This window comes from Elgaria multicarinata, chromosome 3 (assembly GCF_023053635.1).
Source record: "Elgaria multicarinata webbii isolate HBS135686 ecotype San Diego chromosome 3, rElgMul1.1.pri, whole genome shotgun sequence".
Taxonomy (NCBI): domain Eukaryota; kingdom Metazoa; phylum Chordata; class Lepidosauria; order Squamata; family Anguidae; genus Elgaria; species Elgaria multicarinata.
Genome location: NC_086173.1, coordinates 162242167 through 162314255, shown reverse-complemented (window position 1 = coordinate 162314255; position 72089 = coordinate 162242167). Strand labels below are relative to the sequence as shown.

Sequence of the window (72089 nt, the reverse complement as noted above, 5' to 3'; positions counted from 1 at the left end):
AACAAAATAATTAAAATTTATTTTTAAAAGTTCACAAGCTTTGTTTCAAATAAAACATTTTAAAACCTTTTTGAAACTTTTCATCCAATCCTTTCACTCATTCACATACGCACTTTCCTTTCTCTCACACCATCACTCTTGAGCTTTCTTTATTATCTGTATTGATTAATATACATCAACTATGTGCGCACCACACTCCAAAGACACCACTCTCTACACTGAACCTCAAATTTCCAAGAACTTAAGTACTCTAAACACAGAGAGCACTAAAGACTCTAAGAGTACCTAAAAAGTCCCTCACAATCCCCTCAGTCCTTCCCTTATATATTACTCCTCCCCATCCCAAGACATTCTAACTCCACCCACTCAGGCCAACATTCTAAACTCACCACAGATTTACAAACTGCAGACATATATTTGAGAACTGACTTGTGGTGCGTAACACCAAAGGGGCCACCACACTGAAGGCTCTTCCCCTGGTGGGCTCCTATCGGGGAAGCCATAGATGACTTATAATTCGCAAATATTAGTATAATTAGAAAATATAGCATTTTGTATAATTAGAAAATATAGCATTTTGAGAAGAGTTCAAGTAAGACCTTGCAACGTGAAACAGACAAGCAGAGACCGGATCTTCAATACAGCTTTAAAGCGCTTTATAACCATTTTGACAACTGTATATCGAGTGTGTCTTGGGCCCCAACTGTTGTCAAAACAGTTATAAAGCACGTTAAAAAGATTTCAAGCAGTAGTGCAGTTCCTGCCAAGATCCTCTGTGGCTAGAAGAGTGGTGGGAAAGATTTGGCCCAGAAGGCTAGTAGATACAGAGCGAGGCGTCATTTCTTTGCTGTGGTAGGAAGTGAGGGGCACTCATTGTTTTCTGTGTGCAAAGCCATGGGGGTGTCCTTGCAGCAGCCTCTTCGATGGTAGAGTTTGTTGGGGTGAATTTTCTCCACAGAGGAAAGAAAGGACTCTATAGAGTTAAAGTGCTTGGCAGATTTGTCTCTGGACTGCAGCAGGTGTTCAAACTGGAGCCTGGCAGTTTTGACCTACGTGCAAGACCTGGAGTAGAGACAATTGGTTAATTGAACCAAAGGAGGAAAGTATTTAAGATGTCCCTGTTTAAAGGCATTTTGTTGTTGTCATGTTGTTGGTGAAGTGTGCTGTATATATCGATGACCACATGTAAAGGAAAGTTTGTTTCAGTAAAGTTATTCTTACTGGCAAAATCCTGTGAATATTGACTTTTTTCCTTAGTAAGCCTCTCAAGTCAGAAACTTAGTGCTTCCAGCTATTGCATTCTGCAAATTATTCAATTGCATGACAGAGTTGCTCCCAGGATCCCCAAAAGCAAAAGAAAAAGGTTTGCAGGCTTTCTCATGGGAGACTGTAGCGGAAATTGATTTTGTACTAATAACGATTCAAAACCTTATCAGAGGGTGGATGATTAATGCCAGAAATTCCTCACCAAGAAGCATCAGGCAGTCAGAGTCCCAGGCATTCCTCTACCTCACCTGGTACATCTGAGCACCTTCCTAGAGAAGAAAGCTATCAATGTCTCCTAGTCCTGATGGCTATATGGGACCTTTCATATGCCGATGTGCACGAGGTGTGGGGAACATGGACAGGAGGGTGATGTGGCACTTACGTCCTGCTTATAGATTCCCAGTTGACAGCTGGTTGTCCCCTGTGTGAACAGAATGCTGGACTAGATGGACCCTTGGTCTGATCCAGCAGGGCACTTCTTATGATTTTACTTTCTTATGGTAGATGAGCCAATGGCTTCAGCCAATTCACTGAGATCAGCATGCAGAGTCCAGGAGCCTTAGCTTACAATTGTTCTGCTTCCGGCCATAGCTTATTTATAACTGGCCTATGTTTGGAACATATAGCATTTTCAGAAACATGATTGGGTTTATAAAGGTATTACTTTTCAAACCATCAAACACTACCTTCCATTTTGAAGTTTGATCTCTTTCTGTTATTACCGTGTCTCCCTTATTCCTATTTCCCTTTTAAGGCCCGACATATTTATCTAAGTCATTCTTGTTTATTCTGTGGCGAAACGTTCTGCGATCCGCCATGGAGACCCCAAACCCTACAGGCTGCAGCTTAGAGGGATGCTCAGAAGAAAGAGGGGAAGTCCCTCAGGCTCTGGAGGTGAGTAACTTTGATGTGGGTGGAAGGGAATTTCATTCTGTAGAATAAGTCTGTGTTCCAGGTGAAAGGTTAAGAACAGCCCAATATCACTGACCAATGATATCGGTAACAAAATGATGTAATCAGAGTCTATATATTCAAATACCAGACTTTCCCCACCCTAGAAAAACATGGAAAATGGATTGAAGGAGGTGAGATGACTGCAGGAAAGGGACAATGTCATGTTTTTGTATGTTTTTGTGGTTTTAACATTTGGTATATTGTTTTTAAGTGTTCTTATCCTATGTAAACACCCCAGAGAGCTTTGGCCATAGAGTGGTATACAAATGCAATGAATCATCAATAATAATAAATAATGTGAGGGTCGCGGGGCAAAATGGTAAACAAGGCAGGATGAAAGTGCGATAAAACGCTGGTGGGATGTCGTTCTCTATCCCCATACAGTTCCTGTCTCTTGTTGCAGGTGGAGTTGGGGGCCGGGGCAGAGCCTCCGTCTGCGGGAGACGAGACTGAGGACTGGCTGCAGTCTGTGAAATTGTACCAGGAAGAGGTTTTCCTAGGTAAAGAAAGAAAAGCTTGTTTATGCTTCTGGGATGTTTGGAAACGCTTTTCTGGCCAGGGCTCTCTTTCTCCGAAGAAAATGGGGAATGGGGGAAACTAAAAATCTTGGCCTGGTGCTGAAAAGATAACGATGTCAGTGCCAGGCGGGCTGCATTGGGGAGATGGTTCCATAATTACTGGGTCAGCACAGAGAAAGCCCTCTCCCTTGTTGCTGTCCTCTGAGCTTCCCTCGGAGGAGGCACCCAGAGGTGGACCGTAGGTGTTGAGCGTAGCGTACGGGTAGGCTCATGTCGGGAGAGGCGATCCAGTAGGTATTGTGGTCGCAAGCCATTTAAGGTTAAAAACAGCACCTTGCATCGGGTTCAGAAACATACAGGCAGCCAATGCCAGCAGCCCAGAGTTGTTCTTATATATTTGAACCTTCTGGTTTTTGTTTTGTTTTCAAAACTGTCTTTGGTCTTTGAGTGAGAGGCTTTAACGTTGATGCTAAAGTGACAGAAAACCCCAAGGTGACAATCCTAGGGTGAGGTAAAGAATAAAAGGAAACCCAGCTAAAGCTGTTCTCTCCAGTGCACGTCTACTCGGAAGTAAGTGGCTCCCTCCCTGTTAGTAAATGTTGGTGCCTCGAGACTGCAGTTTTGTCCACACTTACATGAGAGTAAGATCAATTGAAGTCACTAGGACTTACTTCTGAGTAGACATATGTAGGGTTGCACTGCTAATCGCCTCTATTGCTTTCAAACCAGATTCTTTTTTAAATGCTTCCCTTTTCATTTTTTAAGCCCCCAAAGTTGCCACTGATGTCTATTTCCTCTCGCTCTCTTTTTGTTTTCACTTCTGACTTTTCTTTGTTTTAGGACACATTGGAGACAGGATGGTGTGTCTGTGTGTATGTCAGAGGGAAATGGTTTGAGGGGATTTTTTTTTAAAAAAAATCCGAAAAATCAAGGTATAAATGGATTTGCTTCAAACTTCGCAAACCCTTCTTAGGAGCTATTATGGTGCAAGTTTTCATCTCTTTATCTGTAGAAATGACAGATGTAAGCATTTTTGTTAATTTCCATAGACTACAATAGGGCAATTATTCCAAATTCAACATTTCCGTAAAACTCAAGGGATGAATGGATCTGCTTCAAACTTGGCATGGCTAAAGCTCAATGTATGAACTATCATAGTGCCAGGTTACATCATTTTATCTTTAAAAATGACAGAGATGTAAGCATTTTAATTATTTTCCATATACTGCAATGGTACAGTTATCCAAAACTGGATTGAAGCTCCGGTGAAGCTTCAACGAAGCACAGAGACAGATCTGCTTGAAAAATCAGAGTAGAGCCGCATCTTGTCTCAGCTCTGCTTCCAATTTCAAAGTGGAGCAAAGTCGCTCTGCACAGTCCTATTAAATAGTCCAAGGTCAATAAGCCAAAGATATCCATCTGAAGGAAAGGAAAATATAACCAGATATAGGGACTTGCTGAAGAATAATCAGAGTCATTCTGCGTTCAAGAATAATCTAAGCTGGGTCCAGGAGCTGGCAGGAACTTCTATGGATCAGCATAAACATCCATTGCTTGCAGCACCTGAACAGAGCTTAGGCTTGTCTTTTACGCTGAGGCTGTTTCATGAGTGAGGCAAGTTGGGTCAAGCTGCCAATATCTTCTGCTTGCCCATGAGCTGGGCCCCTCCCCAAACACTCTCTATCTCAGCTGTTCTCGGCCCCCTCCATCCCAAATAGAGGCACAACTGTGGGTCTTTTACATGATGCCATCATCCGCCCGGCCTCTGCCATGCTTGGCAAACTTTTCCAAAGTTTTTTGTTTTTTTTATTTGGGGGAAAGTGCAGTATTTCCCCCCAAATGGTGCTATATATACTGTGAAATTACACAATTGTGCTATTCACAGTCCTACTTAGAGGGGACCTACACTCGTACATGAAATGTTGTTTTTACTGTCATTGAATGTTTTGCTTTTGAACAATTTAAAACGTAGCATTTTTAAAACGTTTACTTACTTTTCTCTTTCCATGCGAATACATTCCTTTTGGCCACACTAAGAAAACAAATCCATTTTTTCTCTCCCCCCCCAATCTACCAATTTCCCCTCCCACTTCCTCTTCTCTTCACCAGCAAACAAACCAGGAAGCAGCCTCTCAAAACTGAAACTAAAAAATGTCTGCAAAAAAAAAGGCTCGAAAAAAACCCCGGCTCCAACTTTGGGCACGGAAATTACATAAACATTTCCGGGTGCCCCCCCCCCGGAATGCGATTGTCTAATTAAGAACTACAGGAAATCCATTTAATACGATGAAATCGGCCACATCATACCAAATTGAACGACTTATTTCAGAGAAGTTCAAAATAAAAACCAGCGAACAGACAACAATAAAATGTCTCAAACTGAACGTCATGTGGTGAAATGTCATGTTACGACTTGATAGGTATAACTGAAACTTGGTGGGATGACTCCCATAACTGGAATATAGCAATTAAAGGATATAACTTGTTCAAAAAGAACAGAAGAAATAGAAAGGGAGGCGGAGTTGCACTATATGTTAAAAATACCTATCCCTGCACAGAAATACAGGCGGATCAGACTGGGAGTCCCATCGAGAGCATCTGGATTAAAATAAATGGGGCAAGGAATAAAAAGAACATGATAATCAGAGTCTTCTACTGACCAACCAATCAAGGAGAAGACCAGGACGAAACTTTTGAGAAACAAATCGCCAGTGTTTCAAGGAAGTGTGATATAGTAGTGATGGGGGACTTCAATTACCCTGATATCTGTTGGGAGACAAATACTGCCAAAAGTGGCCCTTCCAAGAAATTCCTGACATGTGTGGGTGATAACTTTCTCCTACAGAAAGTAGAAGATTGAACTGGAGAATCGGCAATCCTTGACTTGATATTGACCAATAGGGATGACTTAGTGGATAAAGTGGTAGTTCCAGGAACTATGGGGGAAAGTGATCACATCATACTTCAATTCTTGATTATGAAGGAGACAAAAGTTGAGTGTAGCCATACACGTACTCTGGATTTTAGGAAAGCTGATTTTAATAAACTCAGAACTATGATAAGTAAGGTCCCATGGCAAATGAGCCTAATGAGAAAAGGAGTGCAGGATGGGTGGGAGTATTTAAAAAAGGAAATTTTAAAGACACAGTTACTATTATTAGTAGTATTATTTATTTATATAGCACCATCAATGTACAAAGATTTTCAACAAGGAGATAAGACAGAAGACAACAAAGGAAACCAATCTGGCTCCACAAAAAGCTTAGTGATGACCTAAAAACAAAAAAGGATACATATAGGAAGTGGAAGGAAGGCCAGGCTACAAAAGAAGAGTACAGACAGGTGGCGCAGAAGTGCCGAAATGGCGTCAGGAAGGCTAAAGCTGTGAATGAGCTGAGATTAGCGAGGGATGCTAAAAGCAATAAAAAGGCTTTCTTCAGAAAAGTGAGTAGTAAAAGACAGAGGAAAGAAATGGTGGTTCAACTGCTTAATGAGGATGGCAAATTGATAACAGATGACAATGAAAAGGCTGAAGTGCTCAATTCCTACTTTGCCTCAGTCTTCTCCCTAAAGCGGGTCTATGACCTCCCTGGAAAAAGTGAAGCAGAAGTTGAGGGGGCAGGATTGCAGTTTGAGATTGATAAACAAATGGTCAAAGAACACCTAATTTCCTTGAATGAGTTCAAATCTCCAGGGCCCGATGAACTGCATCCTAGAGTAATGAAGGACCTAACGGAAGAACTCTCAGAACCTTTGTCTATTATCTTTGCAAAATCATGGAAGACGGGTGAGGTGCCGGACGACTGGAGTCGGGCTAACGTTGTCCCTATCTTCAAAAAGGGCAAAAAGGAGGAACCTGGGAACTACAGACCAGTCAGTCTGACAACCATCCGTGGGAAAATTCTGGAGAAGATTAAAAAAAAGTCAATCTGTAAACACCTTGAAATCAATGCGGTGATCTCTAGAAGCCAACATGGATTTGTCAGGAACAAATCTTATCAGACTAATTTGATCTCATTTTTTGATAGGATAACCTCCCTTGTGGATTGTGGGAATGCTGTGGACGTCATATATCTTGACTTCAGCAAAGCTTTTGACAAAGTGCCCCATGATATTCTGATAAACAAACTAGCTAAAAGTGGGCTAGATGGAACAACTATTAGGTGCATCCACAGTTGGCTACAGAATCGGACTCAAAGAGTACTTATCAATGGAACCTTTTCAAACTGGGGAGAGGCAACGAGTGGGGTACCGCAGGGCTCAGTCCTGGGCCCCGTGCTCTTCAACATTTTTATTAATGATTTGGATAAGAAGGTGCAGGGAACGCTGATCAAATTTGCAGATGACACAACATTGGGTGGGATAGCTAATACCTGGAAGACAGAAACAAACTTCAAAGTGATCTTGATAGGGTGGAGTGCTGGGCTGAAAACAACAGAATGAAATTTAATAGGGATAAATGCCAAGTTCTACATTTAGGAAATAGAAACCAAATGCACAGTTACAAGATGGGGGATACTTGGCTCAGCAATACTACAAACGAGAAGGATCTTGGAATTGTTATAGATCGCAAGCTGAATATGAGCGAACAGTGCGATATGGCTGCAAGAAAGGCAAATGCTATTTTGGATTGCATTAGTAGAAGTATAGCTTGCAAATCACGTCAGGTACTGGTTCCTCTCTATTCGGCCCTGGTTAGGCCTCATCTGCGTCCAGTTCTGCGTATTGCGTCCAGTTCTGGGCATCACAATTCAAGAAGGACGCGAACAAGCAGGAGAGCATTCAGAGGAGGGCAACCAGGATGATCAGGGGTCTGGAAACAAAGCCCTATGAAGAGAGACTGAAAGAATTGGGAATGTTTAGCCTGGAGAAGAGAAGATTGAGGGGAGACATCATAGCACTCTTCAAATAGTTAAAAGGTTGTCACACAAAGGAGGGCCAGGATCTCTTCTTGATCCTCCCAGAGTGCAGGACATGGAATAATGGGCTCAAGTTAAAGGAAGCCAGATTCCAGCTGGACATCAGGAAAAGCTTCCTGACTGTTAGAGCAGTACAACAATGGAGTTACCTATGGAGGTTGTGGGCTCTCCCACACTAGAGGCCTTCAAGAGGCAGCTGGACAACCATCCACCCTAAAGCAGGGATGCTTTAGGGTGGATTCCTGCATTGAGCAGGTGGTTGGATTCAATGGCCTTGTAGGCCCCTTCCAACTCTGCTATTCTATGATTCTATGAAAAACTACCAAATGCACACGTAAAAACGGTAAGACGCGTTCTAACTTGATTAGTGTAGATCTCTTCAGAGTGTCTGTATATTGAATTAATGTTTTTAAATAATATTCACTGTTTTTAACATCTGTATACCACCCAGAGAGCTTCGGCTATGGGGCAGTATATAAAGGTAATAAGTAAATAAATAAATAAATAATAACATGTAGAAAGACAAAGAGAGATGCCCCCCAGAAAAAAGCATGTGTAAAGGCGCTGATCTTAATCCCATAAAGAAACTGAAAGCAGGAGAACTTGGTAAAGGTGTGGGATAAAAGCCCACTGACAGCCACCAGCTCAAAGGCAGGGAAGAAGCTGGAACAACGCACAGCACGGGTTTCCAAACCCTACTGCCTAAATAATGCGTCTCACAAAGGCGTGATCTTTTCAGCCCCAATTGCCTGCCCTTATGGAACTTGGGTGAATATGGGAAACCCTAAATGCAATCCGCTACACCCAAAGATGTTTTGTTTATTGAATTTTCTCATTCTTCCAGCAGGTGATGTGCAGAGGACTGAGAACGAGGAAGGAGCACATGGATTACTGTTGGAAGGAGCAGTGCGAGGTCAAGGAAGAGCCACTTTTGAGAATCCAGATGAATTCAGAAGGCGAGAAGGAATCCATACCGAGGAGAAACTGTATATATGCTCAGGCTGTGGAAAGAGATTCAGCACAAATGCAGGCCTTGAGCCACAACAGATAATCAATGAACATGTGACCTCATATATTTGTGAAGAATGTGGAAAGAGCTTTAGTTTCATACGAAACCCCAGAATGCATCAAAGGTCCCTTACAGGAGTCGAACCCCCTGCATCTGCAGTGGGGAGCCTTTTCTGTTACCCCAACAACATTGGCACCCAGGAAGTCGGTCTCCAGCTGACTACCCCTCTTCCTTCTGAATTTTACTCTCTTTGTCCAACAGACCGCATTCCTTCATTCAATTCCTTCACCTTCCCAGAGTATTCAAACCCTCCATTAATTTTTACAATCCCTCCATTTATACCCCCGAGTCTTACACAAACCCATGGCCAGGTCATGCCATTTTTTCCCCCTGCACAGGGAGAGGGGCTGCCCCATTCTCCAGGCACAGAGGTGCATGCGAGAGTTCACGCTGCCAATGAAGAATTTCAATATTCGTGTATGATCAGAGACGCTGTCTCTGAGGGGCAGGAGAGGGATATATCTGTTCCCGGCCTGAGTAGCAGCTGTCCTGAACAAGGACAACGAACAGGAGACCGAGCCAGTGAGGCTGTTCTTTCAAGGTTGGAAATCCAGGGAGAGGAGAAAGCCTGTAAAAGCTCAATGTGTGGAATGGGCTTCAGTTACAATTCAGCACTTGAAATACATCAAAGACGTCACACAGGGGAGAAACCTTATACATGTGCAGACTGTGGGAAGAGCTTTATTACGAAATCAGATCTTAAAGCACATCGAAGAATTCACACAGGGGAGAAAACCTATACATGCGCTGAATGTGGGAAGAGCTTCATAAGGAATGATGTCCTTAAAATACATCAAAGAATTCACACAGGGGAGAAAACCTATACATGTGCAGACTGTGGGAAGAGCTTTATTACGAAATCAGATCTTAAAGTACATCAAAGAATTCACACAGGGGAGAAACCCTATACATGCGCTGAATGTGGGAATAGCTTCATAAGGAATGATGTCCTTAAAATACATCAAAGAATTCACACAGCGGAGAAACCCTATCCATGTGGAGAATGTAGGAAGAGCTTTGTGACAAATGTAAAACTAAAAATACATCAACGAAGTCACACAGGGGAGAAACCCTATACCTGTGCAGACTGTGGGAAGAGTTTTATTACGAAATCAGATCTTAAAGTACATCAAAGAATTCACACAGGGGAGAAACCCTATCCATGTAGAGAATGTAGGAAGAGCTTTGTGACAAATGTAAAACTAAAAATACATCAACGAAGTCACACAGGGGAGAAACCCTATACATGTGCAGAATGTGGGAAGAGCTTTGTGACGAATTCAATACTTAAAGCACATCGAAGAATTCACACAAGGGAGAAACCCTATAAATGTGCAGAATGTGGGAAGAGCTTTGTTACATGTGGTCAACTTAAAGTACATGAAAGTGTTCACACAAAGGAGAAACCATATGAATGCCCAGATTGTGGAAAGAGGTTCTTTTGGAAGTCGCATCTTAATAGACATCGAATTACTCATGACATAAATGCTCCCAATCTTGGAAGTGCTTCACTTGTAGAGGAAACTTTGAAAGTTGTCAATGATTTGATTTGATTTGTGACAGTAGATTTGAAGATATATCAAGCCTTTCTGTTCATGAGACATTTCACACTAGGAAGACACCATGATATAGCAGCTTTGAACATGGTGAAGTCTTCAGAAAAGCACACAAAACTTTCACATAAAGCAACCCCACCAAAAAAGGTAAAAAACAACAACACCCCACCTGCACCTGCACCCTACAGTTAGGAGAGCAATGGCTCCTTCTCTGCGAGCCTTGGAATGTTATTGAATGAAGCAGGGCCTTTTTAGCAATTGCCCCAGCTGGAGCTCCCTGTTTGGGATATTGCTTGTTTATCGCTGATTTTAATTGTATCGATTGAATATTTTTAAGGTTTTTAATGGGTGGAGGTATTAAGTGTTCTCCTTTTCAGGAAACCCTGAAGAGAACCTAGATAACAAATTGTTTTCCCCCAAGGCCAGAATAAACACTGCTCCCATCTTGTTTTGAGGTCAGGGTATTCTTATAGCAGAAAAGCTATATGCTGAAATGACAGCACTCTCTTGTATTCTAATCTAGCCCAATTATCTATCAAGGAAACTGAATTAAATCCAGAGCTTGAGAAGAACTTTCCAAAGATGTGAACCGTGATAGGAGGTGTTGATGTTTTGGGGGTGTATGAGATGTTTGGCAATGGATTGTTCTGTTTACTAATAAAGTTGGATGTACTTTTTTCCTCAGTGGTTTTTTTTTTTAATTCTTTGCCACTTTGATCATGGATAGTTAGGAGACATCCCTTATCCAATTTCAGCAGCCTGCCCATGCATGACAGAACACCCATTTAAAAGGTCCCAGGTTCCATCCATGGCATCTCCAGTTAAAACGATCAGGCTGAAGAAGCAACTTGATCTGCCCGAAATCTTGGAGAGCCACTGCCCATTGTAGAAGAACATGATGGATCAATCGGTTGTTGCCTCACCCCAGGGCAGATGATTGAATCAGAGCATATTAGAGTTGGAAGGGGCCTATAAGGCCATCAAGTCCAACCCGGTGCTCAATGTAGCTTATATCAACATTTATTTTAGCTAAACCGGGAATCACCAAAAAGTGCTTGCATTTAACTCTACAAACTTTATATAATTTTAAGCATTCTCCGAATCAATTGACCTCTTTTGGTCTTCCATCTCCTAGGCCTCAGTCTTTCTTAAAGCCTCCGAGTGGTCAGAGCCCTCTGCATGAATTGTTTATTTATTTATTTATTACATTTCTATACTGCCCAATAGCCGAAGCTCTCTGGGTGGTTCACAAAAATTAAAATCATAGCAAGACAATCAACAGGTTAAAAGCACAAATACACAATACAATATAAAAAGCACAACCAGAATAATGTTGCATATAAGTAGATGGCCATAACTTGAAAATCATTCCTCTAATGCCAGCTGGGTGTGGCATGATTAAAATGCAGCTCCTTACATCTGATTTTCAAGGCTGAACTACACATTCCATGCAGACATGATGGACTTTCCCCCTCAAAACTGCCACTTGGGAAGTGGACAATTTGGAGCGGAGATGCAGCCATGGGGAGGAAGGGTTTACTCTTCCCCTCATTTATTTCTTTGTTCTCTGCTTTCTAGTCATAGGCATGTGCAACACATTTTATTAGGTTGTGCACCCAGGGAATCTATCTATCTAACTATCTATCTTAGAGGCAACGATTCTTTGGGATTATGGCTGGCAGCCGGAGGACCATTCCTGCTGTGTCTGGATGCCCCTCTGGATCCCTACTCAATGGCCCCTTCAATTCAGTGCTTATTGCGTGAGGCATTAGGATGTGCCTGGGCACACCTGGGACACCTCTTGTGCACGAGTATGTTTTTTTTTAGTTTTTTTATTGTGACTATCAACCAACAAAACAGAAAACACATTGTGAAAATGGGAAAAAAACCATAGATTGCGTATATAGAATTATTATCATTTCCATCATATAAACTGAAAAAAGGGAGACAGTTATGCAAAGGTTTCAAGAAAAGCAGACCAAAGATCCGTATATTTATTCTCTTGCAAGTTGCATCTATATAACACTCGTTTAAAAGTTGATAATGTTATTAGGTCCTTGATCCATTGCATTATAGGAGGTGTGAATTTGTCCTTCTATTGTGATAATATAAGTCTTTTGGCTGTCATAAGGGCTCTGAAGATCCATCTGTGCTGACCATGCATCAACTTCCAGGAAACAGGGAGGTAATTTAGAAGGACATGCACATTGTTCCATATTGTAGATTGTTTCAGTACAAAGTTCATCGTTATTATAACCTCCTCTCCAAAGGGGCAAACTACTGGGCATTGCCGAGTTAAAGAAGCATTAGATGCATTACATCTCCAGCAATTATGCAAGTTAGACAAACCCTTTTTGAAAAGGCATTGTGGACTCCAATAAACCCGAAGAAAAACTTTTTGCTGAATAAGACGTAACCTAAGATCCATAGAAGCTTCAGAAACAGATGGTAGAGCAACCGTCCATTGGTTAGGCAAAATAGGACACTCCAATTCCCTTTCCAATCTAGTCCTAAACTATGGGTATCATATTTACTTGCTGCTATTAGATATTTGTATATGTAAGTTGTGGATCTATGTGTCAGTTCAGCTGCTGAAAGTGTTTCTAACAATGCTGGAGGCTCTTGTTAGCATAGGTGCCTCCATTTTCTAAAGGAAGCTGTGAAGTAGCCATTATACAGTTGTCAAAATGACATGTATGCGAGAATGTCTCCTTGGATGTCTCCTTGTATCTGTCTTATCTAATGAAAACATAGCCTCGGCTCCAGTGCTCCTTTGTCAAAGTTAGCTTATTGAAACTTACTGTAGAACAAAGGGGATTGTTTATAGAACAAAGGGGATTGTTTAGCAAAATTAGCTATGCTCCAGTGTTATGTTCTGATTGGTTTATGCTGCAACAGGGCCCTGCCCCTTGCAGGATCAAATGCTGTGCTGAATTCCCAATGTCTTTGTCTGATTGCTGCCTCTGAAGAGACCAGACCTTGATTACTAATCAATAAAGCACATTTGAACCCTCTGTCGCTGAAAGTGTGGAGTCTTTCTTAGGGGCTGTTTGGATTTCGTCCCTGGGTGAAGAACATTGACATAACACTCTGAAGCTGTAAAAACTGCTGGGCCAAACCTAGATTTCAGGAAGTGCTGCAATTGCAAGTATTGCCAGTGAGCCGTAGCAGGCAGATGGTATCTAACACACAAATCTGAAAAGGACAAAAACTCATCCTCTGGACCTATTTATTGATCCAAAGTAAAAATGATCTATCCATGTCCTCCACAGAAACGTTTTCTTTCCAATTTTTCAATCTGGGTTTCCCCATGTAGTCAATGTAGCATGCGTGAATGGATCAAAGTGTAATTGACGTGATATTATACGCCATGTCTCTCTAGCAGCCAAAACTGTAGGAGGAGGGTTACGAGGTTCTAACCATACGGCTTCCAGAACTGATCATGGTGGCATTTCTGGGGGAATAGAAGAGAACCAGAACTTAATACAAGACAATAAGTAGGCCCGATGGTTCAAAGCTAGATCTAGAAAACAGACCCACCTTCTTTAACTGCAAGCTGCATCCGTTTCAGAGATATACGAGGTGGAGACGAACCACAAACACACACCCAAATTTTTTATTTATTTTTTACAAAACAAAGCATTAAATTGTTGAAAATATTTGCCAGTTATAAGTAAAGGAATCCCATGCATAACATAAAGAATTTGAGGTATAAGATTCATCTTAAGTGTGTTGATTTTACCCCACAAGCTCGACTTTAACAGTGCCCATCTATCTATATCTCATGTAATCTCACTAGTCAGTTTATTTAAATAAATTCAATGTTAAGCATTTGCAGACAGAAGGTGTTACTTGGACTTCTTAGAGGCTGTTTATACTCATCTGCAAGCCTGCCCTTATTACACCCTTTATTTAAGGCACACCCACATTGTAAGGTGGGGGCTTCCCCACTAGGCATCGGGAGCAGCCCAATATGGCAGTGAACCCCTCATCTTCCAGTCTCTTCCTAAACTTTCATTCCCACCTCAAGCAAAATCAAGAAGTGTGATTTCCTTTCTTCCCCAGGTGTATTAGATCAGATGGCCTCCCTATCCAAGCTTTCTTCTTGCTGTGAACTACAATTCCCAGCAGCCCTTGCAAACCCAAGAGAAATGGCCAACAGCTGGCCCCTTTGATGTGAGCCAATGCAGGTAGGAGAGAGAGATGGTTTGGGAGGCATAAGGAAAGTGATAAATTCTAAAGCTGAACCCAGCAAGAGCTCAAGGAATAGCAGAGCCTGATTACCTGCAGGAGAGCAGGCAAACTTTTTACTCCTCTGTTGCTCTTGGAAGTAAACTCACTGACTGCTCTTGTGCATGTTTTTTCCTCACCTGGAAGGGTTCCTGGTTTGCTTCTGGTCTTTGTTGCATCCTTAGCTTTCAGGTGAGCTCAAGAAAAGAGAAGCAGAGACGCGGTGCTCTGTGCCTATAAGAGGGGGAGGAATTTGGCTGGGAAGTCTAGAGGTTAGAGAGCAAGGCTCATTTCCCTGGCATGGTGAGAAGCGTGGAGAAGGATTTCAATATATAAAATAAAACACTGAGTTATATGTGCTGAGGTGAATTATTGTCAGAGTGGGTGCTAAATGTTTAAACTTCAGATGATAAATGCCAGACACGTGGGATTTTTGTGGTAGTTAAAAACAAAATAATTAAAATTTATTTTTAAAAGTTCACAAGCTTTGTTTCAAATAAAACATTTAAAAACCTTTTTGAAACTTTTCATCCAATCCTTTCACTCATTCACATACGCACTTTCCTTTCTCTCACACCATCACTCTTGAGCTTTCTTTATTATCTGTATTGATTAATATACATCAACTATGTGCGCACCACACTCCAAAGACACCACTCTCTACACTGAACCTCAAATTTCCCAGAACTTAAGTACTCTAAACACAGAGAGCACTAAAGACTCTAAGAGTACCTAAAAAGTCCCTCACAATCCCCTCAGTCCTTCCCTTATATATCACTCCTCCCCATCCCAAGACATTCTAACTCCACGCACTCAGGCCAACATTCTAAACTCACCACAGACTTACAAACTGCAGACATACATTTGGGAACTGACTTGTAGGTCGTAACGCCAAAGGGGCCACCACGCTGAAGGCTCTTCCCCTGGTGGAGTCCTATCTGGGTAGCCATAGATGACTTATAATTCGCAAATATTAGTATAATTAGAAAATATAGCATTTTGAGAAGAGCTCAAGTAAGACTTTGCAACATGAAAGAACAGACAAGCAGAGATCGTATCTTCAATACTGCTTTAAAGCGCTTTATAACCGTTTTGACAACTGTATATCGAGTGTGTCCTGGGCCCCAACTGTTGTCAAAACTGTCATAAAGCATGTTAAAAAGATTTCAAGCAGTAGTGCAGATCCTGCCAAGATCCTCTGTGGCTAGAAGAGTGGTGGGAAAGATTTGGCCAAGAAGGCTAGTAGATACAGAGCGAGGCGTCATTTCTTTGCTATGGTAGGAAGTGATGGGCACTCATTGTTTTCTGTGTGCAAAGCCATGGGGGTGTCCTTGCAGCAGCCTCTTCGATGGTAGAGTTTGTTGGGGTGAATTTTCTCCACAGAGGAAAGAAAGGACTCTATAGAGTTAAAATGCTTGGCAGGCTTGTCTCTGGACTGCAGCAGGTGTTCAAACAGGAGCCTGGCAGTTTTGACCTACGTGCAAGACCTGGCGTAGAGACAGTTGGTTAATTGAACCTAAGGGGGAAAGTATTTAAGATGTCCCTGTTTAAAGGCATCTTGTTGTTGTCATGTTGTTGGTGAAGTGTGCTGTATATATCAATGACCATATGTAAAAGAAAGTTTGTTTCAGTAAAGTTATTCTTACTGGCAAAATCCTGTGAGTATTGACTTTTTTCCTTAGTAAGCTTCTCAAGTCAGAAACTTAGTGCTTCTAGCTATTGCGTATGCTACGCACTCTGCAAATTATTCAATTGCATGACAGAGTTGCTCCCAGGATCCCCAAAAGCTAAAGAAAAAGGTTTGCAGGCTTTCTCATGGGAGACTGTAGCGGAAATTGATTTTGTACTAATAACGATTCAAAACCTTATCAGAGGGTGGATGATTAATGCCAGAAATTCCTCACCAAGAAGCATCAGGCAGTCAGAGTCCCAGGCATTCCTCTACCTCACCTGGTACATCTGAGCACCTTCCTAGAGAAGAAAGCTATCAATGTCTCCTAGTCCTGATGGCTATATGGGACCTTTCATATGCCGATGTGCACGAGGTGTGGGGAACATGGACAGGAGGGTGATGTGGCACTTACGTCCTGCTTATAGATTCCCAGTTGACAGCTGGTTGGCCCCTGTGTGAACAGAATGCTGCACTAGATGGACCCTTGGTCTGATCCAGCAGGGCACTTCTTATGATTTTACTTTCTTATGGTAGATGAGTCAATGACTTCAGCCAATTCACTGAGATCAGCATGCAGAGTCCAGGAGCCTTAGCTTACAATTGTTCTGCTTCCGGCCATAGCTTATTTATAACTGGCCTATGTTTGGAACATATAGCATTTTCAGAAACATGATTGGGTTTATAAAGGTATTACTTTTCAAACCATCAAACACTACCTTCCATTTTGAAGTTTGATCTCTTTCTGTTATTACCGTGTCTCCCTCATTCCTATTTCCCTTTTAAGGCCTGACATATTTATCTAAGTCATTCTTGTTTATTCTGTGGCGAAACGTTCTGCGATCCGCCATGGAGACCCCAAACCCTAGAGGCTGCAGCTTAGAGGGACGCTCAGAAGAAAGAGGGGAAGTCCCTCAGGCTCTGGAGGTGAGTAACTTTGATGTGGGTGGAAGGGAATTTCATTCTGTAGAATAAGTCTGTGTTCCAGGTGAAAGGTTAAGAACAGCCCAATATCACTGACCAATGATATCGGTAACAAAATGATGTAATCAGAGTCTATATATTCAAATACCAGACTTTCCCCACCCTAGAAAAACATGGAAAATGGATCGAAGGAGGTCAGATGACTGCAGGAAAGGGACAATGTCATGTTTTTGTATGTTTTTGTGGTTTTAACATTTGGTATATTGTTTTTAAGTGTTCTTATCCTATGTAAACACCCCAGAGAGCTTTGGCCATAGAGTGGTATACAAATGCAATGAATCATCAATAATAATAAATAATGTGAGGGTCGCGGGGCAAAATGGTAAACAAGGCAGGATGAAAGTGCGATAAAACGCTGGTGGGATGTCGTTCTCTATCCCCATACAGTTCCTGTCTCTTGTTGCAGGTGGAGTTGGGGGCCGGGGCAGAGCCTCCGTCTGCGGGAGACGAGACTGAGGACCGGCTGCAGTCTGTGAAATTGTACCAGGAAGAGGTTTTCCTAGGTAAAGAAAGAAAAGCTTGTTTATGCTTCTGGGATGTTTGGAAACGCTTTTCTGGCCAGGGCTCTCTTTCTCCGAAGAAAATGGGGGAATGGGGGAAACTAAAAGTCTTGGACTGGTGCTGAAAGGATAACGATGTTGGTGCCAGGCGGGCTGCATTGGGGAGATGGTTCCATAATTACGGGGTCAGCACAGAGAAGGCCCTCTCCCTTGTTGCCATCCTCCGAGCTTCCCTCGGAGTAGGCACCCGGAGGTGGACCGTAGTTGTTGAGCGTAGCGTATGTGTTGGCTCATGTCGGGAGAGGCGATCCAATAGGTATTGTGGTCGCAAGCCATGTAAGGTTAAAAACAGCACCTTGCATCAGGTTCAGAAATGTACAGGCAGCCAATGCCAGCAGCCCAGAGTTGTTCTTATATGTTTGAACCTTCTGGTTTTTGTTTTGTTTTCAAAACTGTCTTTGGTCTTTGAGTGAGAGGCTTTAACGTTGATGCTAAAGTGACAGAAAACCCCAAGAAGACAATCCTAGGGTGAGGTAAAGAATAAAAGGAAACCCAGCTAAAGCTGTTCACTCCAGTGCACGTCTACTCGGAAGTAAGTGGCTCCCTCCCTGTTAGTAAATGTTGGTGCCTCGAGACTGCAGTTTTGTCCACACTTACCTGAGAGTAAGATCACTTGAAGTCACTAGGACTTACTTCTGAGTAGACATACGTAGGGTTTCACTGCTAATCGCCTCTATTGATTTCAAACCAGATTCTTTTTTAAATGCTCCCCTTTTCATTTTTTAAGCCCCCAAAGGCGCCACTGATGTCTATTTCCTCTCTCTCTCTCTTTGTTTTCACTTCTGACTTTTCTTTGTTTTAGGACACTTTGGAGACAGGATGGTGTGTCTGTGTGTATGTCAGAGGGAAATGCTTTGAGGGGATTTTTTTAAAAAAAATCCGAAAAATCAAGGTATAAATGGATTTGCTTCAAACTTGGCAAACCCTTCTTAGGAGCTATTATGGTACAAGGTTCCATCTCTTTATCTGTAGAAATGACAGATGTAAGCATTTTTGTTAATTTCCATAGACTACAATGGTGCAATTATTCCAAATTCAACATTTCCGTAAAACTCAAGGGATGAATGGATCTGCTTCAAACTTGGCATGGCTAAAGCTCAACTTTTGAACTATCATAGTGCCAGGTTACATCATTTTATCTTTAAAAATGACAGAGGTGTAAGCATTTTAATTATTTTCCATATACTGCAATGGTACGGTTATCCAAAACTGGATTGAAGCTCCGGTGAAGCTTCAACGAAGCACAGAGACAGACCTGCTTCAAAAATCAGAGTAGAGCAGCATCTTGTCTCAGCTCTGCTTCCAATTTTAAAGTGGAGCAAAGTCGCTCTGCACAGTCCTATTAAATAGTCCAAGGTCAATAAGCCAAAGATATCTGTCTGAAGGAAAGGAAAATAAGGCAAAAAGGAGGAACCTGGGAACTACAGATCAGTCAGTCTGACATCCATCCCTGGGAAAATTCTGGAGGAGATTATAAAGAAGTCAATCTTTAAAAACCTTGAAATCAATGCAGTGATTCCTAGAAGCCAACATGGATTTGTCAGGAACAAATCCTGTCAGACTAATTTGATCTCATTTTTTGATAGGATAACCTCCCTTGCGGATTGTGGGAATGCTGTGGATGTCATATATCTTGACTTCAGCAAAGCTTTTGACAAAGTGAACCATGATATTCTGATTAACAAACTAGCTAAAAGTGAGCAAGATGGAAAAACTATTAGATGGATTCACAGTTGGCTACAGAATTGGGCTCAAAGAGTACTTATCAATGGAACCTTTTCAAACTGGGGAGAGGCAACGAGTGGGGTACCGCAGGGCTCAGTCCTGGGCCCAGTGCTCTTCAACATTTTTATTAATGATTTGGATGAGGAGGTGCAGGGAACGCTGATCAAATTTGCAGATGACACCAAATTGGGTGGGATAGCTAATACCCTGGAAGACAGAAACAAACTTCAAAGTGATCTTGATAGGGTGGAGTGCTGGGCTGAAAACAACAGAATGAAATTTAATAGGGATAAATGCCAAGTTCTACATTTAGGAAATAGAAACCAAAGGCACAGTTACAAGATGGGGGATACTTGGCTCAGCAATACTACAAACGAGAAGGATCTTGGAATTGTTGTAGATTGCAAGCTGAATATGAGCCAAAAGTGTGATATGGCTGCAAGAAAGGCAAATGCTATTTTGGGCTGCATTAATAGAAGTATAGCTTCCAAATCATGTGAGGTACTGGTACCTCTCTATTTGACCCTGGTTAGGCCTCATCTAGAGTATTGTGTCCAGTTCTGGGCATCACAATTCAAGAAGGACACAGACAAGCTGGAGCGTGTTCAGAGGAGGGCAACCAGGATGATCAGGGGCCTGGAAACGAAGCCCTATGAAGAGAGGCTGAAAGAACTGGGAATGTTTAGCATGGAGAAGAGAAGATGGAGGGGAGACATGATAGCACTCTTCAAATACTTCAAAGGTTGTCACACAGAGGAGGGCCAGGATCTCTTCTTGATCCTCTGAGTGCAGGACACGGAATAATGGGCTCAAGTTAAAGGAAGCCAGATTCCAGCTGGACATCAGGAAAAACTTCCTGACTGTTAGAGCAGTACAACAATGGAGTTACCTAGGGAGGTTGTGGGCTCTCCCACACTAGAGGCCTTCAAGAGGCAGCTGGACAACCATCTGTCAGTGATGCTTTAGGGTGGATTCCTGCATTGAGCAGGGGGTTGGACTCGATGGCCTTGTAGGCCCCTTCCAACTCTGCTATTCTATGATTCTATGAAATACTACCAAATGCACACTTAAAAACGGTAAGACACGTTCTAATTTGATTACTGTAGATCCCTTCAGAGTGTCTGTATAATGAATTTATGGTTTTAAATAATATTCACTGTTTTTAACATCTGTAAACCACCCAGAGAGCTTCGGCTATGGGGTCGTATATAAAGGTAATAAATAAATAAATAAATAAATAAATAAATAAATAAATAAATAATAACATGTAGAAAGACAAAGAGACGAGTACCCAGAAAAAAGCATATGTAAAGGTGATCTTTATCCCATAAAGAAACTGAAAGCAGGAGAACTTGGTGAAGGTGTGGGATAAAAGCCCACTGACAGCCACCAGCTCAAAGGTAGGGAAGAAGCTGGAAGTAGGCACAGCACGGGATTCCAAACCCTACTGCCTAAATAATGCATCTCGCAAAGGCGTGATCTTTTCAGCCCCAGTTGCCTGCCCTTATGGAACTTGGGTGAATATGGAAAGCCCTAAATGCAATCTGCTACACCCAAAGATGTTTTGTTTATTGAATTTTCTCATTCTTCCAACAGGTGATGTGCAGAGGACTGAGAACGAGGAAGGAACACATGGATTACCATTGGAAGGAGCAGTGCAAGGACAAGGAAGAGCCACTTTTGAGAATCCAGATGAATCCAGAAGGCGAGAAGGAATCCATACCGAGGAGAAACTGTATATATGCTCAGGCTGTGGAAAGACCTTCAGCCAAAATGCAGGCCTTGAGCCACAACAGATAATCAATGAACATGTGACCTCATATATTTGTGAAGAATGTGGAAAGAACGTTAGTTCCATACCAAACCTGTTTTTAACATCTGTAAACCACCCAGAGACCTTCGGCTATGGGGCGGTATATGAAGGTAATAAATAATTAAATAAATAAATAATGACATGTAGAAAGACAAAGAGACAATCACCCAGAAAAAAGCATATGTAAAGTTGATCTTTATCCCATATAGAAACTGAAAGCAGGAGAACTTGGTAAAGGTGTGGTATAAAAGCCCATTGACAGCCACCAGCTCAAAGGTAGGGAAGAAGCTGGAACTAGGCACAGAACGGGATTCCAAACTCTACTTGCCTAAATAATGCGTCTCACAAAGGCGTGATCTTTTCAGCCCCAATTGCCTGCCCTTATGGAACTTGGGTGAATATGGGAAGCCCTAAATGCAATCTGCTACACCCAAAGATGTTTTGTTTATTGAATTTTCTCATTCTTCCAACAGGTGATGTGGAAAGGAGTGAGAACAAGGAAGGAGCACATGGATTACCGTTGGAAAGAGCAGTGCAAGGTCAAGGAAGAGCCACTTTTGAGAATCCAGATGAATTCACAAGGCGAGAAGGAATCCATACTGAGGAGAAACTGTATATATGCTCAGGCTGTGGAAAGACCTTCAGCCAAAATGCAGGCCTTGAGCCACAACAGATAATCAATGAATATGTGACCTCATATATTTGTGAAGAATGTGGAAAGAGCGTTAGTTCCATACTAAACCCGAGAATGCATCAAATGTCCCTTACAGGAGTCGAACCCTCTGCATCTGCAGTGGGGAGCCTTTTCTGTTCCCCCGACAACATTGGCACCCAGGAAGTCGGTCTCCAGCTGACTACCCCTCTTCCTTCTGAATCTTACTCTGTTTGTCAAACAGATCCCATTCCTTCATTCAATTCCTTCACCTTCCCAGAGCATTCAAACCCTCCATTAATTCTCACAAACCCTCCATTTATACGCCTGAGTCTTACACAAACCCATGGCCAGATCATGCCATTTTCTTCCCCTGCACAGGGAGAGGGGCTGCCCCTTTCTCCAGGCACAGAGGTGCATGCGAGTGTTCACGCTGCCAATGAAAAATTTCAATATTCGTGTATGATCAGAGACCCTGTCTCTGAGGGGCAGGAGAGGGATATATCTGTTCCCGGCCTGAGTAGCAGCTGTCTTGAACAAGAACAACGAACAGGAGAACGAGCCAGTGAGGATGTTCTTTCAAGGTTGGAAATCCAGGGAGAGGAGAAAGCCTGTAAATGCTCAGTGTGTGGAAAGGGCTTCAATTACAATTCAATACTTGAAATACATCAAAGACGTCACACAGGGGAGAAACCCTATGCATGTGCAGACTGTGGGAAGAGCTTTATTACGAAATCAAATCTTAAAGTACATCAAAGAGTTCACACAGGGGAGAAACCCTATGCATGTGCAGACTGTGGGAAGAGCTTTATTACGAAATCAGATCTTAAAGTACATCAAAGAATTCACACAGGGGAGAAACCCTATCCATGTGGAGAATGTAGGAAGAGCTTTGTGACAAATGTAAAACTAAAAATACATCAACGAAGTCACACAGGGGAGAAACCCTATACATGTTCAGACTGTGGGAAGAGCTTTATTACGAAATCAGATCTTAAAGTACATCAAAGAATTCACACAGGGGAGAAACCCTATACATGTGGAGAATGTGGGAAGAGCTTCGTGAAGAATGAAAAGCTTAAAGTACATCAAAGAATTCACACAGGGGAGAAACCCTATAAATGTGCAGAATGTGGGAAGAGCTTTGTTACATGTGGTCAACTTAAAGTACATGAAAGTGTTCACACAAAGGAGAAACCATATGAATGCCCAGATTGTGGAAAGAGGTTCTGTTGGAAGTCGCATCTTAATAGACATCGAATGACTCATGACATAAATGCTACAAGTCTTGGAAGTGCTTCACTTGTAGAGGAAACTTTGTAAGTTGTCAATGATTTGATTTGTGACAATAGATTTGAAGATATATCAAGCCTTTCTGTTCATGAGACATTTCACAATAGGAAGACACCATGATATAGCAGCTATGAACATGGTAAAGACTTCAGAAAAGCACACAAATCTTTCACATAAAGCAACCCCACCAAAACAAGGTAAAAAACAGCAACACCCCACCTGCACCTGCACCCTACAGTTAGGAGAGCAATGGCTCCTTCTCTCCAAGCCTTGGAATGTTATTGAATGAAGCACGGTCTTTTTAGCAATTGCCCCAGCTGGAGCTCCCTGTTTGGGATTTAGCTTGTTTATCGCTGCTTTTAATTGTATCGATTGAATGTTTTTAAGGTTTTTAATGGGTGGAGGTATTAAGTGTTCTCCTTTTCAGGAAACCCTGAAGAGAATCTAGATAACAAATTGTTTCCCCCCAAGGCCAGAATAAAAGCTTCTCCCATCTTGTTTTGAGGTCAGGGCATTCTTATAGCAGAAAAGCTCTATGCTGAAATGACAGCACTCTCTTGTATTCTAATCTAGCCCAATTATCTATCAAGGAACCTGAATTAATCCTGGAGGTAGAGGAGAACTTTCCAAAGATGTCAACTGTGACAGGAGCTGTTGATGTTTTGGGGGTGTATGGGATGTTTGGCAATGGATTGTTCTGTATACTAATAAAGTTGGATGTACTTTTTTTCTCAGTGGTTTTTTTTAAAAAAAATCCTTTGCCACATTAATCATAGATATTTAGGAGACATCCCTTATCCAATTTCAGCAGCCTGCCCATGCATGACTGAACACCCATTCAAAAGATCCCAGGTTCCATCCATGGCACCTCCAGTTAAAAGGATCAGGCGGAAGAAGCAACTTGATCTGCCTGAAATCTTGGAGAGCCACTGCCCATTGTAGAAGAACATGATGGATCAATCGGTTGTTGCCTCAGTCCAGGGCAGATGATTGAATCAGAGCATATTAGAGTTGGAAGGGACCTCTAAGGCCATCAAGTCCAACCCCCTGCTCAATGTAGCTTATATCAACATTTATTTTAGCTAAACCGGGAATCACCAAAAAGTGCTTGCATTTAACTCTACAAACTTTATATAATTTTAAGCATTCTCCGAATCAATTGACCTCTTTTGGTCTTCCATCTCCTAGACCTCAGTCTTTCTTAAAGCCTCCGAGTGGTCAGAGCCCTCTGCATGAATTGTTTATTTATTTATTTATTTATTACATTTCTATACTGCCCAATAGCCGAAGCTCTCTGGGTGGTTCACAAAAATTAAAATCATAGCAAGACAATCAACAGGTTAAAAGCACAAATACACAATACAATATAAAAAGCACAACCAGAATAATGTTGCATATAAGTAGATGGCCATAACTTGAAAATCATTCCTCTAGTGCCAGCTGGGTGTGGCATGATTAAAGTGCAGCTCCTTTCATCTGATTTTCAAGGCTGAACTACACATTCCATGCAGACATGATGGAGTTTCCCCCTCAAAACTGCCACTTGGGAAGTGGACAATTTGGAGCGGAGATGCAGCTATGGGGAGGAAAGGTTTACTCTTCCCCTCATTTATTTCTTCATTCTCTGCTTTCTAGTCATAGACATGTGCAACACATTTTATTAGGTTGTGCACCCAGGTAATCTATCTATCTAACTAGCTATCTTAGAGGCAACGATTCTTTGGGATTATGGCTGGCAGCCGGAGGACCATTCCTGCTGTGTCTGGATGCCCCTCCGGATCCCTACTCAATGGCCCCTTCAATTCGGTGCTTATTGCGTGAGGCATTAGGATGTGCCTGGGCACACCTGGGACACCCCTTGTGCACAAGTATGTTTTTTTTTAGTTTTTTTTATTGTGACTATCAACCAACAGAACAGAAAACACATTGTGAAAATGGGAAAAAAACCATAGATTGCGTATATAGAATTATTATCATTTCCATCATATAAACTGAAAAAAGGGAGACAGTTATGCAAAGGTTTCAAGAAAAGCAGACCAAAGATCCGTATATTTATTCTCTTGCAAGTTGCATCTATATAACACTCGTTTAAAAGTTGATAATGTTATTAGGTCCTTGATCCATTGCATTATAGGAGGTGTGAATTTGTCCTTCTATTGTGATAATAGAAGTCTTTTGGCTGTCATAAGGGCTCTGAAGATCCATCTGTGCTGACCATGCATCAACTTCCAGGAAACAGGGAGGTAATTTAGAAGGACATGCACATTGTTCCATATTGTAGATTGTTTCAGTACAAAGTTCATCGTTATTATAACCTCCTCTCCAAAGGGGCAAACTACTGGGCATTGCCGAGTTAAAGAAGCATTAGATGCATTACATCTCCAGCAATTATGCAAGTTAGACAAACCCTTATTGAAAAGGCATTGTGGACTCCAATAAACCCGAAGAAAAACTTTTTGCTGAATAAGACGTAACCTAAGATCCATAGAAGCTTCAGAAACAGATGGTAGAGCAACCGTCCATTGGTTAGGCAAAATAGGACACTCCAATTCCCTTTCCAATCTAGTCCTAAACTATGGGTATCATATTTACTTGCTGCTATTAGATATTTGTATATGTAAGTTGTGGATCTATGTGTCAGTTCAGCTGCTGAAAGTGTTTCTAACAATGCTGGAGGCTCTGAAGCTGTAAAAGCAGCTGGGCCAAACCTAGATTTCAGCAAGTGCTGCAATTGCAAGTATTGCCAGTGAGCTGTAGCAGGCAGATGGTATCTAACACACAAATCTGAAAAGGACAAAAACTCATCCTCTGGGCCTATTTATTGATCCAAAGCAAAAATGATCTGTCCATGTCCTCCACAGAAATGTTTTCTTTCCAATTTTTCAATCTGGGTTTCCCCATATAGTCAATGTAGCATGCGTGAATGGATCAAAGTGTAATTGACGTGACATTATACGCCATGTCTCTCTAGCAGCCAAAACTGTAGGAGGAGGGTTACTTAATCTAATATAGCGAGAACCGAGTGCTGTCCATTTGGAAAGAGGTTCTAACCATACGGCTTCCAGAACTGACCATGGTGGCATTTCTGGGGGAATAGAAGAGAACCAGAACTTAATACAAGACAATAAGTAGGCCCGATGCTACAAAGCTAGATCTAGAAAACAGACCCACCTTCTTTAACTGGAAGCTGCATCCGTTTCAGAGATATACGAGGTGGAGATGAACCACAAACACACACCCAAATTTTTTATTTATTTTTTACAAAACAAAGCATTAAATTGTTGAAAATATTTGCCAGTTATAAGTAAAGGAATCCCACGCATAACATAAAGAATTTGAGGTATAAGATTCATCTTAAGTGTGTTGATTTTACCCCACAAGCTTGACTTTAACAGTGCCCATCTATCTATATCTCATGTAATCTCACTAGTCAGTTTATTTAAATAAATTCATTGTTAAGCATTTGCAGACAGAAGGTGTTACTTGGACTTCTTAGAGGTTGTTTATACTCATCTGCAAGCCTGCCCTTATTACACCCTTTATTTAAGGCACACCCACATTGTAAGGTGGGGGCTTCCCCACTAGGCATCGGGAGCAGCCCAATATGGCAGTGAACCCCTCATCTCCCAGTCACTTCCTAAACTTTCATTCCCACCTCAAGCAAAATCAAGAAGTGTGATTTCCTTTCTTCCCCAGGTGTACTAGATCAGGTGGCCTCCCTATCCAAGCTTTCTTCTTGCTGTGAACTACAATTCCCAGCAGCCCTTGCAAACCCTATAGAAATGGCCAACAGCTGGCCCCTTTGATGTGAGCCAATGCAGGTAGGAGAGAGAGATGGTTTGGGAGGCATAAGGAAAGTGATAAATTCTAAAGCTGAACCCAGCAAGGGCTCAAGGAATAGCAGAGCCTGATTACCTGCAGCAGAGCAGGCAAACTTTTTACTCCTCTGTTGCTCTTGGAAGTAAACTCACTGACTGCTCTTGTGCATGTTTTTTCCTCACCTGGAAGGGTTCCTGGTTTGCTTCTGGTCTTTGTTGCATCCTTAGCTTTCAGGTGAGCTCAAGAAAAGAGAAGCAGAGACGCGGTGCTCTGTGCCTATAAGAGGGGGAGGAATTTGGCTGGGAAGTCTAGAGGATAGAGAGCAAGGCTCATTTCCCTGGCATGGTGAGAAGCGTGGAGAAGGATTTCAATATATAAAATAAAACACTGTGAGTTATATGTGCTGAGGTGAATTATTGTCAGAGTGGGTGCTAAATGTTTAAACTTCAGATGATAAATGCCAGACACGTGGGATTTTTGTGGTAGTTAAAAACAAAATAATTAAAATTTATTTTTAAAAGTTCACAAGCTTTGTTTCAAATAAAACATTTTAAAACCTTTTTGAAACTTTTCATCCAATCCTTTCACTCATTCACATACGCACTTTCCTTTCTCTCACACCATCACTCTTGAGCTTTCTTTATTATCTGTATTGATTAATATACATCAACTATGTGCCCACCACACTCCAAAGACACCACTCTCTACACTGAACCTCAAATTTCCAAGAACTTAAGTACTCTAAACACAGAGAGCACTAAAGACTCTAAGAGTACCTAAAAAGTCCCTCACAATCCCCTCAGTCCTTCCCTTATATATTACTCCTCCCCATCCCAAGACATTCTAACTCCACGCACTCAGGCCAACATTCTAAACTCACCACAGACTTACAAACTGCAGACATACATTTGGGAACTGACTTGTAGGTCGTAACGCCAAAGGGGCCACCACACTGAAGGCTCTTTCCCTGGTGGACTCCTATCGGGGTAGCCATAGATGACTTATAATTCGCAAATATTAGTATAATTAGAAAATATAGCATTTTGAGAAGAGTTCAAGTAAGACTTTGCAACGCGAAAGAACACACAAGCAGAGACCGGATCTTCAATACTGCTTTAAAGCGCTTTATAACCTTTTTGACAACTGTATATCGAGTGTGTCCTGGGCCCCAACTGTTGTCAAAACTGTTATAAAGCATGTTAAAAAGATTTCAAGCAGTAGTGCAGATCCTGCCGAGATCCTCTGTGGCTAGAAGAGTGGTGGGAAAGATTTGGCCCAGAAGGCTAGTAGATAAAGGAATGAGGCGTCATTTCTTTGCTATGGTAGGAAGTGATGGGCACTCATTGTTTTCTGTGTGCAAAGCCATGGGGGTGTCCTTGCAGCAGCCTCTTCGATGGTAGAGTTTGTTGGGGTGAATTTTCTCCACAGAGGAAAGAAAGGACTCTATAGAGTTAAAATGCTTGGCAGGCTTGTCTCTGGACTGCAGCAGGTGTTCAAACAGGAGCCTGGCAGTTTTGACCTACGTGCAAGACCTGGCGTAGAGACAGTTGGTTAATTGAACCTAAGGGGGAAAGTATTTAAGATGTCCCTGTTTAAAGGCATCTTGTTGTTGTCATGTTGTTGGTGAAAAGTGCTGTATAAATCGATGACCACATGTAAAGGAAAGTTTGTTTCAGTAAAGTTATTCTTACTGGCAAAATCCTGTGAGTATTGACTTTTTTCCTTAGTAAGCCTCTCAAGTCAGAAACGTAGTGCTTCCAGCTATTGTGTATGCTACGCACTAAGGATCCCCAAAAGCAAAAGAAAAAAGTTTGCAGGCTTTCTCATGGGAGACTGTAGCGGAAATTGATTTTGTACTAATAATGATTTTAAAAAACCTTATCAGAGGGTGGATGATGAATGCCAGAAATTCGTCACCCAGAAGTGTCAGGCAGTCAGAGTCCCAGGCGTTCCTCTACCTCACCTGGTACATCTGAGCACCTTCCTAGAGAAGAAAGCTATCAATGTCTCCTAATCCTGATGGCTATACGGGACCTTTCGTATGCCTATGTGCACGAAGTGTGGGGAACATGGACAGGAGGGTGATGTGGCACTTACGTCCTGCTTATAGATTCCCAGTTGACAGCTGGTTGTCCCCTGTGTGAACAGAATGCTGGATTAGATGGACCCTTGGTCTGATCCAGCAGGGCACTTCTTACGATTTTACTTTCTTATGGTAGATGAGCCAATGACTTCAGCCAATTCACTGAGATCAGCATGCAGAGTCCAGGAGCCTTAGCTTACAATTGTTCTGCTTCTGGCCATAGCTTATGTATAACTGGCCTATGTTTGGAACATATAGCATTTTCAGAAACACGATTGGGTTTATAATGGTATTACTTTTCAAACCTTCAAGAATTATCTTCCATTTTGAAGTTTGATCTCTTTCTGTTATTACCGTGTCTCCCTCATTCCTATTTCCCTTTCAAGGCCCAACGTATTTACCTAGGTCATTCTTGTTTATTCTGTGGCAAAACGTTCTGCGATCCGCCATGGAGACCCCAAACCCTAGAGGCTGCAGCTTAGAGGGACGCTCAGAAGGAAGAGGCTCTGGAGGTGAGTAACTTTGATGTGAGTGGAAGGGAATTTCATCCTGTAGAATAAGTCTGTGTTCCAGGTGAAAGTTTAAGAACAGCCCAATATCACTGACCAATGATATCGGTAACAAAATGATGTAATCAGAGTCTATATATTCAAATACCAGACTTTCCCCACTCTAGAAAAACATGGAAAATGGAGGGAAGGAGGCGCGATGACTGCAGGAAAGGGACGATGTCATGCTTTTGTATGTTTTTGTGGTTTTAATATATGCTATATTGTTTTTAAATGTTCTTATCCTATGTAAACACCCCAGAGAGCTTTGGCCATAGAGCGGTATATAAATGCAATGAATCAATAATAATAAATAATGTGAGGGTCGCGGGGCAAAGTGGTAAACAAGGCAGGATGAAAGTGCGATAAAACGCTGGTGGGATGGTGCTCTCTATCCCCATACAGTTCCTGTCTCTTGTTGCAGGTGGAATTGGGGGCATGGGCAGAGCCTCCCTCTGTGGGAGATGAGACTGAGGACTGGCTGTAGTCCGTGGAATTGTACCAGGAAGAGGTTTTCCTAGGTAAAGAAAGAAAAGCTTGTTTATGCTTCTGGGATGTTTGGAAATTCTTTTTTGGCCAGGGCTCTCTTTCTCTGAAGAAAATGGGGGAATGGGGGAAACTAAGTCTTGCCCTGGTGCTGAAAAGATAACGATGTCAGTGCCAGGCGGGCTGCATTGGGGAGATGGTTCCATAATTACTGGGTCAACACAGAGAAGGCCCTCTCCCTTGTTGCTGTCCTCCGAGCTTCCCTCAGAGTAGGCACCCAGAGGTGGACCATAGGTGTTGAGCGTAGCGTATGGGTAGGCTCATGTTGGGAGGGGCGGTCCAACAGGTATTGTGGTCGCAAGCCATGTAAGGTTAAAAACAGCACCTTGCATCGGGTTCAGAAACATACAGGCAGCCAATGCCAGCAGCCCAGAGTCGTTCTTATATGTTTGAACCTTCTGGTTTTTGTTTTGTTTTCAAAACTGTCTTTGGTCTTTAAGTGAGAGGCTTTAACGTTGACAGAAAACCCCAAGAAGACAATCCTAGGGTGAGGTAGAGTAAAAGGAAACCCAGCTAAAGCTGTTCTCTCCAGTGCACGTCTACTCGGAAGTAAGCGGCTCTCTCCCTGTTAATAAATGTTGCTGCCTCGAGACAGCAGTTTTGTCCACACTAACCTGAGAGTAAGATCCATTGAAGTCACTAGGACTTACTTCTGAGTAGACATATGTAGGGTTGCACTGCTAATCGCCTCTATTGCTTTCAAACCAGATTCTTTTTTAAATGCTCCCCTTTTCATTTTTTAAGCCCCCAAAGTTGCCACTGATGTCTATTTCCTCTCTCTCTCTCTTTTTGTTTTCACTTCTGACTTTTCTTTGTTTTAGGACACTTTGGAGACAGGATGGTGTGTCTGTGTGTATGTCAGAGGGAAATGGTTTGAGGGTAATTTTCTTTAAAAAATCCGAAAAATCAAGGTATAAATGGATTTGCTTCAAACTTGGCAAACCCTTCTTAGGAGCTATTATGGTGCAAGGTTTCATCTTTTTATCTGTAGAAATGACAGATATAAGCATTTTTGTTAATTTCCATAGACTACAATGGCGCAATTATTCCAAATAAAACATTTCCATAAAACTCAAGGGATGAATGGATCTGCTTCAAACTTGGCATGGCTAAAGCTCCACTTATGAACTATCATAGTGCCAGGTTACATCATTTTATCTTTAAAAATGACAGAGGTGTAAGCATTTTAATTATTTTCTATATACTGCAATGGTACGGTTATCCAAAACTGGATTGAAGCTCCGGTGAAGCTTCAACGAAGCACACAGACAGATCTGCTTCAAAAATCAGAGTAGAGCAGCATCTTGTCTCAGCTCTGCTTCCAATTTTAAAGTGGAGCAAAGTCGCTCTGCACAGTCCTATTAAATAGTCCAAGGTCAATAAACCAAAGATATCTGTCTGAAGGAAAGGAAAATAAAACCAGATATAGGGACTTGCTGAAGAATAATCAGAGTCATTCTGCGTTCAAGAATAATCTAAGCTGGGTCCAGAAGCTGGAAGGAACGTTTACTGCTATGGATCAACATAATGATCCATAATCACACTAAGAAAACAAATCCATTTGTTCTCTCCCCCCTTCCCCAATCTGCCAATTTCCCCTCCCACTTCCTCTTCTCCCCACCAGCAAACAAACCAGGAAGCAGCCTCTCAAAACTGAAACTAAAAAATGTCTGCAAAAAAGAGGCTTGAAAAAAACCCGGCTCCAACTTTGGGCACGGAAATTACATAAACACGCCCCCCAGGAACGCGATTGGCTAATTAAGAACTATAGAAAATCCATTTAATATGATGAAATCGGCCACATTGTTCCAAATAGAATGATTTATTTCAGAGAAGTTCAAAATAAAAACCAGAAAACAGACAATAAAATGTCTCAAACTGAACGTCATGTGGCGAAACGTCATGTTACGACTTGATAGGTAAAACTGAAACTTGGTGGGATGACTCCCATGACAGGACTATAGCAATTGAAGGATATAACTTGTTCAAAAAGAACAGAAGAAATAGAAAGGGCGGTGGCGTTGCACTATATGTTAAAAATACCTATCCCTGCACAGAAATACAGGCGGATCAGACTGGGAGCCCCATCGAGAGCATCTGGATTAAAATAAATGGGGCAAGGAATAAAAAGAACATGATAATCGGAATCTACTACCGACCACCCAATCAAGGAGAGGACGACGATGAAACTTTTGAGAAACAAATTAAGAGTGTTTCAAGGAAGTGTGATGTAGGGATTTCAAGTGTGATGGGGGATTTCAATTACCCTGATATTTGTTGGGGGACAAATACTGCCAAAAGCGGCCCTTCCAAGAAATTCAGAACTATGATAAGTAAAGTCCCGTGGCAAGTGAGCCTAATGAGAAAAGGAGTGCAGGATGGGTGGGAGTATTTAAAAAGGAAATTTTAAAGGCACAGTTACAAACAATTCCAACAAGGAGAAAAGATAGAAGACAACAAAGGAAACCAATCTGGCTCCACAAAAATCTTAGAGATGACCTGAAAACAAAAAAGGATACATGTAGGAAGTGGAAGGAAGGCCAGGCTGCAAATGAAGAGTACAGACAGGTGGCACAGAAGTGCCGAAATGGCGTCAGGAAGGTTAAAACTGTGAATGAGCTGAGATTAGCGAGGGATGCTAAAAGCAATAAAAAGGCTTTCTTCAGAAAAGTGAGTAGTAAAAGACAGAGGAAAGAAATGGTGGTTCAACTGCTTAATGAGGATGGCAAATTGATAACAGATGACAAAGAAAAGGCTGAAGTGCTCAATTCCTACTTTGCCTCGGTCTTCTTCCAAAAGTGGATCTATGACCCCCCTGGAAAAAGTGAAGCAGAAGTTGAGGGGGCAGGATTGCAGTTTGGGATTGATAAACAAATGGTCAAAGAACACCTAATTTCCTTGAATGAGTTCAAATCTCCAGGGCCCGATGAACTGCATCCAAGAGTAATGAAGGAGCTAGCGGAAGAACTCTCAGAACCTTTGTCTATTATCTTTGCAAAATCATGGAAGACGGGTGAGGTGCCGGACGACTGGAGTCGGGCTAACGTTGTCCCTATCTTCAAAAAGGGCAAAAAGGAGGAACCTGGGAACTACAGACCAGTCAGTCTGACATCCATCCCTGGGAAAATTCTGGAGCAGATTATAAAGAAGTCAGTCTGTAAACACCTTGAAATCAATGCAGTGATTAGTAGAAGCCAACATGGATTTGTCAGGAAGAAATCCTGTCGAACTAATTTGATCTCATTTTTTGATAGGATGGCCCATTCTGCCATGCCTGGCAAAGCCTGGCCATGGGGAGGGATTTGCGGGCGGAGCAGGGAAGAGACGTGGCTATCCTGCATTGGCAGGATTTCGCGCCACTAGGGCTAGGAGGGGTTTTGGCCTTTTAAAAGTATGTGTCTTACCCCTCCAAGTCCTCTTGCTCCTGCGGCTCACGAGGTCTCCTCTTCGTCTCCCAAGGACTCCTTCTTCACCTATCTCCTCACCGCACCATTCACTAAGCATCAGCATCTTTGGGCTTCGGCCCTCACGTTTGGAGAAGGGAGGGGGAGAGCGGGGAAACCCTTTGCCGCAACCTGCCGCTCGCGTCGGCTTGGGATCCGACGGCGCTGACCCCGGCCTCACATATCCAGGCACGGGCCTAGGCAGCGGCTCCAAACATCCTTTGCAGAGCAGCGCGAGGGGCCCCCAGCCGGCTCCTCGAGGGATCTTTGCCTCTCACCGGAACTGCGTGCGGCCCCTTTCGGAGCCGATACTTTCGGTTTCATTTTTGCCGAACGGACGGGCTTAGTTTGCGGATCCACCAATGCTGCCCTGTCTAGCCAGGCCTAGCCGCTGCCACCTTATCCGGCCCTTGGGGAGGCTTCCCCATTTTGTTCTCACTTTGCCGCGGTCAGCTCTCACGGCCATTATCAACGCGCCGGGTCCCAATCGCCCCCTCCATTGAGCTCGACCTGCCCTACTTCCACGCACAAGCCCTTCCGCTCTCTCTCCGTGCGGGCGCGCCCCGATTGCTACATCCCCTCTCCTGCTTGCATCTACGGGGCGCCGAGTAGCAGCGAGTTAGCGTTGCCGCCCCATCCGCCCTGCTTCCCTTCCCCCTGCACAAGCCCTTCTGCTCTCTCTCCGTGCGTGTGCGCGGGCAGGCCCCAGTTGCTCCATCCTCTCCCCTTCCTATGTCTACGGGGTGCTGAGTGGAGCCCCCCCTCCTGCAAGAGCCTGACCCTGCCACCTGTGTAGCACCTAGGTGGCTTAATTCCAGGGCCTTGGGGACCTGTGTTGGCACTGTGTGGGCAGGCTCGTTTGGCTAGGCATCTCACCCGCGCCTGGGACAGGACCCTCTCACAATCAGGTGTTGCGGCGGCGTGTTGTGGTCTGTAGGTGCCGTGTGTTTTGGGAGGCGGCTGCAAAGCTAGCCACTCGAGACGCGGAGGCCTGCTGCCCCCTCCACGTGGGCTTGTTTGTCGCGTGGGATCACCCCTTGGGTGTCTTACTCGCGGTAGGCAAGGCCAGCTCTCACTCTGGTTGCGGGGTGTGTGGGGTGCTGAGCAAGTGGCAGAGCTCGCTGGCTGCTTGTTAGCCACGCGCCCTCCTGGCCAGCACCACACGGCCTTCCCTGGCCCTCGGTGTGTGTGTGCGCGTGCGTACGAGCCCGCTCCCGACTCCTGCGGTTACCTGCGCCCTGCATTGAGCTTCAGCCATTTGGTGGTATAGAAGTATTTGGCAAACTATACGGGCTGTGGCTTGCGACCAGATTATAACCTCCGCTCCCCCAATTTAATTCAGAGGGGACTGGTATAAGCACGATGCCCCCCCAAAAGGGATTAGGTGGCGCCAAGGGAAAAGGGGAAGCTCCACGTACGCAGTCTAAAAGGGTTAGGCATCGCGACGATTCCTCCGATGGATCCTCAGGTAGCCGCCTTACTAGCTAAAGTGCAAGCGCTGCCGGTCAGGATGCAGCCTAATGTCATCGTTCCTGCACTACCAAACACAGGTCTGCATCCTGCAATGCCTATGCCACAGTCTATGAACCCATGGGGTTGGTTCCCATGGTTAGCCAACATGCCCTGGCCACAAACGCAAATGCCCGCCCCATGTATCGCTCCCCCAACACAACCTCACGTTCCAGCCGCTCAGGACACGGTGGGAGTCATTGCACCGGGGATTCTAGCCACCACCTCTGCAACGGCTAGCAGCGGGGGCGCAGGGATTAATGTTGGTCAGCCTGCGCCTTCCAACCCGGGTGAGGGCAACACACAACACGCACGCACTGACTTACCTGACGCAGGCACATCCACAATTACCACCGCTTGCGCTACAGTCTGGCAAGGCCCAGCAGGCGGCGGGGATAAATACTGATACCGATAACACCATAAACTCTGACCCATTTTCTGGGGCGGAGCGCAACGCACTGCCTAAAGGCTGCGCGTCTACACCTTTGGGTTATCACTTGCTCCCTTCCACCAGGGAAAAAATAGTGAGGGGAGAATATGTTGACATCTTCTCCTTGCTCTTCAGGGAGTTAGAAAGCAGCGAGAGGGAAAAATTGTCTGAGAAAGAGTTAGAACAGCTGAGGAGGCTCAAAGCAGCTCGAACTTGGGCCAATTGGTTACCGGGCTTCCTAATATACATGGGGGTCTTGCAGCAGCGTTTCCCAACAAAGGCTTTCGTGCTTACTAAGTACTTAGACATGATATATCGAGCATACATGGAGTACGAAGGAGGGGCTTGGCTGGCCTATGATGAAGCTTTTCGTAAAAAGGCGGCCTTCAATCATTCCGCACATTGGGACATAAGGGATCATGATTTATGGCTGCAGTTCATGACCCCGGCCAGACCTGTGTCCGGCGATAGGACCAATAGTGGCCACGTCCTTGCTAAGCACCAACCCGCCACTTCTAAGGAGAGCGCGGGGTGGGGGGTTCAATCACGCCCGCCTTGCTGGGAGTACAATTCTAAATGAATGTGCTTACGCTCCCCATGTAAGTATAAATACGACTGCATCACATGTGGGGGAGCACACCCCTCATCTAGTTGCCCCAAAACGAGATTGAACAGGAACTCCTTTAAGGAAGGACAGGGGGGACGGCGACAAGGCGGTCAGCAACCACAGCCTCCTTCTAAAGGGCCCCAGCCCAGTTAGATGAGGTCCCCTCTCAACCCTGCTCTCTAGTTTCTTCCTGTATAATATTGCCAGGATTCGACCATTTTTGTCTGTCTCTTCTGCCAAGACTCTCGTTCACGCGCTGGTTATCTCTCGGTTGGACTACTGCAACCTTCTTCTCTCTGGCCTTCCTTCGTCTCACATCAGTCCGCTGGTCTCTGTCCACCACTCTGCTGCTAAGATCATCTTCTTGGCCCACCGCTCTGACCATGTCACTCCACTCTGAAATCTCTTCATTGGCTTCCAATTCACTCCAGAATCCAATATAAACTTCTCCTGTTGACCTTCAAAGCTTTTCACGGTCTAGCTCCTGCCTATCTCTCCTCTCTCATCTCACACTATTGCCCCGCTCGTGCTCTCCGCTCCTCTGATGCCATGCTTCTCGCCTGCCCAAGGACCTCCACTTCCCTTACTCGGCTTCGTCCTTTTTCTTCTGCTGCCCCGTATGCCTGGAACGCACTTCCAGAACACTTGAGAACTACAAACTCAATCACAGCTTTTAAAACTCAGCTAAAAACTTTTCTTTTCCCTATAGCTTTTAAATATTGAGTTTGTTCTGACTCTATACTGTTAGCTTCACCCTACCCGGTGCCTGTTTACACTTCCCTGTGCCTGTTTGCATTCTCTTTCCCTCCTTATTGTTTACTACAACTTTATTAGATTGTAAGCCTATGCGGCAGGGTCTTGCTATTTACTGTGTAATCTGTACAGCACCATGTACATTGATGGTGCTATATAAATTAATAATAATAATAATAATAATAATAATAATGATGTGGACTTGTTGTTATCTGGTTTCACCTATGGTTTCCACATTCCCTTCCTTGGTATCAGGACTTCATCATTCGCCAACAACCATAATTCAGTAAACAGTATGGAAGCCCTAGTAAAAGATAAAATAGACAAGGAATTAGCCGCTGGTCGGGTGTCCGGTCCGTACAGGGTTCCGCCGTTAACTAATTTAAGAGTGTCTCCATTAGGTGTGAATACAGGTTAATTCATAATCTCTCCTTTCCCAAGGGTGACTCCGTTAATGACTGTATCCCTGATCAATTGTGTTCAGTACGTTACGCATCATTTGATTCGGCTATTAAAATGGTGGGAACATACAGTCATGGAGCCCTTATGGGAAAGTGCGACATTAAGTCTGCCTTTCGCATCCTTCCAATTCATCCCGATGATTTTAATCTATTAGGATTTCACTTTCAGGGGCATTATTACGTAGATAAAAATTTACTCCAATAAGCAATGTTGCAGATTACCTCTGGATAAACTGCACACCCTCCGTCAACGATTAAACCAAATTACACATGCTAAAAAGGTTACCTTAAGACAGTTACAAGAAGTGGTGGGCCACCTTAATTTTGCATGCAGAGTCGTAGCCCCGGGCAGAGCATTCACACGTCGATTATGTGACACCATGATAGGCCTTAAATGCCCCTTCCACAGGGTCCGAGTAACAGGCGATGCGAGCGGATTTGCACATTTGGCAAACATTTTTATCCGAGTTTAATGGCGTTTCATTTTGGAGACAGGACTTGCTTTTAGAAGCTGAAATGCAGATTCATTCCGATGCATCTAGCTCTTTAGGCTTCAGCGTAATTCGGGGGGACAGATGGTGCGCCGAGAAATGGCCAACCGAATGGCAACGGTCAAACATTTCATCTGACTTAACATTTTTGGAATTCTTCCCAATTTACGTAGCCGCTCACATTTGGCAGAATGAGCTGTCTAATTCCGTTGTCCATTTCTGGTGCGACAATCAAGCGACGGTGCACATTATTAATACGCTAACATCCCGTAACCCTCGAGTCATGAACCTTGTCCGCGCATTCACATTACATTCTATTCCGCACCCCGGCACATTCCCGGTCTAGATAACTCCATAGCCGACGCTTTATCGCGTCAGCAGGTACTGCGCTTCAGGGACCTGGCACCATGGGCGCGTCAGCAGCCGGTGCCCATGCCCCCAACCCTATGGGACATTGGCAGCATGAAGTTGAGCGCGCTGTATGGCAGTCGGTAGCACCGAGTACTAAAGCATCATACCAGCGCGCAGGTAAGGAATTTCATGCTTTTAGAGTATCCAAGCACGTGGCCCTAGCATGGCCCATCCCCGTCGAGCACATCCTGGAGTTCTGTGTGTTGGCTCATAGGAAGGGCCTCTCTGCAAGAACTATATCTGGTAAGTTGGCCGCTCTGGCATTTTTAGCCAAGATGCGGGGCGTGCCTGACAATACAACTGACTTCCGGATCAGGCAGGCCTTAAAAGGTTGGTCTAAGGCCTCGCCTCAGCCGCAGGATAATCGACTTCCAATCACTCCAGATATATTGGCCAGGCTGAAATTACAATGGCTCAGCTTATGCCATTCGCCTTATGAGGCTGCATTGTTCCACGCAGTATCTGTAACAGCCTTTTTCGGGGCTTTTCGGATATCCGAGTTACTAGCATGTTCAAAAAACGACCTTTCACATAAGGCTTTGCAATATAGTGACCTATCGCTCTTTGCCCAAGGGGTCACAATACGGCTGAGGAGGTCTAAGACAGACCAGGAGGGTAAAGGTGTAGAAATATCCTTTAACCGTACCTCAGTTGCTGACATCTGCCCGGTAAACGCTTTACAGACTTACATCAATTTGCGTGGCAACGGGGATGGCTACCTTTTCTGCCACAGCAACTTATTACCGCTAACCAAGTACCAATTCTGGACTATTACCAAAATAGCTTTGCAAGCGTTAGGCCTGCAAGAGGCATCCTATGGCACACACTCGTTCAGAATCGGGGCAGCTTCCACGGCGGCTAGCTTACAGCTACCCCCACAAACAGTTCAGAGCATAGGCCGATGGAAATCGGTAGCGTACCGGTCGTATGTCAGGAAAATGCCATAACGATAGCAATATTTCAAATGCCTAACTACCCTTTCTATTTTAGATCGAGGGGGACGACGGGCGCCTGTTCGCGTTGTCATATGCGGCCACAGCATGGTCTTCTGGGCAGGCAGAAGAGCAGCTACCTCTTCATTCGGAACCCAGCTGGGCTTCAGCCAGTGCGCCAACATTCAGTGGTTGGGGAGACGCGGAATGCGGTGGGAACGCCTGCTCCCCACTTTATTTCATGACACATCTGCGGCCGCGCCACCCCAGGTTCTCATCATCCACCTTGGAGGAAATGACCTGGGGTTACTCAAGGGCAAGGCACTAATATTGCAAGCTATTGCGGATTTCAAGATCATTCGGCAGCGTTGGCCCAGAGTAATAATATTTTGGTCCTGCATACTACCCAGGTTGGCATGGCGATCGGGCGATATTAAGCCAATGGAGAGGGCTCGGCGGCGTGTCAACGGTGAAATCTTCCATGAGCTAAGCAAACATGGGGACGTCAGCATCATGCACCCCGCAATTACACTGACCCCGGAGGGAGCTATACCGACAGGACGGTGTGCACCTGTCTGATATTGGAAATGACTTATTTCTACACGATCTGCAAAGGGGCCTCCGAGGCGTTCTAGGGAGATGGGGGGGAGCGACTAAGCAAGTGGCTTGCCACCCCCTGTGGCAGGTAGGGAAGGGCATCCAGAGGGAATGTAATGGTGAGCTTCCAAGGCACTGTTACAGTGATAGGTGACTCCCGAGGGCTCCCAGTGTTGAGCCTTGTGGCCAGGCTGGGGGATAAGGACCACCTTTGAGGCCGACCTCTCTCACCCACCTTGAGCCTGAGGGCATGGGTTGGGGGTGACAAGGGAAGGTCTCCCTACCCCACGTAGGGGATGGACAGCAGGGCGGCGAAACTGAGCGCCACCCGCTGGGCCTGGAAGCTCACCCCTTCACTTAGTAAGGGCTGACGCAGGCCTGGCTGGCTGGCCGGTGGGAACCCTTTGCAGATCTTGAATAAATGTGGCCCAGTTTAATTCCAGCACTTGTGTCGTCTCTTATTTCTTGCGTCCGTCCCATAAAACCTCCCTTGTGGATTGTGGGAATGCTGTGGACGTCATATATCTTGACTTCAGCAAAGCTTTTGACAAAGTGCCCCATGATCTTGGCCCTGTGGGGAAGAAGAAAGAACAAGGGTACAGGAGCAGGCAGAAGAAACATCGGGGCCTGCTCCTGTCGGACTCTTCCCCCACCCCCACAGGGCAAACTGTCATCTTGGCCCTGTGGGGAAGAAGAAAGAACAAGGGTACAGGAGCAGGCAGAAGAAACATCGGGGCCTGCTCCTGTCAGACTCTTCTCCCACCCCCACAGGGCAAACTGTCATCTTGGCCCTGTGGGAAGAAGAAAGAACAAGGGTACAGGAGCAGGCAGAAGAAACATCGGGGCCTGCTCCTGTCAGACTCTTCTCCCACCCCCACAGGGCAAACTGTCATCTTGGCCCTGTGGGAAGAAGAAAGAACAAGGGTACAGGAGCAGGCAGAAGAAACATCGGGGCCTGCTCCTGTTGGACTCTTCCCCCACCCCCACAGGGCAAACTGTCATCTTGGCCCTGTGGGGAAGAAGAAAGAACAAGGGTACAGGAGCAGGCAGAAGAAACATCGGGGCCTGCTCCTGTCAGACTCTTCTCCCACCCCCACAGGGCAAACTGTCATCTTGGCCCTGTGGGAAGAAGAAAGAACAAGGGTACAGGAGCAGGCAGAAGAAACATCGGGGCCTGCTCCTGTCGGACTCTTCCCCCACCCCCACAGGGCAAACTGTCATCTTGGCCCTGTGGGGAAGAAGAAAGAACAAGGGTACAGGAGCAGGCAGAAGAAACATCGGGGCCTGCTCCTGTCGGACTCTTCCCCCACCCCCACAGGGCAAACTGTCATCTTGGCCCTGTGGGGAAGAAGAAAGAACAAGGGTACAGGAGCAGGCAGAAGAAACATCGGGGCCTGCTGCTGTCGGACTCTTCCCCCACCCCCACAGGGCAAACTGTCATCTTGGCCCTGTGGGAAGAAGAAAGAGCAAGGGGACTGGAGCAGGCAGAAGAAACATCGGGGCCTGCTCCTGTCGGACTCTTCCCCCACCCCCACAGGGCAAACTGTCATCTTGGCCCTGTGGGGAAGAAGAAGGACCGAGGGGACAGGAGCAGGCAGAAGAAACATCGGGGCCTGCTCCTGTCGGACTCTTCCCCCACCCCCACAGGGCAAACTGTCATCTTGGCCCTGTGGGGAAGAAGAAAGAACAAGGGTACAGGAGCAGGCAGAAGAAACATCGGGGCCTGCTCCTGTTGGACTCTTCCCCTACCCCCACAGGGCAAACTGTCATCTTGGCCCTGTGGGAAGAAGAAAGAACAAGGGTATAGGAGCAGGCAGAAGAAACATCATGGTCTGCTCCTTTTGGACTCTCTCTCCTCCCTCCCCCCCTCCCTCCTGAACTCCTGTTCCTTGTATGTCATGTCTTTATTAGACTGTAAGCCTGAGGGCAGGGACTGTCTTTTTTACTAAGTGTAAGCCGCTCTGAGAGCCTTTTTTGGCTGAGGAGCGGGGTATAAATATGATAAATAAATAAATAAATAAATATTATTATTTATTATTATTTATTTATATAGCACCATCAATGTACATGGTGCTGTACAGAGTAAAACAGAAAATCGCAAGACCCTGCCACATAGGCTTACAATCTAATAAAATCATAGTAAAGCAATAAGGAGGGGAAGAGAATGCAAACAAGCACTGGGTAGGGTAAACAGGCACAGGGTAGGGTAAAACTAACAGTATAAAGTCCAAGCAACATCAAGTTTTAAAAGCTTTAGGAAAAAAAAAAGTTTTTAGCTGAGCTTTAAAAGCTGCGAGTGAACTTGTGGATCTCAGATGTTCCGGAAGAGCGTTCCAGGCGTAAGGGGCAGCAGAGGAAAATGGACGAAGCCAAGCAAGGGAAGTAGAGACCCTTGGGCAGGCGAGAAACATGGCATCAGAGGAGCGAAGAGCACGAGTGGGGCAATAGTGTGAGATGAGAGAGGAGAGATAGGAAGGAGCTAGACCATGAAAAGCTTTGAAGGTCAACAGGAGAAGTTTATATTGGATTCTGAAGTGAATTGGAAGCCAATGAAGAGATTTCAGAAGTGGTGTAACATGGTCAGAGCGGCGAGCCAGGAAGATGATCTTAGTGGCAGAGTGGTGGACAGAAACCAATGGACTGATGTGAGAAGAAGGAAGGCCTGAGAGAAGAAGGTTGCAGTAGTCCAACCGGGAAATAACCAGTGCATGAACAAGTGTCTTGGCAGAAGAGACAGACAGAGATGGTTGAATCCTGGCAATATTATACAGGAAAAAACGACAGGATTTAGCTACTGCCTCAATATGAGGAATAAAGGAGAGCGATGAGTCAAATATGAGGCCAAGACTACGAGCTTCCTTGACCGGAGTAAGCGTAACATCATTGACAGTGAGAGAGAATGAAAGATGAGGAGAAGGTTTAGGCGGAAAAACAAGCAATTCAGTCTTTGCCATATTTAGTTTCAGACGACGATGAAGCAGCCAGGCTGAGATATCTGAGAGACATGCCGAGATACGATCGTGAACATCAGGAGAAAGATCCGGAGATGAAAGATATAGTTGTGTATCATCAGCATACAGATGATATTGGAGGCCATGAGATTGAATAAGATTACCAAGGGCAACATGTATAAAGAAAACAACAGCGAGCCTTGCGGAACCCCTACTGAAAGGGGAAAGGAGGAAGACGAGCTGCCATTAGCCGACACGCTGAAAGAGCGACCCGCTAGATAGGAGGCAAACCAGTTATAGACAGAGCCACGAAGTCCAAGGTCATGAAGGGAATCTAAGAGAAGATCATGATCAACCGTGTCAAAGGCTGCAGTTAGATCAAGGAGAATAAGAATGGAATAAAGGCCTTTAGCTAGACAAACTAGCTAAAAGTGGCCTAGATGGAACAACTATTAGATGGATTCACAGTTGGCTACAGAATCGGACTCAAAGAGTACTTATCAATGGAACCTTTTCAAACTGGGGAGAGGCAACGAGTGAGGTACCACAGGGCTCAGTCCTGGGCCCCGTGCTCTTCAACATTTTTATTAATGATTTGGATGAGGAGGTGCAGGGAACGCTTATCAAATTTGCAGATGACACCAAATTGGGTGGGATAGCTAATACCATGGAAGACAGAAACAAACTTTAAAGTGATCTTGATAGGGTGGAGTGCTGGGCTGAAAACAACAGAATGAAATTTAATAGGGATAAATGCCAAGTTCTACATTTAAGAAATAGAAACCAAATGCACAGTTACAAGTTGGGGGATACTTGGCTCAGCAATACTACAAACGAGAAGGATCTTGGAATTGTTGTAGATCGCAAGCTGAATATGAGCCAACAGTGCAATATGGCTGCAAGAAAGGCAAATGCTATTTTGGGCTGCATTAATAGAAGTATAGCTTCCAAATCACGTGAGGTACTGGTTCCTCTGTATTCGGCCCTGGTTGCAGGTGGACTTTATTGAATTATTGGGATGATGCAAAGTCTAATTGTCTTGCCTTTGCCAATTAGTGGTTTCATCATTTGTTCAGGGAAGTGTATATAAAGAGAGTTTTGGAGCTTTGTAACCAGATTAAAATATTCCCTCTCTACTGCTGTGAGCCCTGCTGTAACGTGTATGACCAAGTGTGTGAGTATGTTGGTGTAAATTTGTATTGCCATAAACTGTGTTATTTTCTATCAGTAAAATACTTTATTTTTGTACCAAACAAAACAGACTCTGTCTTGAAGTTAATTTGGTCTTTGCTGACTTTCATAGTTAAGAACCGCTGCTATTCTGCTAATTCACTGGCATAGTGAACAAAAGGGTTTATAAATAATATAACCCTCAAGAATACTACCAAATGCACACTTAAAAATGGTAAGACACGTTCAAACTTGATTAGTGTAGATCCCTTCAGAGTGTCTGTATAATGAATATATGGTTTCAAATAATATTCACTGTGTTTAACATCTGTAAACCACCCACAGAGCTTTGGCTATGGGGCAGTATATAAAGGAAATAAATAAATAAATAAATAAATAAATAACAACATGTAGAAAGACAAAGAGACAAGCACCCAGAAAAAAAACATATGTAAAGGTGATCTTTATCCCATAAAGAAACTGAAAGCAGGAGAACTTGGTGAAGGTGTGGGATAAAAGCCCACTGACAGCCACCAGCTCAAAGGCAGGGAAGAAGCTGGAACTAGGCACAGCACGGGATTCCAAACCCTACTGCCTAAATAATGCATCTCGCAAAGGCATGATCTTTTCAGCCCCAATTGCCTGCTGTTATGGAGCTTGGGTGAATATGGGAAGCCCTAAACGCAATCTGCTACACCCAAAGATGTTTTGTTTATTGAATTTTCTCATTCTTCCAACAGGTGATGTGCAGAGGACTGAGAACAAGGAAGGAGCACATGGATTTCCGTTGGAAGGAGCAGTGCAAGGACAAGCAAGAGCCACTTTTGAGAATTCAGATGAATCCAGATGGCGAGAAGGAATCCATACCGAGGAGAAACTGTATATATGCTCAGGCTGTGGAAAGACCTTCAGCCAAAACGCAGGCCTTGAGCCACAACAGATAATCAATGAACATGTGACCTCATATATTTGTGAAGAATGTGGAAAGAGAGTTAGTTTCATACCGAATCCAGATGAATTCAGAAGGCGAGAAGGAATCCATACCGAGGAGAAACTGTATATATGCTCAGTCTGTGGAAAGACCTTCAGCCAAAATGCAGGCCTTGAGCCACAACAGATAATCAATGAACATGTGACCACATATATTTGTGAAGAATGTGGAAAGAGCTTTAGTTCCATACCAAACCCAAGAATGCATCAAAGGTCCCTTACAGGAGTCGAACCCCCTGCATCTGCAGTGCGGAGCCTTTTCTGTTCCCCCGACAACATTGGCACCCAGGAAGTCGGTCTCCAGCTGACTACCCCCCTTCCTTCTGAATCTTACACTCTTTGTCAAAGAGACCCCATTCCTTCATTCAATTCCTTCACCTTCCCAGAGCATTCAAACCCTCCATTAATTCTTACAAACCCTCCATTTATACCCCCGGGTTTCACACAAACCCATGGCCAGATCATGCCATTTTCTTCCCCTACACAGGGAGAGGGGCTGCCCCATTCTCCAGGCACAGAGGTGCATGCGAGTGATCACACTACCAATGAAGAATTTCAATATTCATGCATGATCAGAGACCCTGTCTCTGAGGGGCAGGAGAGGGATATATCTGTTCCCGGCCTGAGTAGCATCTGTCTTGAACAAGAACAAGGAACAGGAGACCGAGCCATTGAGGATGTTCTTTCAAGGTTGGTAATCCAGGGAGAGGAGAAAGCCTTTAAATGCTCAGTGTGTGGAAAGGGCTTCAATTACAATTCAATACTTGAAATACATCAAAGACGTCACACAGGGGAGAAACCCTATACATGTGGAGAATGTGGGAAGAGCTTTGTGACAAAATCAGATCTTAAAGTACATCAAAGAATTCACACAGGGGAGAAACCCTATCCATGTGCAGAATGTGGGAAGAGCTTTGTGACGAATTCAACACTTAAAAAACATCAAAGAATTCACACAGGGGAGAAACCCTATCCATGTGCAGAATGTGGGAAGAGCTTTGTGACGAATTCAACACTTAAAAAACATCAAAGAATTCACACAAGGGAGAAACCCTATACATGTGGAGAATGTGGGAAGAGCTTCATGAGGAGTGATGTCCTTAAAACACATCGAAGAAATCACACAGGGGAGAAACCCTATAAATGTGCAGAATGTGGGAAGAGCTTTGGTACATGTGGTCAACTTAAAGTACATGAAAGTCTTCACACAAAGGAGAAACCATATGAATGCCCAGATTGTGGAAAGAGGTTCTTTTGGAAGTCGCATCTTAATAGACATCGAATTACTCATGACATATATGCCCCAAGTCTTGGAAGAGCTTCACTTGTAGATGAAACTTTGTAAGTTGTCAATGATTTGATTTGTGACAATAGATTTGAAGATATATCAAGCCTTTCTGTTCATGAGACATTTCACACTAGGAAGACACCATGATATAGCAGCTATGAACATGGTAAAGACTTCAGAAAAGCACACAAATATTTGACATAAAGCAACCCCACCAAAAAAGGTAAACAACAACAACATCCCACCTGCACCTGCACCCTACAGTTAGGAGAGCAATGGCTCCTTCTCTCCAAGCCTTGGAATGTTATTGAATGAAGCAGGGTCTTTTTAGCAATTGCCCCAGCTGGAGCTCCCTGTTTGGGATTTAGCTTGTTTATCGCTGCTTTTAATTGTATCGATTGAATGTTTTTAAGGTTTTTAATGGGTGGAGGTATTAAGTGTTCTCCTTTTCAGGAAACCCTGAAGAGAATCCAGATAACAAATTGTTTCCCCCCAAGGCCAGACTAGATGCTTCTCCCATCTTGTTTTGAGGTCAGGGCATTCTTATAGCAGAAAAGCTATATGCTGAAATGACAGCACTGGCTTGTATCCTAATCTAGCCCAATTATCTATCAAGGAAACTGAATTAAATCCAGAGCTTGAGAAGAACTTTCCAAAGATGTGAACCATGATAGGAGGTGTTGATGTTTTGGGGGTGTATGGGATGTTTGACAATGGATTGTTCTGTATACTAATAAAGTTGGATGTACTTTTTTCCTCAGTGATTTTTTTTTAAAAAAAATTCTTTGCCACTTTAATCATACATATTTAGGAGACATCCCTTATCCAATTTCAGCAGCCTGCCCATGCATGACTGAACACCCATTCAAAAGGTCCCTGGTGCCATCCATGGTGCCTCCAGTTAAAAGGATCAGGCAGAAGAAGCAACTTGATCTGCCTGAAATCTTGGAGAGCCACAGCCCATTGTAGAAGAACATGATGGATCAATCGGTTGTTGCCTTAGTCCAGGGCAGATGATTGAATCAGAGCATATTAGAGTTGGAAGGGGCCTATAAGGCCATCAAGTCCAACCCGGTGCTCAATGTAGCTTATATCAGCATTTATTTTAGCTAAACCGGGAATCACCAAAAAGTGCTTGCATTTAACTCTACAAACTTTATATAATTTTAAGCATTCTCCGAATCAATTGACCTCTTTTGCTCTTCCATCTCCTAGGCCTCAGTCTCTCCTAAAGCCTCCCAGTGTTCACAGCCTTCTGTATGAATTGTTGCATGTAAGTAGATGGCCAAAACTTTAAAATCGTTCCCCTAGTGTCAGCTGGGTGTGGCATGATTAAAGTGGAGCTCCTTACATCTGATTTTCAAGGCTGAACTAACTACACATTCCATGCAGACATGATGGACCTGCAAGATCTGCATGAATTAATTCAAAAATTCTTTTTGTTGTTCTCTCACTATGTTTTGGAATGTTTGACTTATGACACTTGGTTTCACTGCATACATTACATTCTACATAGTTAGAACATGGTTTGATTTTCACCCCTTCACACAATTCTGGAATCTTAGAAATTGTTTTATAGTTAGCGTGACCAAACCTTTTATGAGTTAAATGGATGCACTCTTGGTGTGGTTTGCAATTGGCTATTGTTTTTGTTGTGACTTTGCTGGCTACAACTTCATTTTCTGTACAAGTATTAATCACATACAAAGATTCTTTCATTATTCCCTGCACACACACCTTGTTTCCCTGTTTTATAGTACAATTTTCTTCAGTAAAACAAACCTCATACCCCATTTCTGTTAACTGAAACACACTTAGAAGGTTTGTTTCTAATTCTGGTACATATAAAACACTTTGTAGTTCAACTCCCAGACAATCAAAATATACATTACCCACACCACAAATCTGGATTTTTATTCCATTTGCAAGGGTAACACACTTTTGCTCTGAAGTAGAAGTTTCCAAGGTTACAAATGAAAGTTTGTCTTTTGCCATACTTATTGAAGCCCCAGAGTCCAAAAACCAAGGATTCATTGTCTCTTTGACTCTTGCTAGAAGACACTTCTTTGTTGATTCAGCTTCATTCATGTTGTTTTCTTCTCTCCACTTTGCTGTCGACTGCTTTTTCTTCTTGTTGTTGTTGCAATCCCGCCTTAAATGTTCTGTGGAACCACAATTAAAGCATTTCCTTGCCTTTAATGCAGTCACTACATCAGAAGATTTATGGCTTTGTTGAAATTCAGCCACAGGATGTTTAAAACTCTGTTGTTTTGAAGCTTGTCTTCTTTCATAGGTTTCCAGTAGTTTTCCAGCTACATACTCGAGGGTTAAATTTTTCTCCTCTTGACTTTCCATCATGGTGACAACCGCGTCATACGATGAATCAAGACTTGACAAAATCACATAGACTTGGTGTATAGTTGTAAACTCCATCCCTCGTGCCCTGAGTTGATTGAAGATTTCTCTCATGCTTTTCAAATGGTTTGACATAGACTCCCCTGGTTTCAGCTTCATTCCATACAGCTTCCGGGTTAGAATTATTTTACTGCCCGCTGTTTCTCTTTGATATACAGCTTGTAGCGCATTCCAGCACTCTTTTGATGTATTCAAAAACTGAATGAAGGAAATTTGAGAGTCTTCCACAGCTAATGCAATAACTGCCATTGCTTTTGCATCATCCTTAAACCATTTAGCATTCTGTGGATTTGCTCTATCTGGTGGATCCTCTGTGACTACATACCACAGTTCAGCCTGAATCAGATACATTTGCATTTTGTAAGACCATAATGCATAGTTAGAGTCATTCAGCTTTTCCAACAATTGATGCAAACCAGACATATTAGCTCCTGCCATTCCCTCTGCTTTAGGAATTTGTATCTCACCGTCTTCCTGCTCAGAGTCCTCCTCAGAGTCAGCCGACTGAGATTCTTCCTCACTTTGCAGCACTGGCTTTAGCTTGATGTCTTCCTTCATCAACAGTTTTCTGTTTTAGCAGACTCCTGGTTCTGATACTGCACCGTTCCCATCAAGTTCTGGTTCTTCTGCCTGGGTTAGGCTGGCGTAGACTTGCCTGGACTGGACTGGACTGGGCCCATAACCTTTGTTGGGTTATTGTGCCAGAACTTTTCTCTTTCTGGAACTCTGTTTGTGCTCAGAAACAAACACACATCACGCAGGTCTTACACAGCAGAGCTGGTTTATTTCCTTCAGGCTTCTGTGCAGTCCAATTCAGATCAGTTCAGATCAGCACACTGAGGCATACACAGAGAGCAGTGATCATAGAACAGTGATCAGTTCCATTTTACACAAGTGAGAAACTATATACACATCTTACACAATTGTTATCTACATTACATACAGCTGTGATGAGGCTAACTTAGAATCTTGGCAAGGTTCCCAGAACAGCCTCTATCTCAAGGTAATTGCCCACAGATAGACTTTCTCTGTTTAACCCTGAGATAGCCATACACACACAATTTTAATGACTAAGCAAGTATTTCTTTTCATATACTTAACAGATGGACTTTCCCCCTCAAAACTGCCACTTGGGAAGTGGACAATTTGGAGCGGAGATGCAGCCATTGGGAGGAAGGGTTTACTCTTCCCCTCATTTATTTCTTTGTTCTCTGCTTTCTAGTCATAGGCGTGTGTAACACATTTTATTAGGTTGTGCACCCAGGGAATCTATCTATCTATCTATCTATCTATCTATCTATCTATCTATCTATCTTGGAGGCAACGATTCTTTGGCATTATGGCAGGCAGCCGGAGTACCATTCCTGCTGTGTCTGGATGCCCCTCAGGATCCCTACTCAATGGCCCCTTCAGTTCGGTGCTTATTGCATGAGACTTTAGGATGTGCCTGGGCACACCTGGGACACCCCTTGTGCACAAGTATGTCTTTTAATTTTTTAAAAAATTGTGAATATTAACCAACAAAACAGAAAATACATTGTGAAAGTGGGGGAAAACCCATAGATTGTGTATATAGAATTATTATCATTTCCATCTTATAAATCGAAAAAAGGGAGACAGTTATGCAAAGGTTTCAAGAAAAGCAGACCAAAGATCCGTATATTTATCCTCTTGCAAGTTGCATCTATATAACTCTCGTTTAAAAGTTGATAATGTTATTAGGTCCTTCATCCATTGCATTATAGGAGGTGTGAATTTGTCCTTCTATTGTGATAATATAAGTCTTTTGGCTGTCATAAGGGCTCTGAAGTTCCATCTGTGCTGACCATGCGTCAACTTCCAGGAAACCGGGAGGTAATTTAGAAGGACATGCACATTCTTCCATATTATAGATTGTTTCAGTACAAAGTTCATCGTTATTATAACCTCCTCTCCAAAGGGGCAAACTACTGGGCGTTGCCAAAGCATATGACTTAAAGAAGCATTAGATGCATTACATCTCCAGCAATTATGCAAGTTAGACAAACCCTTATTGAAAAGGCATTGTGGACTCCAATAAACCCGAAGAAAAACTTTTTGCTGAATAAGACGTAACCTAAGATCCATAGACGCTTCAGAAACAGAAGGTAGAGCAATGGTCCGTTGGTTAGGAAAAATAGGATGTTCCAATTCCCTATTCCAATCTAGTCCTAAACTACGGGTATCATATTTACTTGCTGCTATTAGATGTTTGTATATGTAAGTTGTGCATCTATGTGTCAGTTCAGCTGCTGAAAGTGTTTCTAACAATGCTGGAGGCTCTGAATTTGTAAAAGCAGCTGGGCCAAACCTAGATTTCAGCAAGTGCTGCAATTGCAATTATTGCCAGTGAGCCGTAGCAGGCAGATGGTATCTAACACAAAAATCTGAAAATGACAAAAACTCATTATCTGGGTTTATTTATTGATCCAAAGTATCTGTCCATGTTCTCCACAGAAATGTTTTCTTTCCAATTTTAAAATCTGGGTTTCCCCCTTCTCGGTTGGACTACTGCAACCTTCTTCTCACTGGCCTTCCTTCTTCTCACATCAGTCTGTTGGTTTCTGTTCACCACTCTGCTGCTAAGATCATCTTTATGGCTCGCCGCTCTGACCATGTTACTCCACTTCTGAAATCTCTTCATTGGCTTCCAATTCACTTCAGAATCCAATATAAACTTCTCCTGTTGACCCACAAAGCTTTTCACTGTCTAGCTCCTTCCTATCTCTCCTCTCTCATCTCACACTATTGCCCCGCTCGTGCTCTTCGCTCCTCTGATGCCATGTTTCTCGCCTGCCCAAGGGCCTCTACTTCCCTTGCTCGGCTTCATCCATTTTCTTCTGCTGCCCCTTACGCCTGGAACGCTCTTCCAGAACATTTGAGAACTACAAGTTCAATAGCAGCTTTTAAAGCTCAGCTAAAAACTTTTCTTTTTCCTAAAGCTTTTAAAACTTGATTTTGCTCTGACTTTATACTGTTAGTTTTACCCTACCCTGTGCCTGTTTGGTGCATTCTCTTCCCCTCCTTATTGTTTTATTATGATTTTATTAGAATGTAAGCCTATGCGGCAGGGTCTTGCTATTTACTGTTTTACTCTGTACAGCACCATGTACATTGATCGTGCTATATAAATAAATAAATAAATACATAATAATAATAATAATAATAATAATAAAGTCAATGTAGCATGCGCGAATGGATCAATGTGTAATTGACGTGATATTATACGCCATGTCTCTCTAGCAGCCAAAATTGTAGGAGGAGGGTTACTTAATCTAACGAGAACTGAGTGCTGTCCATCTGGAAAGAGGTTCTAACCATAGGGCTTCCAGAACTGACCATGGTGGCATTTCTGGGGGAATAGAAAAATTCGAGGTATAAGATTCATCTTAAGTGTGTTGATTTTACCCCACAAGCTCGACTTTAACAGTGCCCATCTATCTATATCTCATGTAATCTCACTAGTCAGTTTATTTAAATAAATTCAATGTTAAGCATTTGCAAACAGAAGGTGTTACTTGGACTTCATAGAGGCTGTTTATGCTCATCTGCAAGCCTGCCCTTATTACAGCCTTTATTAAAGGCACACCCACATTGTAAGATGGGGGCTTCCCCACTAGGAAGCAGCCCAATATGGCAGTGAACCCCTCATCTCTCAGTCTCTTCCTAAACTTTCATTTCCACCTCAAGCAAAATCAAGAAGTGTGCTTTCCTGTCTCCCTTTCTTCCCCAGGTGTTCTAGATCAGGTGGCCTCCCTATCCAAGCTTTCTTCTTGCTGTGAACTACAATTCCCAGCAGCCCTTGCAAACGCAAGAGAAATGGCCAACAGCTGGCCCCTTTGATGTGAGCCAATGCAGGTAGGAGAGAGAGATGGTTTGGGAGGCAGAAGGAAAATGATAAATTCTAAAGCTGAACCCAGCAAGAGCTCAAGGAATAGCAGAGCCTGATTGCCTGCAGGAGAGCAGGCAAACTTTTTACTCCCCTGTTGCTCTTGGAAGTGAACTCACTGGCTGCTGTTGTGCCTGTGTTTTCCTCACCTGGAAGGGCTCCTGGTTTGCTTCTGGTCTTTGTTGCCTCCTTAGCTTTCAGGTGAGCTCAAGAAAAGAGAAGCAGAGACGCGGTGCTCTGTGCCTATAAGAGGGGGAGGAATTTGGCTGGGAAGTCTAGAGGATAGAGAGCAAGGCTCATTTCCCTGGCATGGTGAGAAGCAAACTTATTGGGAAGGGGGGGACCTTGCAGCAGCCTCTTCGATGGCAGAATTGTCCCCATGAACCCCAAAAGAGAAGGGAACACTTTAGCAGGCTTTTGTAGGGAAAATGGTAGTGGGGATTGTGGCAGGATCTATGCTGCTGTTTTTAAATGGTTTATAATGGTTTTGCCAATAGTGGGCCCATGACAGTTTTCAAAAAGCTTTCACAGTGTTGTATCCTGCTTGGTGTAGACCTGGCAGGGGTTTCCAGTCACCCTAGTTAAAAACCTTAGCAGAGGATAGATGAAGGAATTACTTCAGCAAAGATCAGCATGCAGAGACCAGGAGTTCCACTACCAATTTACTATTTATTTATAACGTAAATACCACCCCCTATTCAAAATTTCAGAGCGGTGTACAAGATAAAATAAAGTAAAGAACAGAATAAAACACCTTCAAAGAGATTTTTTTTAAAAAAGCAAAATGCAAAGTGTATTGTGGCTGGTCATCAAGGGAGGGTTTCCTGAAACAAGGAAACCTTTTCGGGAGGTGCCGAAAGGAACACAAAGTTGGCGCCTGCCTGACCTCCAGAGGCAGGGAGTTCCATAGGAGGGGGGCTGCCACGACACAGGCTCTGAACACCAAGCCTGGCCGCGGCTACTCCCTGCTCAAGCCAAGCACCACCGCTTGATACGCCTGAGGCAAGGGATAAAACCCACCTTCCTCCAAACTATGTGGCGAAAGGGGTTAAATGGAGAAGGATTTTAATATATAAAATAAAACACTGCGAGTTATATGTGCTGAGGTGAATTATTGTCAGAGAGGGTGCTAAATGTGTAAACTTCAGATGATAAATGCCAAACAGGCACGTGGGATTTTTGTGGTAGTTAAAAACAAAATGATTAAAATTGATTTTTAAAAGTTCACAAGCTTTGTTTCAAATAAAGCATTTAAAAACCTTTTTGAAACTTTTCATCCAATCCTTTCACTCATTCACATACGCACTTTCCTTTCTCTCACACCATCACTCTTGAGCTTTCTTTATTATCTGTATTGATTAATATACATCAACTACGTGCACACCACACTCCAAAGACACCACTCTCTACACTGAACCTCAAATTTCCCAGAACTTAAGTCCTCTAAACACAGAGAGTACTAAAGACTCTAAGAGTACCTAAAAAGTCCCTCACAATCCCCTCAGTCCTTCCCTTATATGTCACTCCTCCCCATCCCAAGACATTCTAACTCCACGCACTCAGGCCAATATTCTAAACTCACCACAGACTTACAAACTGCAGACATACATTTGGGAACTGACTTGTGGTGCGTAACGCCAAAGGGGCCACCACGCTTGAAGGCTCTTACCCTGGTGGACTCCTATTGGGGAAGCCATAGATGACTTATAATTCGCAAATATTCGTATAATTAGAAAATATAGCATTTTGAGAAGAGATCAAGTAAGACCTTGCAGCGCGAAAGAACAGACAAGCAGAGACCGGATCTTCAATACTGCTTTAAAGCGCTTTATAACCGTTTTGACAACTGTATATCGAGTGTGTCCTGGGCCCCAACTGTTGTCAAAACTGTTAGAAAGCTATCAATGTCTCCTAGTCCTGATGGCTATACGGGACCTTTCGTATGCCTATGTGCACGAGGTGTGGGGAACATGGACAGGAGGGTGATGTGGCACTTACGTCCTGCTTATAGAAACCAAGTTGACAGCTGGTTGTCCCCTGTGTGAACAGAATGCTGGACTAGATGGACCCTTGGTCTGATCCAGCAGGTCACTTCTTATGATTTTACTTTCTTATGGTAGATGAGTCAATGACTTCAGCCAATTCACTGAGATCAGCATGCAGAGTCCAGGAGCCTTAGCTTACAATTTTTCTGCTTCTGGCCATAGCTTATGTTTGGGAACATATAGCATTTTCAGAAACACGATTGGGTTTATAATGGTATTACTTTTCAAACAATCAAGAATTGTCTTCCATTTTTAAGTTTGATCTCTTTCTGTTATTACCATGTCTCCCTCATTCCTATTTCCCTTTCAAAGCCCGACATATTTATCTAGGTCATTCTGGATTATTCTGTGGCAAAACATTCTGCGATCCGCCATGGAGACCCCAAACCCTACAGGCTGCAGCTTAGAGGGACGCTCAGAAGAAAGAGGGGAAGTCCCTCAGGCTCTGGAGGTGAGTAACTTTGATGTGGGTGGAAGGGAATTTCATTCTGTAGAACAAGTCTGTGTTCCAGGTGAAAGGTTAAGAACAGCCCAATATCACTGACCAATGATATCGGTAACAAAATGATGTAATCAGAGTCTATATATTCAAATACCAGACTTTCCCCACCCTAGAAAAACATGGAAAATGGAGGGAAGGAGGTCAGATGACTGCAGGAAAGGGACAATGTCATGCTTTTGTATATTTTTGTGGTTTTAACATTTGGCATATTGTTTTTAAGTGTTCTTATCCTATGTAAACACCCCAGAGAGCTTTGGCCATAGAGCGGTATACAAATGCAATGAATCATCAATAATAATAAATAATGTGAGAGTCGCGGGGCAAAATGGTAAACAAGGCAGGATGAAAGTGCGATAAAACGCTGGTGGGATGGCGCTCTCTATCCCCATACAGTTCCTGTCTCTTGTTGCAGGTGGAGTTGGGGCCGGGGCAGAGCCTCCGTCTGCGGGAGACGAGACTGAGGACTGGCTGCAGTCTGTGAAATTGTACCAGGAAGAGGTTTTCCTAGGTAAAGAAAGAAAAGCTTGTTTATGCTTCTGGGATGTTTGAAAACTCTTTTTTGGCCAGGGCTCTCTTTCTCCGAAGAAAAGGGGGAATGGGGGAAACTAAAAATCTTGGCCTGGTGCTGAAAAGATAACGATGTCAGTGCCAGGTGGGCTGCATTGGGGAGATGGTTCCATAATTACTGGGTCAGGACAGAGAAAGCCCTCTCCCTTGTTGCTGTCCTCTGAGCTTCCCTCAGAGTAGGCACCCAGAGGTGGACCGTAGGTGTTGAGCGTAGCGTACGGGTAGGCTCATGTCGGGAGAGGCGATCCAGTAGGTATTGTGGTCGCAAGCCATTTAAGGTTAAAAACAGCACCTTGCATCGGGTTCAGAAACATACAGGCAGCCAATGCCAGCAGCCCAGAGTTGTTCTTATATATTTGAACCTTCTGGTTTTTGTTTTGTTTTCAAAACTGTCTTTGGTCTTTGAGTGAGAGGCTTTAACGTTGATGTGAAAGTGACAGAAAACCCCAAGAAGACAATCCTAGGGTGAGGTAAAGAATAAAAGGAAACCCAGCTAAAGCTGTTCTCTCCAGTGCACGTCTACTCGGAAGTAAGTGGCTCCCTCCCTGTTAGTAAATGTTGGTGCCTCGAGACTGCAGTTTTGTCCACACTTACCTGAGAGTAAGATCCATTGAAGTCACTAGGACTTACTTCTGAGTAGACATACGTAGGGTTTCACTGCTAATCGCCTCTATTGCTTTCAAACCAGATTCTTTTTTAAATGCTCCCCTTTCCATTTTTTAAGCCCCCAAAGTTGCCACTGATGTATATTTCCTCTTTCTCTCTTTTTGTTTTCACTTCTGACTTTTCTTTGTTTTAGGACACTTTGGAGACAGGATGGTGTGTCTGTGTGTATGTCAGAGGGAAATGGTTTGAGGGGATTTTTTTTAAAAAAATCCGAAAAATCAAGGTATAAATGGATTTGCTTCAAACTTGGCAAACCCTTCTTAGGAGCTATTATGGTGCAAGTTTTCATCTCTTTATCTGTAGAAATGACAGATGTAAGTATTTTTGTTAATTTCCATAGACTACAATAGGGCAATTATTCCAAATTCAACATTTCCGTAAAACTCAAGGGATGAATGGATCTGCTTCAAACTTGGCATGGCTAAAGCTCAATGTATGAACTGTCATAGTGCCAGGTTACATCATTTTATCTTTAAAAATGACAGAGATGTAAGCATTTTAATTATTTTCCATATACTGCAATGGTACGGTTATCCAAAACTGGATTGAAGCTCCGGTGAAGCTTCAACGAAGCACACAGACAGATCTGCTTCAAAAATCAGAGTAGAGCAGCATCTTGTCTCAGCTCTGCTTCCAATTTCAAAGTGGAGCAAAGTCGCTCTGCACAGTCCTATTAAATAGTCCAAGGTCAATAAGCCAAAGATATCCGTCTGAAGGAAAGGAAAATATAACCAGATATAGGGACTTGCTGAAGAATAATCAGAGTCATTCTGCGTTCAAGAATAATCTAAGCTGGGTCCAGGAGCTGGCAGGAACTTCTATGGATCAGCATAAACATCCATTGCTTGCAGCACCTGAACAGAGCTTGGGCTTGTCTTTTACGCTGAGGCTGTTTCATGAGTGAGGCAAGCTGGGTCAAGCTGCCAATATCTTCTGCTTGCCCATGAGCTGGGCCCCTCCCCAAACACTCTCTATCTCAGCTGTTCTCGGCCCCCTCCATCCCAAATAGAGGCACAACTGTGGGTCTTTTACATGATGCCATCATCCGCCCGGCCTCTGCCATGCTTGGCAAACTTTTCCAAAGTTTTTTGTTTTTTTTATTTGGGGGAAAGTGCAGTATTTCCCCCCAAATGGTGCTATATATACTGTGAAATTACACAATTGTGCTATTCACAGTCCTACTTAGAGGGGACCTACACTCGTACATGAAATGTTGTTTTTACTGTCATTGAATGTTTTGCTTTTGAACAATTTAAAACGTAGCAGTTTTTAAAACGTTTACTTACTTTTCTCTTTCCATGCGAATACATTCCTTTTGGCCACACTAAGAAAACAAATCCATTTTTTCTCTCCCCCCCCAATCTACCAATTTCCCCTCCCACTTCCTCTTCTCTTCACCAGCAAACAAACCAGGAAGCAGCCTCTCAAAACTGAAACTAAAAAATGTCTGCAAAAAAAAAGGCTCGAAAAAAACCCCGGCTCCAACTTTGGGCACGGAAATTACATAAACATTTCCGGGTGCCCCCCCCCCCCCGGAATGCGATTGTCTAATTAAGAACTACAGGAAATCCATTTAATACGATGAAATCGGCCACATCATACCAAATCGAACGACTTATTTCAGAGAAGTTCAAAATAAAAACCAGCGAACAGACAACAATAAAATGTCTCAAACTGAACGTCATGTGGTGAAACGTCATGTTACGACTTGATAGGTATAACTGAAACTTGGTGGGATGACTCCCATGACTGGAATATAGCAATTAAAGGATATAACTTGTTCAAAAAGAACAGAAGAAATAGAAAGGGAGGTGGAGTTGCACTATATGTTAAAAATACCTATCCCTGCACAGAAATACAGGCGGATCAGACTGGGAGTCCCATCGAGAGCATCTGGATTAAAATAAATGGGGCAAGGAATAAAAAGAACATGATAATCAGAGTCTTCTACTGACCAACCAATCAAGGAGAAGACCAGGACGAAACTTTTGAGAAACAAATTGCCAGTGTTTCAAGGAAGTGTGATATAGTAGTGATGGGGGACTTCAATTACCCTGATATCTGTTGGGAGACAAATACTGCCAAAAGTGGCCCTTCCAAGAAATTCCTGACATGTGTTGGTGATAACTTTCTCCTACAGAAAGTAGAAGATTGAACTGGAGAATCGGCAATCCTTGACTTGATATTGACCAATAGGGATGACTTAGTGGATAAAGTGGTAGTTCCAGGAACTATGGGGGAAAGTGATCACATCATACTTCAATTCTTGATTATGAAGGAGACAAAAGTTGAGTGTAGCCATACACGTACTCTGGATTTTAGGAAAGCTGATTTTAATAAACTCAGAACTATGATAAGTAAGGTCCCATGGCAAATGAGCCTAATGAGAAAAGGAGTGCAGGATGGGTGGGAGTATTTAAAAAAGGAAATTTTAAAGACACAGTTACTATTATTATTAGTATTTATTTATATAGCACCATCAATGTACAAAGATTTTCAACAAGGAGATAAGACAGAAGACAACAAAGGAAACCAATCTGGCTCCACAAAAAGCTTAGTGATGACCTAAAAACAAAAAAGGATACATATAGGAAGTGGAAGGAAGGCCAGGCTACAAAAGAAGAGTACAGACAGGTGGCGCAGAAGTGCCGAAATGGCGTCAGGAAGGCTAAAGCTGTGAATGAGCTGAGATTAGCGAGGGATGCTAAAAGCAATAAAAAGGCTTTCTTCAGAAAAGTGAGTAGTAAAAGACAGAGGAAAGAAATGGTGGTTCAACTGCTTAATGAGGATGGCAAATTGATAACAGATGACAATGAAAAGGCTGAAGTGCTCAATTCCTACTTTGCCTCAGTCTTCTCCCAAAAGCGGGTCTATGACCCCCCTGGAAAAAGTGAAGCAGAAGTTGAGGGGGCAGGATTGCAGTTTGAGATTGATAAACAAATGGTCAAAGAACACCTAATTTCCTTGAATGAGTTCAAATCTCCAGGGCCCGATGAACTGCATCCTAGAGTAATGAAGGAGCTAACGGAAGAACTCTCAGAACCTTTGTCTATTATCTTTGCAAAATCATGGAAGACGGGTGAGGTGCCGGACGACTGGAGTCGGGCTAACGTTGTCCCTATCTTCAAAAAGGGCAAAAAGGAGGAACCTGGGAACTACAGACCAGTCAGTCTGACAACCATCCGTGGGAAAATTCTGGAGCAGATTATAAAGAAGTCAATCTGTAAACACCTTGAAATCAATGCAGTGATTCCTAGAAGCCAACATGGATTTGTCAGGAACAAATCTTATCAGACTAATTTGATCTCATTTTTTGATAGGATAACCTCCCTTGTGGATTGTGGGAATGCTGTGGACGTCATATATCTTGACTTCAGCAAAGCTTTTGACAAAGTGCCCCATGATATTCTGATAAACAAACTAGCTAAAAGTGGGCTAGATGGAACAACTATTAGATGGATTTACAGTTGGCTACAGAATCGGACTCAAAGAGTACTTATCAATGGAACCTTTTCAAACTGGGGAGAGGCAACGAGTGGGGTACCGCAGGGCTCAGTCCTGGGCCCCGTGCTCTTCAACATTTTTATTAATGATTTGGATAAGAAGGTGCAGGGAACGCTGATCAAATTTGCAGATGACACAACATTGGGTGGGATAGCTAATACCCTGGAAGACAGAAACAAACTTCAAAGTGATCTTGATAGGGTGGAGTGCTGGGCTGAAAACAACAGAATGAAATTTAATAGGGATAAATGCCAAGTTCTACATTTAAGAAATAGAAACCAAATGCACAGTTACAAGATGGGGGATACTTGGCTCAGCAATACTACAAACGAGAAGGATCTTGGAATTGTTATAGATCGCAAGCTGAATATGAGCGAACAGTGCGATATGGCTGCAAGAAAGGCAAATGCTATTTTGGATTGCATTAGTAGAAGTATAGCTTGCAAATCACGTCAGGTACTGGTTCCTCTCTATTCGGCCCTGGTTAGGCCTCATCTGCGTCCAGTTCTGCGTATTGCGTCCAGTTCTGGGCATCACAATTCAAGAAGGACGCGAACAAGCAGGAGAGCATTCAGAGGAGGGCAACCAGGATGATAAGGGGTCTGGAAACAAAGCCCTATGAAGAGAGACTGAAAGAATTGGGAATGTTTAGCCTGGAGAAGAGAAGATTGAGGGGAGACATCATAGCACTCTTCAAATAGTTAAAAGGTTGTCACACAAAGGAGGGCCAGGATCTCTTCTTGATCCTCCCAGAGTGCAGGACATGGAATAATGGGCTCAAGTTAAAGGAAGCCAGATTCCAGCTGGATATCAGGAAAAACTTCCTGACTGTTAGAGCAGTACAACAATGGAGTTACCTATGGAGGTTGTGGGCTCTCCCACACTAGAGGCCTTCAAGAGGCAGCTGGACAACCATCCACCCTAAAGCAGGGATGCTTTAGGGTGGATTCCTGCATTGAGCAGGTGGTTGGACTCAATGGCCTTGTAGGCCCCTTCCAACTTTGCTATTCTATGATTCTATGAAATACTACCAAATGCACACTTAAAACCGGTAAGACACGTTCTAATTTGATTACTGTAGATCCCTTCAGAGTGTCTGTATAATGAATTTATGGTTTTAAATAATGTTCACTGTTTTTAACATCTGTAAACCACCCAGAGAGCTTCGGCTATGGGGTCGTATATAAAGGTAATAAATAAATAAATAAATAAATAAATAATAACATGTAGAAAGACAAAGAGACGAGCACCCAGAAAAAAGCATATGTAAAGGTGATCTTTATCCCACAAAGAAACTGAAAGCAGGAGAACTTGGTAAAGGTGTGGTATAAAAGCCCACTGACAGCCACCAGCTCACAGGCAGGGAAGAAACTGGAACTAGGCACAGCACGGGTTTCCAAACCCTACTGCCTAAATAATGCATCTCACAAAGGCGTGATCTTTTCAGCCCCAATTGCCTGCCCTTATGGAACTTGGGTGAATATGGAAAGCCCTAAATGCAATCCGCTACACCCAAAGATGTTTTGTTTATTGAATTTTCTCATTCTTCCAGCAGGTGATGTGCAGAGGACTGAGAACGAGGAAGGAGCACATGGATTACTGTTGGAAGGAGCAGTGCAAGGTCAAGGAAGAGCCACTTTTGAGAATCCAGATGAATTCAGAAGGCGAGAAGGAATCCATACCGAGGAGAAACTGTATATATGCTCAGGCTGTGGAAAGAGATTCAGCACAAATGCAGGCCTTGAGCCACAACAGATAATCAATGAACATGTGACCTCATATATTTGTGAAGAATGTGGAAAGAGCTTTAGTTCCATACCAAACCCCAGAATGCATCAAAGGTCCCTTACAGGAGTCGAACCCCCTGCATCTGCAGTGCGGAGCCTTTTCTGTTCCCCCGACAACATTGGCACCCAGGAAGTCGGTCTCCAGCTGACTACCCCTCTTCCTTCTGAATCATACTCTCTTTGTCCAACAGACCGCATTCCTTCATTCAATTCCTTCACCTTCCCAGAGTATTCAAACCCTCCATTAATTTTTACAATCCCTCCATTTATACCCCCGAGTCTTACACAAACCCATGGCCAGGTCATGCCATTTTTTCCCCCTGCACAGGGAGAGGGGCTGCCCCATTCTCCAGGCACAGAGGTGCATGCGAGAGTTCACGCTGCCAATGAAAAATTTCAATATTCATGCATGATCAGAGACCCTGTCTCTGAGGGGCAGGAGAGGGATATATCTTTTTCCGGCCTGAGTAGCAGCTGTCCTGAACAAGGACAACGAACAGGAGACCGAGCCAGTGAGGCTGTTCTTTCAAGGTTGGAAATCCAGGGAGAGGAGAAAGCCTGTAAATGCTCAATGTGTGGAATGGGCTTCAGTTACAATTCAGCACTTGAAATACATCAAAGACGTCACACAGGGGAGAAACCTTATACATGTGCAGACTGTGGGAAGAGCTTTATTACGAAATCAGATCTTAAAGCACATCAAAGAATTCACACAGGGGAGAAAACCTATACATGCGCTGAATGTGGGAAGAGCTTCATAAGGAATGATGTCCTTAAAATACATCAAAGAATTCACACAGGGGAGAAACCCTATACATGTGCAGACTGTGGGAAGAGCTTTATTACGAAATCAGATCTTAAAGTACATCAAAGAATTCACACAAGGGAGAAACCCTATACATGCGCTGAATGTGGGAAGAGCTTCATAAGGAATGATGTCCTTAAAATACATCAAAGAATTCACACAGCGGAGAAACCCTATCCATGTGGAGAATGTAGGAAGAGCTTTGTGACAAATGTAAAACTAAAAATACATCAACGAAGTCACACAGGGGAGAAACCCTATACCTGTGCAGACTGTGGGAAGAGTTTTATTACGAAATCAGATCTTAAAGTACATCAAAGAATTCACACAGGGGAGAAACCCTATCCATGTAGAGAATGTAGGAAGAGCTTTGTGACAAATGTAAAACTAAAAATACATCAACGAAGTCACACAGGGGAGAAACCCTATACATGTGCAGAATGTGGGAAGAGCTTTGTGACGAATTCAATACTTAAAGCACATCGAAGAATTCACACAAGGGAGAAACCCTATAAATGTGCAGAATGTGGGAAGAGCTTTGTTACATGTGGTCAACTTAAAGTACATGAAAGTGTTCACACAAAGGAGAAACCATATGAATGCCCAGATTGTGGAAAGAGGTTCTTTTGGAAGTCGCATCTTAATAGACATCGAATTACTCATGACATAAATGCTCCCAATCTTGGAAGTGCTTCACTTGTAGAGGAAACTTTGAAAGTTGTCAATGATTTGATTTGATTTGTGACAGTAGATTTGAAGATATATCAAGCCTTTCTGTTCATGAGACATTTCACACTAGGAAGACACCATGATATAGCAGCTTTGAACATGGTGAAGTCTTCAGAAAAGCACACAAAACTTTCACATAAAGCAACCCCACCAAAAAAGGTAAAAAACAACAACACCCCACCTGCACCTGCACCCTACAGTTAGGAGAGCAATGGCTCCTTCTCTGCGAGCCTTGGAATGTTATTGAATGAAGCAGGGCCTTTTTAGCAATTGCCCCAGCTGGAGCTCCCTGTTTGGGATTTAGCTTGTTTATCGCTGCTTTTAATTGTATCGATTGAATATTTTTAAGGTTTTTAATGGGTGGAGGTATTAAGTGTTCTCCTTTTCAGGAAACCCTGAAGAGAACCTAGATAACAAATTGTTTTCCCCCAAGGCCAGAATAAACACTGCTCCCATCTTGTTTTGAGGTCAGGGTATTCTTATAGCAGAAAAGCTATATGCTGAAATGACAGCACTCTCTTGTATTCTAATCTAGCCCAATTATCTATCAAGGAAACTGAATTAAATCCAGAGCTTGAGAAGAACTTTCCAAAGATGTGAACCGTGATAGGAGGTGTTGATGTTTTGGGGGTGTATGAGATGTTTGGCAATGGATTGTTCTGTTTACTAATAAAGTTGGATGTACTTTTTTCCTCAGTGGTTTTTTTTTTAATTCTTTGCCACTTTGATCATGGATAGTTAGGAGACATCCCTTATCCAATTTCAGCAGCCTGCCCATGTATGACAGAACACCCATTTAAAAGGTCCCAGGTTCCATCCATGGCATCTCCAGTTAAAACGATCAGGCTGAAGAAGCAACTTGATCTGCCCGAAATCTTGGAGAGCCACTGCCCATTGTAGAAGAACATGATGGATCAATCGGTTGTTGCCTCAGTCCAGGGCAGATGATTGAATCAGAGCATATTAGAGTTGGAAGGGGCCTCTAAGGCCATCAAGTCCAACCCGGTGCTCAATGTAGCTTATATCAACATTTATTTTAGCTAAACTGGGAATCACCAAAAAGTGCTTGCATTTAACTCCACAAACTTTATATAATTTTAAGCATTCTCGGAATCAATTGACCTCTTTTGGTCTTCCATCTCCTAGGCCTCAGTCTTTCTTAAAGCCTCCGAGTGGTCAGAGCCCTCTGCATGAATTGTTTATTTATTTATTTATTACATTTCTATACTGCCCAATAGCCGAAGCTCTCTGGGTGGTTCACAAAAATTAAAATCATAGCAAGACAATCAACAGGTTAAAAGCACAAATACACAATACAATATAAAAAGCACAACCAGAATAATGTTGCATATAAGTAGATGGCCATAACTTGAAAATCATTCCTCTAATGCCAGCTGGGTATGGCATGATGCAGCTCCTTACATCTGATTTTCAAGGCTGAACTACACATTCCATGCAGACATGATGGACTTTCCCCCTCAAAACTGCCACTTGGGAAGTGGACAATTTGGAGCGGAGATGCAGCCATGGGGAGGAAGTGTTTACTCTTCTCCTCATTTATTTCTTCGTTCTCTGCTTTCTAGTCATAGGCATGTGCAACACATTTTATTAGGTTGTGCACCCAGGGAATCTATCTATCTAACTATCTATCTTAGAGGCAACGATTCTTTGGGATTATGGCTGGCAGCCGGAGGACCATTCCTGCTGTGTCTGGATGCCCCTCTGGATCCCTACTCAATGGCCCCTTCAATTCAGTGCTTATTGCGTGAGGCATTAGGATGTGCCTGGGCACACCTGGGACACCCCTTGTGCACGAGTATGTTTTTTTTTAGTTTTTTTATTGTGACTATCAACCAACAAAACAGAAAACACATTGTGAAAATGGGAAAAAACCCATAGATTGCGTATATAGAATTATTATAATTTCCATCATATAAACTGAAAAAAGGGAGACAGTTATGCAAAGGTTTCAAGAAAAGCAGACCAAAGATCCGTATATTTATTCTCTTGCAAGTTGCATCTATATAACACTCGTTTAAAAGTTGATAATGTTATTAGGTCCTTGATCCATTGCATTATAGGAGGTGTGAATTTGTCCTTCTATTGTGATAATATAAGTCTTTTGGCTGTCATAAGGGCTCTGAAGATCCATCTGTGCTGACCATGCATCAACTTCCAGGAAACAGGGAGGTAATTTAGAAGGACATGCACATTGTTCCATATTGTAGATTGTTTCAGTACAAAGTTCATCGTTATTATAACCTCCTCTCCAAAGGGGCAAACTACTGGGCATTGCCGAGTTAAAGAAGCATTAGATGCATTACATCTCCAGCAATTATGCAAGTTAGACAAACCCTTATTGAAAAGGCATTGTGGACTCCAATAAACCCGAAGAAAAACTTTTTGCTGAATAAGACGTAACCTAAGATCCATAGAAGCTTCAGAAACAGATGGTAGAGCAACCGTCCATTGGTTAGGCAAAATAGGACACTCCAATTCCCTTTCCAATCTAGTCCTAAACTATGGGTATCATATTTACTTGCTGCTATTAGATATTTGTATATGTAAGTTGTGGATCTATGTGTCAGTTCAGCTGCTGAAAGTGTTTCTAACAATGCTGGAGGCTCTTGTTAGCATAGGTGCCTCCATTTTCTAAAGGAAGCTGTGAAGTAGCCATTATACAGTTGTCAAAATGACATGTATGCGAGAATGTCTCCTTGGATGTCTCCTTGTATCTGTCTTATCTAATGAAAACATAGCCTCGGCTCCAGTGCTCCTGTGTCAAAGTTAGCTTATTGAAACTAACTGTAGAACAAAGGGGATTGTTTATAGAACAAAGGGGATTGTTTAGCAAAATTAGCTATGCTCCAGTGTTATGTTCTGATTGGTTTATGCTGCAACAGGGCCCTGCCCCTTGCAGGATCAAATGCTGTGCTGAATTCCCAATGTCTTTGTCTGATTGCTGCCTTTGAAGAGACCAGACCTTGATTACTAATCAATAAAGCGCATTTGAACCCTCTGTCGCTGAAAGTGTGGAGTCTTTCTTAGGGGCTGTTTGGATTTCGTCCCTGGGTGAAGAACATTGATCTAACACTCTGAAGCTGTAAAAACTGCTGGGCCAAACCTAGATTTCAGGAAGTGCTGCAATTGCAAGTATTGCCAGTGAGCCGTAGCAGGCAGATGGTATCTAACACACAAATCTGAAAAGGACAAAAACTCATCCTCTGGACCTATTTATTGATCCAAAGTAAAAATGATCTATCCATGTCCTCCACAGAAACGTTTTCTTTCCAATTTTTCAATCTGGGTTTCCCCATGTAGTCAACGTAGCATGCGTGAATGGATCAAAGTGTAATTGACGTGATATTATACGCCATGTCTCTCTAGCAGCCAAAACTGTAGGAGGAGGGTTACGAGGTTCTAACCATACGGCTTCCAGAACTGATCATGGTGGCATTTCTGGGGGAATAGAAGAGAACCAGAACTTAATACAAGACAATAAGTAGGCCCGATGGTTCAAAGCTAGATCTAGAAAACAGACCCACCTTCTTTAACTGGAAGCTGCATCCGTTTCAGAGATATACGAGGTGGAGACGAACCACAAACACACACCCAAATTTTTTATTTATTTTTTACAAAACAAAGCATTAAATTGTTGAAAATATTTGCCAGTTATAAGTAAAGGAATCCCATGCATAACATAAAGAACTTGAGGTATAAGATTCATCTTAAGTGTGTTGATTTTACCCCACAAGCTCGACTTTAACAGTGCCCATCTATCTATATCTCATGTAATCTCACTAGTCAGTTTATTTAAATAAATTCAATGTTAAGCATTTGCAGACAGAAGGTGTTACTTGGACTTCTTAGAGGCTGTTTATACTCATCTGCAAGCCTGCCCTTATTACACCCTTTATTTAAGGCACACCCACATTGTAAGGTGGGGGCTTCCCCACTAGGCATCGGGAGCAGCCCAATATGGCAGTGAACCCCTCATCTCCCAGTCTCTTCCTAAACTTTCATTCCCACCTCAAGCAAAATCAAGAAGTGTGATTTCCTTTCTTCCCCAGGTGTATTAGATCAGATGGCCTCCCTATCCAAGCTTTCTTCTTGCTGTGAACTACAATTCCCAGCAGCCCTTGCAAACCCAAGAGAAATGGCCAACAGCTGGCCCCTTTGATGTGAGCCAATGCAGGTAGGAGAGAGAGATGGTTTGGGAGGCAGAAGGAAAGTGATAAATTCTAAAGCTGAACCCAGCAAGAGCTCAAGGAATAGCAGAGCCTGATTACCTGCAGGAGAGCAGGCAAACTTTTTACTCCTCTGTTGCTCTTGGAAGTAAACTCACTGACTGCTCTTGTGCATTTTTTTCCTCACCTGGAAGGGTTCCTGGTTTGCTTCTGGTCTTTGTTGCATCCTTAGCTTTCAGGTGAGCTCAAGAAAAGAGAAGCAGGGACGCGGTGCTCTGTGCCTATAAGAGGGGGAGGAATTTGGCTGGGAAGTCTAGAGGATAGAGAGCAAGGCTCATTTCCCTGGCATGGTGAGAAGCGTGGAGAAGGATTTCAATATATAAAATAAAACACTGTGAGTTATATGTGCTGAGGTGAATTATTGTCAGAGTGGGTGCTAAATGTTTAAACTTCAGATGATAAATGCCAGACACGTGGGATTTTTGTGGTAGTTAAAAACAAAACAATTAAAATTTATTTTTAAAAGTTCACAAGCTTTGTTTCAAATAAAACATTTAAAACCCTTTTTGAAACTTTTCATCCAATCCTTTCACTCATTCACATACGCACTTTCCTTTCTCTCACACCATCACTCTTGAGCTTTCTTTATTATCTGTATTGATTAATATACATCAACTATGTGCGCACCACACTCCAAAGACACCACTCTCTACACTGAACCTCAAATTTCCAAGAACTTAAGTACTCTAAACACAGAGAGCACTAAAGACTCTAAGAGTACCTAAAAAGTCCCTCACAATCCCCTCAGTCCTTCCCTTATATATCACTCCTCCCCATCCCAAGACATTCTAACTCCACGCACTCAGGCCAACATTCTAAACTCACCACAGATTTACAAACTGCAGACATATATTTGAGAACTGACTTGTGGTGTGTAACACCAAAGGGGCCACCACAATGAAGGCTCTTCCCCTGGTGGACTCCTATCAGGGAAGCCATAGATGATTTATAATTCGCAAATATTAGTATAATTAGAAAATATAGCATTTTGAGAAGAGTTCAAGTAAGACCTTGCAACGTGAAAGAACAGACAAGCAGAGACCGGATCTTCAATACAGCTTTAAAGCGCTTTATAACCATTTTGACAACTGTATATCGAGTGTGTCCTGGGCCCCAGCTGTTGTCAAAACAGTTATAAAGCACGTTAAAAAGATTTCAAGCAGTAGTGCAGTTCCTGCCAAGATCCTCTGTGGCTAGAAGAGTGGTGGGAAAGATTTGGCCCAGAAGGCTAGTAAATACAGAGCGAGGCGTCATTTCTTTGCTGTGGTAGGAAGTGAGGGGCACTCATTGTTTTCTGTGTGCAAAGCCATGGGGGTGTCCTTGCAGCAGCCTCTTCGATGGTAGAGTTTGTTGGGGTGAATTTTCTCCACAGAGGAAAGAAAGGACTTTATACAGTTAAAGTGCTTGGCAGATTTGTCTCTGGACTGCAGCAGGTGTTCAAACTGGAGCCTGGCAGTTTTGACCTACGTGCAAGACCTGGAGTAGAGACAATTGGTTAATTGAACCAAAGGGGAAAAGTATTTAAGACGTCCCTGTTTAAAGGCATCTTGTTGTTGTCATGTTGTTGGTGAAGTGTGCTGTATATATCGATGACCATATGTAAAGGAAAGTTTGTTTCAGTAAAGGTATTCTTACTGGCAAAATCCTGTGAGTATTGACTTTTTGTCTTAGTAAGCCTCTCAAGTCAGAAACTTAGTGCTTCCAGCTATTGCATTCTGCAAATTATTCAATTGCATGACAAAGTTGCTCTCAGGATCCCCAAAAGCAAAAGAAAAAGGTTTGCAGGCTTTCTCATGGGAGACCGTAGCGGAAATTGATTTTGTACTAATAATGATTTTAAAAAACCTTATCAGAGGGTGGAAGATGAATGCCAGAAATTCGTCACCCAGAAGCATCAGGCAGTCAGAGCCCCAGGCATTCCTCTACCTCACCTGGTACATCTCAGCACCTTCCTAGAGAAGAAAGCTATCAATGTCTCCTAGTCCTGATGGCTATATGGGACCTTTCATATGCCGATGTGCACGAGGTGTGGGGAACATGGACAGGAGGGTGATGTGGCACTTACGTCCTGCTTATAGAAACCAAGTTGACAGCTGGTTGGCCCCTGTGTGAACAGAATGCTGGACTAGATTTTATCCTGGTTGCGCTTTTTATACTGTATTTCGTAATTGTGTTTTAACCTGTTGGGTGTTTTACTGTGGTTTTAATTTTTGTGAACCGCCCGGAGAGCTTCGGCTATTGGGCGGTATAAAAATGTAATAAATAAATAAATAAATAAATAAATAGATGGACCCTTGGTCTGATCCAGCAGGGCACTTCTTATGATTTTACTTTCTTATGGTAGATGAGTCAATGACTTCAGCCAATTCACTGAGATCAGCATGCAGAGTCCAGGAGCCTTAGCTTACAATTGGTCTGCTTCCGGCCATAGCTTATTTATAACTGGCCTATGTTTGGAACATATAGCATTTTCAGAAACATGATTGGGTTTATAAAGGTATTACTTTTCAAACCATCAAACACTACCTTCCATTTTTGAAGTTTGATCTCTTTCTGTTATTACCGTGTCTCCCTTACTCCTATTTCCCTTTTAAGGCCCGACATATTTATCTAAGTCATTCTTGTTTATTCTGTGGCGAAACATTCTGCGATCCGCCATGGAGACCCCAAATCCTAGAGGCTGCAGCTTAGAGGGACGCTCAGAAGAAAGAGGGGAAGTCCCTCAGGCTCTGGAGGTGAGTAACTTTGATGTGGGTGGAAGGGAATTTCATTCTGTAGAATAAGTCTGTGTTCCAGGTGAAAGGTTAAGAACAGCCCAATATCACTGACCAATGATATCGGTAACAAAATGATGTAATCAGAGTCTATATATTCAAATACCAGACTTTCCCCACCCTAGAAAAACATGGAAAATGGATCGAAGGAGGTCAGATGACTGCAGGAAAGGGACAATGTCATGCTTTTGTATATTTTTGTGGTTTTAACATTTGGTATATTGTTTTTAAGTGTTCTTATCCTATTTAAACACCCCAGAGAGCTTTGGCCATAGAGTGGTATACAAATGCAATGAATCATCAATAATAATAAATAATGTGAGGGTCGCGGGGCAAAATGGTAAACAAGGCAGGATGAAAGTGCGATAAAACGCTGGTGGGATGTCGTTCTCTATCCCCATACAGTTCCTGTCTCTTGTTGCAGGTGGAGTTGGGGGCCGGGGCAGAGCCTCCGTCTGCGGGAGACGAGACTGAGGACCGGCTGCAGTCTGTGAAATTGTACCAGGAAGAGGTTTTCCTAGGTAAAGAAAGAAAAGCTTGTTTATGCTTCTGGGATGTTTGGAAACGCTTTTCTGGCCAGGGCTCTCTTTCTCCGAAGAAAATGGGGGAATGGGGGAAACTAAAAGTCTTGGACTGGTGCTGAAAGGATAACGATGTTGGTGCCAGGCGGGCTGCATTGGGGAGATGGTTCCATAATTACGGGGTCAGCACAGAGAAGGCCCTCTCCCTTGTTGCCATCCTCCGAGCTTCCCTCGGAGTAGGCACCCGGAGGTGGACCGTAGTTGTTGAGCGTAGCGTATGTGTTGGCTCATGTCGGGAGAGGCGATCCAATAGGTATTGTGGTCGCAAGCCATGTAAGGTTAAAAACAGCACCTTGCATCAGGTTCAGAAATGTACAGGCAGCCAATGCCAGCAGCCCAGAGTTGTTCTTATATGTTTGAACCTTCTGGTTTTTGTTTTGTTTTCAAAACTGTCTTTGGTCTTTGAGTGAGAGGCTTTAACGTTGATGCTAAAGTGACAGAAAACCCTAAGAAGACAATCCTAGGGTGAGGTAAAGAATAAAAGGAAACCCAGCTAAAGCTGTTCTCTCCAGTGCACGTCTACTCGGAAGTAAGTGGCTCCCTCCCTGTTAGTAAATGTTGGTGCCTCGAGACTGCAGTTTTGTCCACACTTACATGAGAGTAAGATCACTTGAAGTCACTAGGACTTTCTTCTGAGTAGACATACGTAGGGTTGCACTGCTAATCGCCTCTATTGATTTCAAACCAGATTCTTTTTTAAATGCTCCCCTTTTCATTTTTTAAGCCCCCAAAGGTGCCACTGATGTCTATTTCTTCTCTCTCTCTCTTTTTGTTTTCACTTCTGACTTTTCTTTGTTCTAAGAAGCTTTGGAGACAGGATGGTGTGTCTGTGTGTATGTCAGAGGGAAATGCTTTGAGGGGATTTTTTTTAAAAAAATCCGAAAAATCAAGGTATAAATGGATTTGCTTCAAACTTGGCAAACCCTTCTTAGGAGCTATTATGGTACAAGGTTCCATCTCTTTATCTGTAGAAATGACAGATGTAAGCATTTTTGTTAATTTCCATAGACTACAATGGTGCAATTATTCCAAATTCAACATTTCCGTAAAACTCAAGGGATGAATGGATCTGCTTCAAACTTGGCATGGCTAAAGCTCAACTTTTGAACTATCATAGTGCCAGGTTACATCATTTTATCTTTAAAAATGACAGAGGTGTAAGCATTTTAATTATTTTCCATATACTGCAATGGTACGGTTATCCAAAACTGGATTGAAGCTCCGGTGAAGCTTCAACGAAGCACAGAGACAGACCTGCTTCAAAAATCAGAGTAGAGCAGCATCTTGTCTCAGCTCTGCTTCCAATTTTAAAGTGGAGCAAAG

General features: G+C 43.2%; 2 protein-coding genes across 2 annotated transcripts in view; both read left to right on the top strand.

The window, feature by feature from the left end:
* Window positions 1-39448: 39448 nt before the first annotated feature.
* On the top strand, window positions 39449-63173 carry LOC134395717 (zinc finger protein 91-like). Its single transcript, XM_063121879.1, has 7 exons — window positions 39449-39608; window positions 44700-45639; window positions 45730-46290; window positions 47453-47510; window positions 54935-55055; window positions 55519-55614; window positions 61399-63173. The coding sequence occupies exons 1-7, from the start codon at window positions 39449-39451 to the stop codon at window positions 63171-63173; spliced, it is 3711 nt and encodes a 1236-aa protein (XP_062977949.1).
* Window positions 63174-70068: 6895 nt separating this feature from the next.
* LOC134395716 (zinc finger protein 345-like) overlaps window positions 70069-72089 on the top strand; it is a 6148-nt gene continuing 4127 nt past the window's right edge. Inside the window, exons 1-2 of the mRNA XM_063121878.1 lie at window positions 70069-70146; window positions 70610-70706. Coding sequence (XP_062977948.1) covers window positions 70069-70146; window positions 70610-70706 — 175 coding nt within the window. The remainder of the gene's footprint in view (window positions 70147-70609; window positions 70707-72089) is intronic.

Excerpts from the sequence above, each read along its gene's own strand:
- LOC134395717 (XM_063121879.1), top strand. The coding sequence starts at position 39,449 with ATGCGGTGGGAACGCCTGCTCCCCACTTTATTTCATGACACATCTGCG. Across the intron at positions 55,056-55,518 it reads AAGTCCCTCAGGCTCTGGAG|GTGGAGTTGGGGCCGGGGCA; the intron begins GTGAGTAACTTT and ends CTCTTGTTGCAG. Across the intron at positions 55,615-61,398 it reads CCAGGAAGAGGTTTTCCTAG|GTGATGTGCAGAGGACTGAG; the intron begins GTAAAGAAAGAA and ends TTCTTCCAGCAG.